This window comes from Rhinolophus ferrumequinum, chromosome 9, assembly GCF_004115265.2.
Source record: "Rhinolophus ferrumequinum isolate MPI-CBG mRhiFer1 chromosome 9, mRhiFer1_v1.p, whole genome shotgun sequence".
NCBI lineage: Eukaryota > Metazoa > Chordata > Mammalia > Chiroptera > Rhinolophidae > Rhinolophus > Rhinolophus ferrumequinum.
The window spans coordinates 21,116,581-21,177,971 of NC_046292.1; the positions used below are offsets into that span (position 1 = coordinate 21,116,581).

Here is a 61,391-nt window from a genome sequence, read left to right on the forward strand (position 1 = left end):
GCCTCCATCTTTCATGGTCATCTTCCCTCTGTGTGTGTGTGTCCCAATTTTCCTTTTCTTATAAGGACACCTGTCACTGGATTAGGGACCACCCTGATCTACCATAACTTGATTTTACCTTGATTACATCTGCAAAGATCCTATTTCCAAATAAGGTCACATTCACAAGTAGCAGGGGTTAGGGCTCAAACATATCATTTTGGGGGACACAATTCAATCCACGACTTGGGCCATGAGATAATACTTGTGTTGCTGGATTATGGTACAGATCATATAAGTAATTTATCTAAAATGCCCAACCCTGAGTCAAACTTATAGACAGACCGTCCTCACACAATCTGTGCTCTTATTCTTACTTTGGTTCTCCCATCCCAGCCACCAGCCACAGCTTTGATTGTCTGCCTGGTGCCCGGCACCTGGCGGTCGGAAATCCTGACTTGTGCCTGTCAAACTCATAAAGGCTGCACTAATAATAAGAGCCAACATCTATTGAGCACTTACTGTATGCCAGGCACTGTGTATGCACGAAACACACATCACGTTGCTCTGGCCTCATGACACTCTTATGAGGTAGCAACTACTGTCACTCCCATTTTACAAAGGCAGAAACGGAGGTTCAGAGAGGTTAAATAACTGCCTGAGGTCACTAGCTAGAAAGAAGCTGGACTTGAACCCAGTGAGTGTGACTCACTTAACTACACAGCTCTCCCGCCTTCCAAAGAGCAGACCCTGTGCCCAGGCCTCACCAGCCACCTGCCAACCAGCCCACCTGCCTGCCCGGTCCTCACTGCAGCCTTCCCTAAGCATCGTCCTGGGGGGAGGGGTCTGCCTGGACCCCTGGCCCTGCCCTCTTGCTGCTGAGCCAGCCTGGCCCTGGCTGCACACATCACCTCAGGCCCAGGGCCAGCCATGCAGCTGGATTTTGAAGGAGAAGCTGAATTGTAAGTGGTGCAGCTGGAGGAGAGGAGTCAGCTGGGAAAACAGCACTAGCAAAGAAGAGGAGTCTGGAAGGAAGGAGATAGTGGAGGCCCAGGGACGGACACTGAGCAAAGAACAGCGGGAGAGGAGGTAGGAGGTAAGTTGGGGCCTGGTTGTGAGGGGCCTTGAAGGCCAAACTAAGGCATCTGGGTGGGATCCAGTGGGTGATGGGGCCCCCAGGAGGGTGTGGGACAGGCTCAGGCCAGCACCATAGGAACCCTCCCTCCAACAGTGCAGGCTGGGTGGGCTGGCGGAGAGGGCCAAGAGGCCACCTCCAGAGAGAAAGCCGCCACCAGAGGAAGGGTATAGGGCGATGTTTCCAGCATGTGGCCCCTCTATGCCTGCATGTTCACAGACCCCATCACACACATGCTGGACGGTCCCCAGCCTGGGGGGCCCTGTCTGTCCTCCTTAGTCAGAAAGGGGGGGCAGTAGAGGTGACTTGAGACAAGGAGGCCATCCCCCGACTCCTGTCCTGAACCAAGCCCCCTGGGAACAGGACAGGTAACAGTAATAGCTAAAATGACATTTATTGAGCAGTTACAATATACCAGGTGCTGTTTAAAGCATTCTGTGTGGATTTTTTTTTTTTTTTACTCTGACAAGCAACCCTGGGAGGCAAGTGCAATTATTATCCCCATTTTATGGATAAGACAACGGAGGTTAAGAGATTTGTTAAGTGTAATGCAGGGACTCGGCTCCTGCTCCCGGCAGGTGAATGCAGGAGACGTGGAGGCTGAAAAGGAGCAACCACCATACGCTGCTCGCTGCGCCATGTGTCATGCAGGGTCTCTGGTCCCGCTCCCCACACAAGAATACGGGATATAGTGAGGCTAAAAAGGAGGACCAACGGAGCCATGGATAGGGGGGTCATACCACTATATTCTCACTGGCAACTGGTCAAGACACAAAAGCAAACATCCGCCAGTACCTCAACGAGGGTCCCCCTGCACCCCAGTCTCGCTGGCAGCCAGGACAGACACAGGAAGTAGGATCAACACGATCTGCAATCCATAATCTGCTTGCTAGCCGCACTTGCTGGCAGCAATCTGCTGCCTGCTTCTCTGCCAACCAACCAACCCCTTGCTAACTGCAATCCACGCCTGCTAGCTCAGCCACGGCAATTATATCAGTGGCCAACGGCTAACTGGTTACAGCTGATGGCCATCTACTACCCAGCCAGCACCTTTCCACATGAGGCTGAGAGCCTGGAAACTGCTCTCTGGGACTCTGTCCCCACACTCCACCTCTAAGGGTCTTGCCTCACAATCTACGCGACAAGCGTCTCCCGCAAGGGGCCCTGTCTCAGGAACGCAGCTCACGAGAAAAAGTTTCAAGTAATGTCCCAGGGGGTGTCCCTCGATATCCACCTACTTTCGGAGCACAGCCAGGGTCTCTCAGGGTACCGCCAGTCTTTCTGGGCACAGCCAAAGTTCCTGGGCACAGCCAGGGTTTCTCACATATTCTCAATGGGGGCCGGTCGAGACACAGGAAGCAAACATCTGCCTGTACCCCAACAAGGTGTCTTCCTGCACTACAGTCTTGCTGGTGGCTGGGTGAGACACAGGAAGTAAACATCCGTCAGTTCCACTACATGGTGGCACGTTCCCAAGCAGTCAAGCGGCCCATCAAATCAGGGATGGAAGGCAATTCCCTATAATCCACAGTCATTCGCCAGGGCTGTGTGTTGGCCTCACAACGTGTGCCCTCTCTGCAGGGCGAGAGCTCCAAGTCCTCCCCAACCTGGGGGTAAGGGACGACCTTGACCTCACCCACATCTTACACCGAGGACTCAGCAAGTGTTTTCCTCCTGGGACTACAAGTCCTGCATCTGGACTGCCTCAGCAAGCACTTCCCAGCCCACACGGCCGCAATAACCTTCACCTTCTCCGGCCTCTGCTGGTTGGAGAACCGTCCACGTCTTCCCACCCCTCCACGGGGGTCCAGCTCTCTGGCAGCTGCACAGCTTTTTCTATGCTCGTCGGAGAGCCATCCACGTCCTCCCACCCCTCCAACAGGGGTCCAACTCCTGAGAACAGTGGCCACTGGGCACCACACACTGTGTGGGGGCCCCATGTCCTCCTGCCCAGAGTCAGACATCATTCTTACCTGGCCGGGATCTCGCTTGCCGCGCCAGGCATCCTAGTGGGTGGTGGCCCTGGTGTAAGATGTCCACAACTCTAGGAGCCTACGGCAGCAGTGGACCACCAAAAGGAAGATGATGCTTGCTTTGGCCAATAGGGTGGCGTGCCATCTGGAGGCTTGAGAGGACCACCAATTCACCGAGGGGTCACGTTTCTCGGAAGCAGATCGCGTTTCCTGCTCCCGGTGCCACTCCTCATGGGCTTCCTGAGACTGAGTGTTCATACGCACTAACTGCTCCACCAACCTTTGGAGAGTTCTGGCCGGCACCATACCCTGCTCGCTGCACCATGTGTCATGCAGGGTCTCTGGTCCTGCTCCCCGCACTAGAACGCAGGATATGGTGAGGCCAAAAAGGAGGACCAACGGAGCCATGGATAGGGGAGTCATACCACTATATTCTCACTGGCTGCTGGTCGAGACACAAAAACGAACATCCGCGCAGTACCCCAACAAGGTGCCCCCTGCACCCCAGTCTTGCTGGCGGCTGGGGGAGACACAGGAAGTAGGATCAACACGATCCGCAATCCACAATCTGCTTGCTAACCGCACTTGCTAGCAGCAATCTGCTTCCCTGCCAACCAACCCCTTGCTAACTGCAATCTGCACCTGCTAGCTCAGCCACGGCAGTTATGTCAGTGGCCAACGGCCAACTAGTCACAGCTGATGGCCATCTACTACCTGAACTAGCACCTTTCCACGTGAGGCCGAGAGCCTGGAAACTGCTCTCTGGGACTCTGTTCCCACACTAAGTAAGTGTTATAGCTGGACTTGGAGCACACATCCAGAGCCAGAACAATCCCTATGAATCCAGGAGTGGCTGAGAGGGCCGGAGCTGGAAGGCTCGGGATGGGCGCAAGGGGCAGCATAGCTGTAACATCTGAGGGCTGATCTCAAAGGCCAAGCAGGAAGGAGGGCATCTCAATGGGGACCAGTGTGGGGTACCGACAACCCAGAGGGCATGGCCCCAGCCCTAGTACCTGCCACTACAAAATCTCCTCCGTCTTCTCTTCCAAACCTAGACACGACCCTCAGGCAAGAGGTCCCCAAGTCACTAAGATTACATTTCTGTTAACCTCAGTGAAATGGAGCTCAAAATACAAATCCAATTCAGTGATTAAAAAAAGTTACATTTTTCATGAACTAATTTTGTGCCTTCATACCTGATATCTTATTATCAAACCCATTGTCCAGATGAGGAAACTGAGTACAGATGTGCAGGGAGGACTTCCAGGGTCCCAGGCCATGAGTCCACAGTGTACTCAATTCAGTTTGAGTAAACCAGGACATATAGCAGGACAAACAGGGCCTTGATACTCTGGCAGTTCCTGGGTTCGAATCCTGTCTCTGCCTCTTGGTTGCAGTACAGTCTTGAGCAAGTTTCCTCTTTGAACCTCAGTTTCCATGTCTGTAAGATGGAGCTAATAATAGCTTCCTTCATAAATTCATTCCAAATACATTTACTGAGCACCTACTATGTGCCACATACTATGCTAAGAACTAGGGATACAGCAATGAATAAAGCTTTTGGAGTATGTTAGGATCCACCTAACAAATAATAGGCCCTTCCCCCACCCCTGTGGGTATGCCCTGCAGCCTCACTTAGGGCCCTGCACCTGCAGGTCTAATAAAATAAATACCTGTCACCTGTCACAGTGGTTCTAAAATGCTGTAACTGGAGACTGTGCTGTTCGAAGTGTGTTGCCTGAAAAGAAAGACAGCTGGGTAAGAATTCCTCTTCCAAGGCCCCATTACCTCGGTGTTTTCCAGAACTATTAGCCTGCAGGGCCAGCCTGCTGTCCTGCTGTCAGAGGTGTGGCCACCAAGGTGGAAATGGAAGGCAGAGGGTGGGGCTGGCTCACAGCCATGGCTTGGGCACAGGAAAACATTCTAGTCTAGGGAGGGGATGCCCTGGGAATCCATTCCAGCCAGCTTGCCCCAGACGAGGGCGTCCAGCCTTCCTTCTGGAGGTCAGCCCTATGTAGGGCCAGCCCGGGGCAGGGCCACGGAAGGCCTCCAGACAGGGGGTGTGTGTGTGTGTGTGTGTGTGTGTGTGTGTGTGTGTGTGTGTGTGTGTGTGTGTTTGTCTGTTTCTGTATATCTGTATCTCTGTGTCTTCAACTGTGTGTCTATGTTTGCATGCATCTGTACTTCTGTGTGAGTCCGTGTATGTATTTGTGTGTGTACAACTCAAGTTTACCAAGCCCCAGAGGGGAGTAGCCCCCAGACACTCCTATATACACAGTCACACTGACACAGACACACAAAATCCCCCTATAAAACCTCCACACAGACACACTACACATCCACAGTCTTATATACACACAGGGTACATATATACATACACACACCCATAACCACAGATACACACACAAATATATCTTTACACAAAGACATATACAGAGACACAAGAGATGGCAGGACCAAAGCTTGGGGGAGGGGTGCTAACAGAGAGGACAAAGATAGGCTTCAAAAGCACCCCAGAAAGAGGCTCTCAAGGAACACAGATAGGTGGGTCCCTCACTGGAGCACAGGGTGAGCTGTGCCCAGACAGAGGGCAATAGCAGGCCCCAGAGGAGGGAGCCACCAGCTCTGCCAGATTGTGGAGAAGTCAAGGAGGGCTTCTGAGAGGAAGTGGCAGAGTGTGCTTTAGAAAGAGGAGCCTGGCATTTCCCAGCTCATCTGCTCTCATAAGATTTGGTTTGATGTGTTCTTTCCCAATAGTAAAAGACACCAGGAGTCCGGAGACAGGAGTAGGGGGTTGGGTGCATTTTGGAGTGTGCTCACTTCTGGGAGAGAGGCGCAGAATGATCTTATCTCAGACATCCACCAGCGTTTCCCCCCAGCAGGTCTTCCTACCCCCCAACCCCTCCCGATCCGTAGTCATTGTCCGACATCTTCCTGTAAGCCCTGCTCCCCCTCCATTATCGATTCCTACTGTTCACACAGAAACCCTGTCCCTAGTCTACAGGTAACAGGGAAATGCTTCCTTCCTTAGGGGAATTTCCTCTCCCTGCCTCCAGGTGGGTGGCACAATCCCAGGACCCCAGACCGGTGGCCCCAAGCTGGACAAGGGACCCAGGCCTAGCCATCATAGCAGCTCTCCCCCTGACCGCAGCGATTGGCCATGGATGGGCAGGTGACCCCAGCCAGGTCTTCTTCCCTGGGATTTACATGTGGCTGCTGGAAGAAAGAGGCTCTCAGTGGAGCTCGTGCTGCCTGTGGCCATGTCCACCTCCGGCCCCAGTGTGGAGAAAGGCTGTCTGTACTGGAAGAGACTGAGCCCAACAGAGAGAGTCAGAGTAGGGAGAATGACAGCCCCGCAGCTTTGTTCAAGCCTCTGATCCAGGTACGTCCTTCCCAGGCATGAGAGCCAACAAAGTCCTCTTCTCACCGGTTCTCGTTAGGTTTCTGCCATCTCCAACTAGAGGACACATGACTAGCACAGTCCCCTTCTTACTCTTTCGCCCATCTATCCTTGCCCCATCTCCCATCCAGGCCCCCTCCCCACAGAAGCACTTCCCAACCCATGTCTCACCCCTCCCCATGCCCCCTGCCTCCCATCCTCAGCCCTGCAGTACAGACCCTCCATGGAGCTGTGTCCTGGGGCTCCCATGGCAGCCGAAGGCCAGATTCCACAGGACTGATTTCCCGGCCTGGGTGAGGAACCTGTATAGTGCGCGCCTGCTCTGGGTTGGGCCTGGGGATCTCTGCCCCACTCTAAGACATCACCCCCTCTCTGGTCTTCTTGCCTAGAGGCTGTTGCTCCTTGATATCAGGGATCCAGGTTCCTTCTGTCTGTCTTATTTTTCCATCATTGCTGGGCTGTTGCCCTCATTCACATGTTCCAAGATGGGACCATGTTCACTTTCCAGCCAATGGAAAGGGGAAAAGGTAGAGGAGAGGGTGTACACTACTCTTTAAGGGAACAATCCTAAAACTGCCTGCAGTACTCCTGCTCATATCCTATTGGCCACATTTGTCACATGGCCTTACCTATATGCAAGGGAGGCTGGGAAATGTAGTCTTCTTTTCCCCAAGCAGCTATGTCTCATTACTGTGGAAGGAAAGGAGAATGGATATTAGGGGACAGCCATAGTGTCTGCCACAGCCTGGCATTCAGGGCCCGTCCCAGCCAGCCTTGTTCTGGGGCTTTGTACCTTTGTGCATTCTGTGCACCTTTGCCACCTCCCCCTTTCTACTTCTGATTCTGGGAAGGCTTCCTGACCATCATTGTGCAGCCTGGATTAAAGGTCTCAGTGGCCACCGGTCACATGGTGCTGTATGTAAGGATCCATCACTCACACTCGATTGGGAGAAATCCAGGGCATAAGCCACAACTAATTCAATTCTGCGTTCCCCTGCCCAAGCCTGAGTATCAAGGAATACTGGATGAAGGAATGAATGAAAAAATGAACTAAATTAAAAATTTTTAATTGATAAATGATTATTGATTGAATGATGGCTGAACCCGGGAGGTACCGTGCACTGAATGCTGGGCTGATTAGGCAGGCAAGACCTCCATGGGGATCTTGCCACCACAGACACCACTCCTTCTGCCAGAAATGCTCTTGCCCGCTCTGTGACTACCCAGCTCCTGCTCAGCCTTTGTGACTCATCTTAAATGTCACTTCCTAAGGGAGGTCTTCCCTGACTCACTCTGCACTCCAACAGGACTGTTGCCCCAAGTCAAAGGAAGCCGCTCCAGTGGCAGGTTCATTCCACAATTCACAGGCCTCTCTCCTGCCCTTTGTAATTAATGTGCCCTGCACTGATTTGTCCATGAGACTGCAAACTCCACAAGGCAGATCTGTCTCTCTCATCATGTGTCCCCGGCACCCGGCAGTTGTTGACACACAGTAGGTGGCCAGTGAAACATAAAATGAGTGAACCTGGTCTCCCAGAGCATACCCAAAGGCGTTGATGTTTTGGGCCAAGGAGGGTCAGGATAATGTTTGTGGCACAAGAGGGTAGGTGACAGCCTCAGCTTTGCATGGCAGGAGGCACCAAGAGTCTATGCCCAGAGGCAGGCCTGACAGAGGGGCTGGTGGGGGAAAAGGGACAAGGAGGAAACTACCCCCAGATTGAGCCCTCCGCTCAGTCTGCTGTGGAGAGAATAACAAAGGGTTTGGGAACCACACATTCATCTTGACTGCTGGGAGGAGAGGAGGCCCATTGGAGGCGGAAGACACTGTGACATAGATGGCAAGTCACTCAACTGCTGCGTGTCTCAGTTTCCCCAGTGCGGAGGGGGGATAACAGCAGCACCTTCCTGCGAAGACGAAAGGGCTAATCCATGTGCAGTGCCAATCCAGGGATCAGTCCCCTGTAAATGTTTTCGGATAACATTAAGAAGCAATGAAAATCCCCGTGCTCCGGGCTCAGACAGGCATGAGGGGATCTCAGTCCCCCCTCACCGAGCCTCAGTTTTCTTATCTGTAAAGTGGGGGTGCCAACACCTCGGGGCCTTGGAGAGATGCAGTGAGACAAGGATATCATGGGCTCGGTACCAGGCCTGGCACCAGGGAATCCTCTTCCCTTTCCCCACGACAGAGCCCAGGAAGGACGGAGGACGAGGAAGAGAATACCTGCCCGCCTTGCCTGCAGTGGGCAGGAGGCCGGCAGAGGGGGGAGGCCGCCTGGTGAATAATCTTGTTAATGGTAATCATCACCCTGATGCTTGTTAATATAATAACACTGGGCTCCCAGCCTGCCTGGCTTGAAGCTGGCGCCTCAGCGCCTCTCATCTCTGCCTGGTGGGGGGGCTCCGTAAACACTCATTACGCTCCAGTCCCCAGGGAGGCTGCCAGGAGCAGCAGCTATTCTGGGTGCACAGCTCAACTCTGGCGGCAGGCTCTGCTTTTAATAAGCATCATTACACACACTCAGGCACGCGCCTGTGCACACACACGCATGCACACGCATGCACACGCATGCACACACACAATTGTGCAGCGCTTTCCAAGTTCCTCGCTGACCACCGCTAACGATTGCTACAACGATGGATGGAGCCGTACAGAACAACGATGATAGTGTGGACACTTATTCAGCACTTCCCACTTGCCAGGCGCTGCTCTAAGTGCTCCACTTGTATTAACTCGTTTACTCTAAATGAGCGTTTGTTGTGGCTGTTTCGCAGCCGAGGAAGCTGAGGTGTCTGCAGGTTACAGGACTTGCCCAGAATCCCTGACCCATCGAGTGGCCGAGTTGGGACTTGAATGTAAGGAGCCTGCACATCCCGCCCCCTCAGAGAGCATCAGTTCATTCAGTCCCCATGGCAATTCTGGGTCCTCGTCCTCTCAGGTGCACTAATGAGGACATGGGCTCAGAGAAGTGGTGGCATTTGCCCAGGAACACACAACTAGGACCTGAGCTCCACGGGCTGTCTGACTTCAGAGCCCACCATACTCTTCCCTGGGATGGAAGCAGGGAGGGCAACACTATTCCTCTCTTAAAGATGGAGAAACTGGGGCCCAAAGAGAGCAAACCGCTTGCCCGAGATCACACAGGGATTGATGCAGAGAGCCACGGCTAGCTCACAGGCTTGGAGTCCTGGGCGCCTCTTCCCTGCCTCCCACCCCCACGCCTACCAATGAGCCTCTTGCTCAGAGATCTTGACTCAGACACAGAGCCAGCTGGCTCAGCCACAGGGACATTCAGCCTCAGAGGGCCTCCGTCCCCCTGGGGTTCCCTCCAGGTCACTGGCATTCTGTGCCACCACTTCCTCGCTGCATGTCCCTGGGCAAGTCATATCACCGCTCTGGACCTAAGCTTCCTCAAAATGGGGGCAACCGCTGACACTAAGGGAGCATTTAAAATGTTTCAGGACTATTCTGTGTTTACCATGTAACATTTCACTTTATCCTCCCTGAACCTGAAAAAGGAAGACATTGAAAGAGTCTGTGACTTTTAAGACTCTGTTATCCTACAGGACTCTATGATTCCCATAGGGTCTACTATAAAACATTTCATGACCTCAAAAAGATTCCATTATTCTGGATTCTCAGGTGCTAGAAGCTTCCATCCTTTGGTCTGTGGATGGATCATAGTGTTAAAGGATTTCATGAATTAGTGATTCATTGAGCCTCAGGGCCAAGAGGCAATTTGTCAGCCTTCAGCCAGCCTGGAAGGCCACCGGCGTCCACCCCCTGTCCATGCCCTGCCCCTTCCCTCAGCTATGACATTAGGACTAAGGCAGAACAACCTATCTCTATGACGTGGCCTTGAGTCCAAGGCCAGCAGGGACTGTGGAGGCTGCCTGAGTGCTTGGTGGGTGACTCGCAAACAAAGGGCTCCATGGACCAGCCTCCGCTGCCTGGCCCTGCCTCATACACAATGGAAGGACCTTTTCAGGCTGCACCCAACCCGCCCCCTCCCTCAGCCAGAGACACCCAGAAATGCAGCTGACTTCAGTCTCAGAGCAGGCCGCCTCCCTGCTCAAAAGGGTCCCAGAAAGGAGGTGGAGAAGCGATAGAACAGAAAGGCAGGCATCGTCACTCTTGCTCAGCCACTTATCATTCTAACCTCTCTCTCTACCTTTGTTCATGCTGTTCCTCTGCCTGGCACGTCCCTCTCCCGCTTCAAGGGCCAGCTCAAGCCCCACCTCCTCCTGGAAGATCTGCATGCTTACTCTAACCCTCACTGATTTCCTCTTTCTCCAAAGCCCTCTTGAATGCCATTGGGTGCTAGGTGTAATAATTTGTGATGCAGAGTCCAGAGTCTCCCGGCCTCTCCCGTCTATCCTCCCTGCTGCCCACCAGAGTGATCTTTCTGGAACACAAATGTGACCTTATTATTCTCTCTCTTTCTATAGATCTTGACTCTCAAGCACGGCAGTCAATACCATTCCCAACTCTGGGCCCACACTTTCTGTCTGGCTTCATTTCCTGCCTCAGATCCATGCACTGAAGCTTAATCAGATGAAGTAGGGATCTGCCTTCCAAATTACGTAGGCACCTGGATAGTCCTTCTGAAGCTGGAGCAGCTGAGACCCTGCCTCGATCCCAAAAGACAGATGCTGAGGGTCCCCTCCCCTATCCATTCTACACATACACACACACACACACACACACACACACACACACACCCCTCAAGCTGCCACCAGGAACCCAATAATAGGGTTTGGACAGCACGAGGAGGGGGCTGGCACTAGGTGCTACTAAAATCCACATGCATGCCTGGGTGTCCTGGGCCATGCATGAATTTCATACAGCAGGCCTTTGTCAAGCACCAGCTGCATGCCCCACCCCTGCTAGATACCATGAGAAATACCAGAGGGAAAGACATTGACTGTCACTGCCCCCAAGGAACTTACAGTCTGTTTGGGGAATCCATCGTCCTGTCACCAACTTCTCATCTACCTCCCTGCAGGCTGTCAGAGCCATGGTTACAAATCACAAATCTGACCATATCGCTCTATAAAAAGCTCCTTGGCACTCCAGCCCTGTCTTGCTTATAAGGTAAACTTCAAGCCATTTCGCATGACATTCGAGACCTGCTCGGGCCCAGGCCCCGGCATCCTCCTGCCCTGTCCAGCCCCCAGGAGCCCAACACTCAAGCCTCATTTGACTTCCATCAGTCCCCAAACATCCTGGGGAGCTTTTCTCACTCTCTGCCCCTCATTTAAGAAGTATTTCCCCTCTTCTTTTCACAGAGAACTCCTACATAGCCTTGAAAACTCAAATCAAATATTTCCTCCTCCTGGAAGCCCCAAAATTAATTGCTTTCTCTTCTGTACTCCCAGAGGCGTTTACGTACACATACCACCTGGCATCGTTGAATTCTGACATGCATCCTTCATTCAGACAGAAAAAAGTTAGCTACATTTGTCTGGGCCCGTTAGAAACGCAGTGGCGGTTCCTACAAGTGCAAGGCTTTCTAAGAACAGGAGCTGAGTAACCACAACGCCAGGAATACTCATAATTCACGACTGCAGATTGACTTGGAAACTTAAAAATAATGTCAACGCTGCGCTTTTTATGTCACTTTTTCACTCTAGAAACCTGTCTGCCTTGCCTTTGGGAAGAGAGAGCATTATTATGTAGACCATATGCCCAATAATTGTTGGAATAGGATTAAATAAAACATAGCTGCTGGTGGATCTTACACAGAGTGAGGCTTTGCCCCGTTTCTTCCATGTCATGGGTATTCTCAGGTACCTGATTCCAGGTCTGTCTTCTCCACCCAAGCCTGTGTGTCCCCTGAGGGCCAGGACTGACTGTGTGTCTTCTAATTCCGTATCCCTGGCACCTAGTACAGACGCTAGCACACAGTAGTCATCTATCAACACTGGGCGAATGACTAACAAACTAGAATGAAACATGGGCTCCAGGTCAGATTGCCTACGTTTAAATTCTCACTCTAGCATATGCTAGCGATGTAATTTTAGAAACATTTTAAAGAGGAATCAGTTTTGTCATTTGTAAAATGCGCATATCAATAGTATCTCCCTAGGGGGTTATTACAACATCTAAAGGGACCGCTGTATCTAAAGGACCAGGCATAGAGCCGGGCCAATAGTAAGTGCCCAATGAAGGTTCGTCATTATCATCATTACCGCTGGGTTGAATTACGTGGTTTATACTTAGGCTCATTGGAAGTCAGACAAAAGAGAGAGCACCATGAAGTACGGTAATCCATGATGACTTTATTAGCTAATATTCACTAAGCATTTTCTATGTACCATGTATTAAACCTCAGGCCCGTTCTATGAAATGGGTACTATGATTCTACCCCATCTTATCCCCATAAGGAAACTGAGGCACGAGAAGCTAAATAACTTGCCTGAGATTACTTAGCCAATAAGTGGAGGAGCCAGGATTCAAACCAGGACAGTTTGGCCCCAGTCTAGTTCTTAACATGGATGCACACAGCTCACCTCAAGAAAGCTGGAGGCTGAGCTAGGCCTTGAAGGACCAGCCACAAGACAGAGACACCTGTGGTGGGAAGAAGGACCGAGAACTTTCCCCTTCACACCCTTCCTGACAACCAACCCAAAGACTCTCTCTAAAGCCTCCGCCCCCCCAGATTCTCTCACTCCCCACCTCCCTCACCCTACCTCTTCCATTAGGCCCTCCTTTCTCTCAATCTTCCACTTCTCCACCTCTGAGTATTCCTCCTGGCCTCTTTCTCGACATATTAAAACGTGCTTAGGACATTGCCAGCCCATGGTAAGTGCCATCCATGTGTTTTTGTGGTTGCTATTACAGCTGTGCACCTGCTGTGTGTCGGACATTGTGCTGGACGTTTCTATCTGCCTGCTCTCTGGACCCCACAAACCTCTGCAGTGGTCCTCACTGCGCCCATGGCATAGAGGAGAAAGCCAAGGCTCAGGAGACTTGCTGCGGCTGGTGGAAAACCATGGCCAGTAAGAGTCTATTTCGGTATTTCCAGCAAGACTTGATAAAGATCTGGACTTGGCCAGAGCCTGGAAAATGAAGGGAAATGACCAAATCCAATGTCCTTCAAAGTCAGAGGAGTCACCCTCTACCAGCCCACCTCCCAGGACTGACGTGAACAGTGAGCAAAGCTGAGGAGCTCCTGGGGACATGCTCCGTGAGCCATGACCCGCTGTCTTCTGGGGAAAGGCCATTTCTGTTACTCAATCTGGCAAAAGACAAACGCCGCTGGCGCCACATCACTCATCACCATTTCATGTGAATTCTTTCGTCAGAGCAATTCATGAGAGTCAGTTTTTGTAAAGAGGGGGCAGGGCCCATGAAGGTACTGGCCATCTGGAAGTGCACGACAAAGCCGGGGGAATTAGACAATGCAGGAATCCACAGCACGAACACAGTAGGGGGCAAGACTAGGCTTGGTATCGGAAAGCCCAGCTCTGCATTTACTGGGCGTGTGACCTCTGGCGAGTCCCCATGCCCCTCTGGGAATCAATTTCCTTTTTCAACAAAACGTTTTAATATGAAGAATTTAAATTTTAACTTAGAGTCGATAGAATAACATAATGAATCCTCTATGTGCCCATTACTCAGCTTCTGCAATTATCAGCTCAAGTCCCATCTCATTTGCTCTGTTCTCCCACCCCCTCCTCCCCAGATCATTTGTAAGCCGATCCCAGACATGCTGTCACTTCATCTGCAAATATTTCAGTTTGTATAAAGGATTCTTTAAAAAAAAAAAAAACACATTGCCACATCTAAGAAACACTGACAATGACAACTTTATAAGAGATGTTCACTCAACATTCAAATTTCTACTTGTCTCATAATTACCTTTTTTTCCTTGTTGGAATTTGTGCGAATCAGGATCCAAATCAATTTCCACATTGGTTAGTTAACATGCCTTTTAAGCTTGTCTACAGATTCTCTCTCCGTCGCTTTTTTTTTCTTCTTTACAATTTATTAATTGAAGAAACTGGGTTGTTTGTCCTACAGAAGTGTCCCACAGTGCGGATTTTGCTCAAAGGTCAATGTCCTCATCTGTAAAATGGGGGTAATCATTCTTTGCAAGCATGAAATAATGTCTATGAATGGGCACTAACAATTGGAAGGCACCCCACAAATGTTATGAGTTAATACATCTTTGAGACTTTCAATACCCTGTTGCTCTGTGTTTCTGATGATAAGCTGAGGTTCAGAGAAGCTTATTAACCTGCCCACACTCACACAGCTGGCTAACTGTAGAGGGAAGAAATGGCAGGGTGAAACTGAAAGAACTTTGACTTCAGTCAAAGACCCAGGGTCAAATCCCACTGCCCCTTTCATAGCTTTATGGCCTCATGTTTCTGCTCTTTGAGCCTGTTCCTTCATTTGCGAAAAACAGACGGGAGGCCAGACCTGCATGAGGCTAAAACGAGATACTAGTGCGACAAGAGCCTCCATCTAGGTGCCTGGCACTCAGTGACTCAGCCCATTGCTTTTGCTGTCTGCTCTCCAGCCCTAATTCTTCCGCTCCCATGTCAGGCCCAGCCTCCTTCCTCCCTGAGTGTGGATAAGGTTCACAGCTCTCACGTGACTGTCCTGGTCCTTCCGTCCATCCCAGCCCACCCTCAGGCCAGCAGAGACGGGGTGGGCGGCTCTTGGAGGCCTAGTACGCTCTGTTCCGTTCGTAGGGCAGCTTGGGCAGGCGGCTGCAACCTCTTCGCTATGGGAAACAATCAGCTAGTCTTCCTCCTTCCCCCTCTGTTTTGCCGCTCATCCCTGGGGCCCAGAGGCCCAGAGGGAAATGCTCCAGCTCTCAACAGTGCCCAGCCCAGCCCTGCAGCCCAAATGCATGGTTTCCAGGCATCAACCTCGGCTGTAACAAGCCTAAGCCGAAGTCACAGTTCACATCAGAGCTGACAGCAATATTTTGATTTCTACACAGGCTCAGTGTCATTGACTATCCAATAGGCAGTATGCTGGGCCCTGCAAATAATAACAACAGTAATGTTAACGACGACAACAATAATAGCCCACACTTATATAGCATCTGCTCCATGCCAGGCATGGTTCTCCTAAGCACTGTGCCTATGCGGCAGGCACTAGTATTATCCCCACTTCACAGGTGAGGAAACTGAACACTGAGAGTTTGAATAACTCACCCAAGGTCACAGAGCCCATCAGTAGTAGAGCTGGGATTTGGATAAAGTTTGCCCGTGGAGACAGACACTACAAAGAGAGGGTTTGAAGTCCAGCTGTTGGCTGCTACGTATGCCAAACTTCATGCTAGTTGCTTCAATATGTTATCTCATTGAATCCTCACAGCAGCTTCTAAATGTCTACCTTATTGGCCGCATTTGCATGTGAGGAAACTGAGGCTCAGAGAGGTAGAATACTGTGCCCAAGTGCACACAGCTGGATCCACTTGACTCCAAGATCATGCTGTTTCTACTCTTCCAAGGTAAGGATAACATGGATGCACATTGCTAGAATTCCGATGAGAAAGGGATGGGGGCCGTGCAGGACGGAGAGAGAACTACAGGCTCCAGGAACTCAGAGGAGAGTGGAATTGTCTTCCTAAAGCTTCCTGGAGGAGGGGCCCTGTGGTGGGGGGCGGGGGAGGGGGACTTGAATGGTGGCAAACCCACCTCTCACATCATAACAGGCTTCTAACTGGGGCCCCGTCCTCTGTTAGAACCTCAAGGTGGCAGGGCTGCCCCTTCACCCCAGTTTGTAGCCATGCAGACAGAGGGTCTCAGGGGACAAGTTGTCTGAGGTCTCACAGTGAGGCCCCAAGCCTCAGGGTTCCGTCCTTGAACTCTGACAGTGAGGGGGGTGCCTCCTGGGGTGGGGGACTTGAAGGTGGTGGCTGAGGAGGAAAGACACCCCCCGGACCAGTTGTAGTCATGAGACTGTTATTGTCTATCACCCCAATAAACAAGTGCTCCGAGGGCAGGGGCTGGTCTGTCTTGGTGACCTCTCCTCATCCATTTCTAAGCACAGGGCCTGGCCTGGGGGAACACTCAAGAAACTTTAGTGCAGGGAGAAGGAAGGGAGGGATGGAGAGAGGGAGGGGTTGGATCTTATACCAATTCCAGGGGCTTTAGACTCCCGTCCACCCCAGAATCACCAGGCCCCCAGGCATCACATTTTGAGAGGAACACATTTCTAGAGGAAATATCCTTTGGACGTGGAGAGGTCTCCCTCGCAGGAGGGAAGTTTATGACCACGACACTCACGCCTAAGAGCTGGCGGATGGCAAGGGGACCGAGCCCGGTTTGCCTCCAGAGACGAATGAGGACTGGAGAAGGGGAACACTGGAGAGGCAGATTGGCTAAAACTAAGGACTTCTCCTCAGGTAGAGTGACCCACTAGTTCCCTCAATGCATCAAGCATCTGTCACAGGAAGCGTGCAAGCAGGGCAGGGACCTCCCTGCTGAGGCCCTCAAGAAGGGACTTTACACCAAGGGGCCCAGGGTCAGCTCCGAAGCCCTCCCAGCTCTGTCCCTGCGATCTCAGGAGTCAGGCTGTGGTTCCAGGCTGTGGAACTCCTGTCCTGGGTTCTATTCTGTTCCAGTGCCATCATCGAAGACACCGTGAGCTGAAGCTGTGCCAGGCACTGTGCTGAGTGTTCTTCCTCATGCAATCCTTGCCACATTCCATCTAAGGGATATTGTTCGTTGTTGTCCCACTTTACAGGTGAGAAAGTTGAGGCTCAGAGAGGCCAAGTTCCTTCTCTACTCAAGAGCTAGGAAATGTCCCCTGGGCCTGAAACCAGGTCTACCGGACCCCCAAACCATCCCACTTCACCTGATTCCAATATGCTGTGGTCCCAAGATTCACTTTTTGTGTCTTAAAACCACAGTTCTTCCCCTGGGGGTGGACCATGGGGCCCCCAACGTCACCACAACCTGGTCCCTACCCCACCGCAGCCCCCACCTCAGCCTCACCACCGTCAGCTCCGTGGTTTCCGAACACTCTCGACCAACAGCAGCTTTCACCATAATGGTTCCCACAAGGGGTTGCTGGTCAATTCTCCTCACGTGGTTCTTGATTTCTTTTCAAGTGGAAGGTGGATGAGGTCCAAGGGGGACCGTGGCCTACCTCTCCCCAGATGACCTTCATGTTTATCTCACACTCTGGCCACAGTACGTCATTTCAGCGTAATTTTATTTCCTCTTATAAATGGGCACAGCACGGGAAATGTTAAAAAACCAAACAAACAAACAAAACAGTTCTTTCCTTCACAAAGCTGGGACAGGTGAGCACCCACATTGGGGCAGGTGCCCTGGTCTTTTTCCAGTCTTTTTCCTCCACTTTTCCTTATGTAAAGTTTTGGCCATGAACTCAGGACAGGTGTGGTTAATAAACAGGTTATGGGGGAGAGAGGGCAGGGAAGGCCTGGGGCAGGGAAGAACCAAGTCCCGCCCACCCCAGGACAAGTTCTTGGAGGGCTCTGTACAGGACGGACGCACAGGAGACTGTCTTCAGGGGGCTCTCTGGAGCCACGCTGCCTACGGAAAATATTTACATGCATTCACCACACTGGGGCTGGGTGCACTGAGCTGCCAGGTGGGCACCTGGGAGACGCTGGGGCCATCAGCCCTCAGACGGCGATTCTGGGCCCAGTCTCAGCATCTGTAAATCTGTACAGTTTGTGGGCTTCTATTTACAGGCAGGAGGCCTGGGAAAGCAAGTCCAGGGTGGTGGCTATCAGAAGAAATTCAGAGAGCCGAGGAGGCAGTGGCCCCTCCTGCTCCGAAGCCGAGACGGGTTTGCTCCCTATGCCCAGGACCCAGGGTGGGGGTCCGGCCTGAGCACCCCAAGCCACTACCCACAGACCTGCCCAAACTAGCCCTGGTTACCACCCATCCACCTCCAGAGATCAAGGGGACCAGCCTTTCAGGAGGTACCCCCTCTGGCTCCTTGGGGAGACAGAGCCTGGCTCCAGAAATCCCAACCCCCACCTTCCTAGGCCCCAGCCTGACTTGTGCGTCCTGGCAGCCGAAGTCCCAGAGAGGTTCTCAAGCCACACAAGTGCCCTCTCCTTTGGCATTGGACGTGCTTCCAGGAAATGCCAGGGCCCACAGGACATCCTCCCCAGGAGTGCTGGGGTGGTTGGTGTCTACTGGGCAGGCCCTACACACATCGCACCAGGCAGGGTGAGGCCCTGCACCCACATTGCACCTAGGAGAGCTCCAGCTCGTCCTTTGAACAGACCTCCCTCTTGGATTGCCTTGCCCGACGTTGGCTGGCGGGAGTGGATTTGAGCTCTTAGACTGAGTTGATCTTCATGAAAATAGAGCCTGAGTATTTATTTGTCTCAGGTTCAGGCCTCCATGAACGAGGCCCTCAGCCTCTTCTCTCAAATGCTAAGGACACAAAGAGGCCATGCCAGGAGGCAAAGCCCTAAGCCGCAAGTTGGAAGCCAGCCCTCAGCTGTGAAGCGTGAGGCCCGCTGGGGCCAGGCTGGACCCATCCACGCAGGACCCTCCAAGCCCACTCCAGCCAGCCTAAGCTCGAGTCATGTGTCCTCTGCTGCACCCCGACCCCACCACCAGTCTCTAACCTGGTCCCAGCATCCCCGGGCTTCCAGGGGGGTTCAGGTCCTCTGCTGCACGCTCCCTGGTTTCTCAGCCTTGGCCTGCCCAGGCCTTCTTACCAGAGCCTCTACCCCAAGACAGCAGCCCACCAGGGAGCAAGGGAGACGGAGGCTGGGCCTTTGGTCTCCTCCACCCCAAGCCCCAGACTTTCTGGTCCTGGGATGGCTGAGGCCAGGCCACCTCCAACAGATCGTGGGCCCAGGATGCCTCCCCACATTCCTGACCCACTCCAAAGTTGGGACCAGCTGGCTCCTCACAAGCCTCCAGGCCCTGCCAAGAGGGGCTTTGGGGTCTGAAAGATGGAGCTCCAGCCTGGAAGGAGGACAGTGGAACAGGTAAGCTGTGCAAGCCAGCAGAACCTCACCTTCACCGCCTCAGGCCACCCCACCCCTCACTGCTGCCAGTGCGTCTTGAAAAGGGAACAGAAATAAAACCCGGGTTCCTGACTTTAACCTGGGTTGTAGGTGAGGGGTGGGGGTGTAAGCACCAGTCAACTACCACTCAGATCGCATCTCTTGGCTCCAAGAACCCCCACCGATCATACCCTCCCCGCAGATTTGTGAACCCACATGTAAAATACCCATGGAAGTGGCTCCACTTGCAAGGGTAAAGAAGGGGGCGGGAGGCTGGGGCCTGGGGCGACACCCCCACCCCACCTGCCCTCAGCCCTTGCCTGGGGCAATGGGGCTGGATGGGCTGCGTTCAGCTGCAGGTCCCTTCAACTGCAGCCAGGAGAACGGCCGGGGTGTTTGGCCAAATAAGCAGGCAGGTGTCCATGGGAAAGGCCCAAGGAGGACCCCGGGATGGGGCTGAGGCGAGCCTGGCGAGGCCGAGGGGAGAGGGTGCAGAGGGCCCGGGCGGCAGGGCCCACCCTCACAGGCACTTTGGAGACGTGTGTCCTGGGAGGCAGAGTCAGCCCCTAGCTCAGAGGAGGATGGGGACACAGGGAGACCAGGAGCCGGACCACATGCCCCCACCCCGTCTGGGTCCTTTGGTCCTGGAGACCCAAACCCCCTCCCCAGCCCAAGGCCAAATTCCCGGAACCAGCTGCCCTCCTCAGCAAGGCTCCCAGCTACTGGGTGACTGCTCCTGAACCAACCCCTTTGCGAGGACAGAGGGGAGAGAAGCAGGCAGGGGTGAGGCCAGGCCAGCGGTGTGCAATGCCCTAAGGGGGCTTGTGACAATGTCCCCCCAGTCACACTTTATTCTGGGAAAGGCAGGTGCCCACCTGTCCTCCTCCAGCGTGAGCGTGGGGCTATGTGGGGCGAGACTGCATCCGCGTGCAATTGTGTCTGATGTGGCAGGGCCGGTGGCAGCGTGGCTGATGTGGGCGCTGTGGTGACAGGCTGAGTGTAACAGGGCAACTCAGGGGACCCAATATGGGCTGACTGCTGCGGCTTGACGTCAGCCTCCCCAGGGAGCCCGAAAGCGAGAGACAACGTGTGTGGTACCAGTGTGTGTGCATGTGGAAGGGGACAGGACAGAAGAAAGCAAGCCACTCCATTACCACTGGGCAACGATGACCTGTGACTTGCAGTGTCGTAAGCATCTTGGGGGTGCGTGAGAAACGCGTAAGAAACATCTTTGGAAGAACATCGTTGACACATGTGGATTGGTGGGGTAGTCAGGATTTCATGTGATTTTGTCATGGCGTGCTTTGTCTTTAAGTGTGACAATATGTGTGACCCTGTGAGAGACGGAGTCTGTGCAGAGTCCACGTGCAAGAGGGAGGGCTGAGCAGCCCAGCCCTCCTCACCAGTGGCTGCCAGGGCACTCTCGGGAAGCCAATTCCTCAGGGACAGACTGGGAAAGAGGTAAAACCTTCATGTGCAGAGGGTGGGGGCAAAGGAAGAGTGACCCCACAACCCCAGAGAGGCCAGGACGTAACAGGCTGGAGACAAGGGACACACTCTCACCCAGGCAAAGAGGGGCCCTGGGACAGGAGCGAGAGGTGGCAGTGTCTTGACGACTTCAAGGGCTAGGCTTGGAAATGTCTGTCCTGGAAACCAGCCAGAGGGCCTCTCTGCCCCCAGAAGGAGACCTCAGCCAGCCTTATGGAGCCAGACTGGGGGTTCAAGCCCATCTCAAGCCTCACCCCTTCTTCCACCAGTCCATCAGGAGCTTCCTTCCTCTTGTCCATCTGACATGAGATCCCGAAGCCCCACGCTGGTGGGGGGGAGACAAGAGATGAGCTCATAAGGGCACAGTCTGGGGAAGGTGGCAGGCAGTACCCCATCCCTTGGGGTTACATCTGTGTGAGGCTGGCAGTCTGGGCAGACCTTGGGAGGGCGGGCAGAGATGAACTGGGGCCAGGCTCCTTCCCAGGCCCAGTTCCAGACCCAGGCCAGGGCTGGTGGGGTGGGCCAGGGACTGGGCAGAGGGGCCGCGCTGAGGCTCGGGGGAGGCACTGTGGCTCCGCTAAGCGTAGAACTCCTCCTGCTTGTCAGGCTTCTGGTACGTGACGCTCGCCTGCTTGGGCTCCTCCAGCGTATAGCTGCCCTCGTCCTTCTTCTTCATGCGGTAGATGAGCAGGGTGACCAGGAAGGCGGCGAAGAGGGCGCCCACCACCCCGCCCACAATCACAGCTGTGGAAAGAGAGGGCAGAGGTCACAGCCCAAAGGCAGGAGGTAGGTGGGGGACGAGAGGGCAGAGCCTGGGGAGAGGACACAGGGCCCTGGGGGGTGGAGACTCAAATCTGAGACTGGAGTTTGGAGTCATTTCTAACAGTCCCAGCACTGGATGCCATCTACGACCCTCACTATGGCCTGGTCGGTTCTAGTTGCCTAACACACACTAACCCATCGAAGCCTCATATACCTCAAGGGTCGTGTTATGGTCCCTATGCAAAGTAAAATGCCATCGGTTGGAAGACCCTCCAGTACATTGTATACCATTAGGAAAGGAAAACTCTGCCAACTAAACTATGACCCACCCCAACTACAGAGGAGTTAACATATGAACAGATGTGCATTGAGAATTGATTAAGTATAAGATGATTATTCCCGTTCTACAGATGAGGAAATGGGAGCCTGAGGAGGTAAGGGACCTGCCCAAGGCCACAACGCTCCTAAGTAGGGAGCAGGGTTTGGACCTCGAGTCCAGAGTCTTCAGGAGACATGGCAGGTCCTCAGTGGCTGGGGTCAAGGGTAGGGGCAGGTCAAGCCAAAGAATAGGGTCAGAGATCAGGATCCAGGAGGGGTCCAGGAGGGGTCAATCAGCACGGCCCAGGGAAGCAGGGGCCAAGGGCAGAGTCTCAGGAGGGGTCAGAGGTGCTGAGGAAAGTGCTGTAAGTAGCAGGAAGTCAGGGTCAGACCCTGGGATGGGGGAAGGTCAGGGCTTGGGTCCTGGAGGCTGAGACCCCCAGCCTTCCCTTCCTAAAAACTAGGCTCCTAGGAAACTCACACCCTGACCACCCTCCTGGGTTCCGCAAGGACACAGTGAGGCCCAACCATCCGCCCCACCCTGGGCTCTTCCTGAGCCCAAGACTCACCTACAAGCACCTCCTTCCGCTCCAGGATGCTCTTCTGTGGCAGCTGAGCTGCCGAGCTGCCCGAGTCGATGGCATTGTCCAGGAGGCCAGGGCCTGGGCGGGCACCCTTGGGCAGTGTCCCAGGTGGAGGTGACGGTTTGGCTGCAGCCCCACCCACAGCCACCACCTCATTGGCTGTATCTGGCTGCGTGGTCTCTTCCTCTGGCAGTTCAAAGTCCCCACTGGGCCCCCCGCTTACTGGCACCTCTGGTTCATCCCGGATCGTGGTCAGGAAGGACTCTGGAGTTGGGGTCTGTGGGAGAGTGGCATGAGTCCAGGAGCCAGGCCTCAGCACCCCCTGCCACAGGGCAGGTGCGCGCATGCGCTCACACAGACACGCACGCACACACACCCTATCCCAGTGGGCTAACACTTACCCAGCACTCACTATGTGCCAGGCACTGTGCTAAGCACAATACGGGCATTTTACCCTCACAACACATCCATGAGGAGGTATTATTATGCCCAATTTACAGAGCAGGAAGTAGGCTCAGAGAGGTTAAGTGACTTGCCCCAGGATACACGGCTAGTAAGCGGTAGAAGGAGAACGAAAATCCAGATCTATTCAGCTCCGGCAGCTGTGTTTCTCACCATACACTTCACTGCCTCTATTCTCACCTGGCTACATCCCGTCCCATCCCATGTACGTCACTTGCCCCTGCAGCTGCCTTGGGGGACTCCTGCCGAGTTTCTGTTAGGAGACTGCTGGGTGCAGCTGTTATATACAGTGGTACCTCGGTTTTCGAACGTAACTCGCTCTGGAAAACGGTTCAAGTTCTGAAACATTCGAAAAGCGAGGCACGGTTTCCCCATAGAAAGTAATGCAAAATGGATTAATCCGTTCCAGACCTTTATAATCAATCCCTAAAACTGCACATTTAGCATGAATTTTAATATCTAATGATACCATAGATCCATAAAGTTTACAGTGTTCGTAAACTGAAATGTTCGTCAATGGAGATGTTCGAAAACCAAGGTACTACTGTACTTGGGCCTGGTCCCTGGTCCACACGCCTGGGGCACAAGTGAGTCTCTTGGCCTGGAGATCAGTCCAAGAGCACAACCGCAGAGTATGATGCCCCTTGGGGCAGGTGTCCGGGGAACCAGCCCAGTGACCCTGAATCTCGATGGCTCCCACCACGTGGGGCAGGACCAGAGCAGGGATGGAGAGGGTGGCCATGGAGAGTGTGGGCCTGGAACCCGGGCCGAGAGGCCATGTGCTGAGGCTGCACCGGTGACCTGGTCTCCATGACCCGTCGTCGTCTCCTTTTCCTGCCTGGTCAAGCAGCTGCGAAACACCAGGCTGCCCAGCTGCTCAGAGTTGCTGAGATAGCACCTGGGTCCTGCTGGAGCTGACCAGGGAGTCAGAGGGGCTGACACTGACCGGAAGGCAGGCCCACAGCCTGCAGGTCATCCTGTGTGAAGCTGGCGGCTGCGTTGGGCTTTAGGACCCCAGCCAGTATCACCAGGGCCGCTCTTTGCCTGGTGTACCCGGCAAGGATCAGTTTACTTCTATCTCCTCAATCCCACCCATCCCCGGACTTCTGACATCTGGATCCTCTTCCCTTCAGTCTCCCACTTTCCACCCATTCTAGTGCCCCACACATATGCCCCAGCCTCTGGAGCCGACTGCCAGGTTCAAATTCTTGACTGTGCCATTGCTGGCTGTGGAGCCTTGGGAAAATGGCCACACCTGCAGTGCCACCTCGGGGGTGGTTGTGAGGAGAGCGGAGACGGCACAGGTAAGGTGCTTAGCACTGAGCCTGCCTCCCAGGCAGCACTCCACAAATGGGAGCTACCAGTATCCCTCTCGGGCGGCCCCCTGAGTCACCCTTAGATTAATACCAATAATAACGACAACGATTGTGATGACAGTAACAATACCCACACTTTTAGTGCGTTTCCTGTTGCCAGGCAGTATCCTAAGCACTTTGGATACATCAGGAAACTTAATCCTCTCGACACTATGATTTGCATTCTTATTTTCTCTTTTTTTTCCCCACAGGTAATGGAACAGGTATAGGAGGCATAGAAAGGGGTGGGAGATGAAGGTAAAGGGGATCAAATATATGGTGATGGAAAGAGAACTGACTCTGGGTGTTGAACACACAATGTGAGATACAGATGATGTATTACAGAATTGTACACCTGAAATCTATGTAACTTTACTAACAATTGTCAGCCCAATAAACTTTTTAATTTAAAAAAAAAGAAAAAGAAAAACAGAAGGCATAGAAAGGACTGGTGACTTCCTGAAGTCACACAGCTGAAAAGTAGCCGTGGAAGAATTCCAAGCCAGGCTGCCTGGCTCCCGAGTCTGTGCTGTCGACCAGAAGACACAGGCCCCTGGCCCCTCCCCCACCAACACATTCATCGCCCGGTTCCTTCCCAACATCCTAAGACCCAGTCGGCGACCTGCTTCTCTCGCCTTCCCCATTCCTGTCTGGCTCATCTCCAAAACTGTCCAGTCCTCGCCCCCTGCCCAGCTCCACTGTCCCGCCCCAGATCCTTGACCCCACCCTCCTCTGCTCTCACTCTCCACTCCTCTCACCTGAGCCACCTCCGTCGGTCCGGGGGCAGTGGTCCCCAGGGGCAGGGTGCTCTTCTCAGGGATGTCAGGCTCCTGGGTGGTAGCTGGCCTGGGAAGGGCCCTGGGCCTGGAGGTAGCTGGACTGAGCAGCCTGGGTGTTGGGGCCTCTGTGTCCAAGACAGCCACCGTGGTGGGAGGTGAGGGCACCGCTGGGGTGGTGGCCTGGGCTGTGGCTGCCGTGGTCAGTGGAAGAGGCAGAAGCCTCCGTATGCCGGTGGTCCTTATGACAGAGGTGGTGGCCGTGGACGGGGGTGCTGCAGGAATGCTGGGAGCAGCAGTGGCCACTGTGGCAGGCACCATGGCCACAGTCGGGGACCCTGTGGTTGTGGCAACAGTGGTGGCCGTGGGAGCGGAGATGGTGGTAGCTCTCTCGCTGGGCTCTTCTGGGACCTCTGTCACCACTGGGAGGCTAGCAGATGGCTCCAGGGTAGGACGCTCTGATGGGAGCTCTTCCCGCGGGGTGCCCACAGGCTGGACGTCCATGGTGGGCAGCACAGCAGCTGTGGTGGACACTGCCAGGGCCACGTCCGGGCTGAACCGCATGGCTGTCTCAATGCCTGACTCCTGCTCGAAGTCTGAGAAGGGGGGTGAGAGGAGAGAGCTAGGGAGCTGGGCGATGGTGAGGATCCCAGCTAAGCAATGGCCATCAAGATGTGGGGTCCCAACCCTCACTCTTTGCACAATATTCCCAGGATAAGATGAAGGAAAGGAGGAAGGCAGAGTCTGGCCAAAGATTGCCAGTTGGCTGGTGGCTGGTGGATGTTCCCCAACTCCTCGCTGCCTACTCAAAAATTCCTCTAGGGGGCCATCTCTTCCAGGAAGTCTTCCCTGACTATTCCAGCTCACCCAGCCTGGACCTTGTAGCAGGTTGAATGCAGGCAGTGGTAAGGACCTACTGGCTGTACATCTCACTGAAGGTTGAAGGAAGCAGGGGAAAGGCATTCTGGGAAGACTCAGATCTGGGTACCCTATCATGAGCACAGGCAGTGGGTACACTAAGGGTCCCTGAGGCATAGACAGAGGACAAAAAGGAGAATGAGACCTTCCTACAAGAGAATGTTTGAGCAATCTGGAAGACTCAAAGCCAGGTCAAGTGAAGGGTCTTGGGAGGAAATGAGACAGAATGAGAGATGCTGCACCCAGCTCCTGGAGGGCCTTACCCAGGCAGAAGAGAAGCAAAAAGGAGCCAGGGAGGTTTGAGAGTAGAGACATGATGCATCAGAGATGGATTCAATAAAAATTAACTTGCAAGGTGTTTAAAGGAGTGGGCTACAGTGGGGGCTGGGGGTGGGAGGCTGCGAGTGGCCGGTTCTGTGGCACGCAGACCTCCTACCACACAATCAGACCTGTCCTGTCCTCTCACTGAGCTCAAATCTCAGCACACACACCCCTTTTTAGAGCTCCTTCTCTGTGCCAGACCCCGATGTCTTATGCTGAAGCCTTCCAGAGACTCTGAAAAGAAGGTATAATTATCACCATTCACAGACAAGAATACAGAGACTCAGAGAGGGAAGGTGGCTAAAAGCGGCACAGCTGTTAAGCAGCAAAACTGGGATCCGAACTCTGCACATCACATCTCCCTTACCTCACACTACTCCATTCCCAGGTTGGGTGGGGAACCAGGCCCCAGCCTTTTCGGGCACTGCCCTAACCCCGCCCGTGGTCACAGCTGATTGGAATGGAGGGGTGGAGCCTTCACCTGGTCTCTGCGGAGGACCTGCCACTAAACTGACAAGTGGCTACTAAGTTCCTCCAAGTGGTCTGAACAGTACTGAAAACTGGGTTACTGACGGGGGCATCTGTACTACCCCAATGGCAGCGGGAGGTCTGCAGGGAGATCTAAGCAGTGCACAAGAGACGAAGACCCAGAACTGCGGGAGTCCTGGGCTCGGAAGCCACAAGGCCCTGGTTTCATCCCCAAGAGGATGACAGGATGACCAGCCCGTCTTGCACTTGAGGTCCATGAGATACCCCTGCCTGACCTCCCCACCCCCACCCCACCACTCAAGGGAGCCTGCGTGGATTCCTGTTCCCTGGATCAAAGCCTGGGGCGGGGCACTGTCCCTGCCATCAAAGTCTCCGGCAGGGCATGGGAGGCAGGCTGACAGTGCCACCAGGATGTACGGGCAGGAAAAGGGAAGGGGAAGTACTTACAGCCTGAGCCCGAGCCCGAGTACATGTACTCCAGCTCATCATCAAGGAAGGAGTCGTCGTCCCCAGAGCCCTCGAGATCCACGGGCATCTCAAAGTTCTCAAGGAGCCAGCGCTGAGCCTGGGGAGGGCAGAGACAGGCACGGGGCTCAGCACCTGAGGCCAGCGGCCTAGACACACCCAGCGGGACCGAGAGACAACAGAAGGACGACATCAGGTGTGGCCTCCACGTGGGCAAAGGGCCAGGACGGGCCAAATGACCACATCCCACCCACCCACGGGCCAGGGTGGCAGCCCCGTCTTGCTGACCACCGCCACGGAGGGCCCTGGCCACTCCCTCATCCCCTGAGCAGAGCCTCTGGGTGGCAGAACCAGGTTTAGAGCCAGAATGCTGCATTTGTCTCCCTGCTCCACCACTCATTCAATGTGTGACACGAGGCAAATTACTGAGCCTCTCGGTGCCTCAGCTTACTCGTTATTGATAAGCGAACAACATCTGCCTTAACAGGTTGTTGTGAATATGCTAACAGGTGCCCACTTTGTATGCAGCAGGTGCTCAGCACGAGTGTCACTCCGCGTGGCCAGCATCGTCAGCCCCCTTCCACAGAGGAGAGAAGTGAGGCTCAGTTGCCCAGGTCATCAGAGAGCATATGATGCGATGAGATTTAGACTCTGCTTGGGATCTGAAGTCTCACACCTTGAAATCTCAAAGGCAGGGCAATTAGTTCCATCAGACAGACATAGCGTTGGGGAGACTTGGGGTTCTGGGAGGCAAGATCCTTGAATAAAGGTGGATAGGGGGAAAGGGAGAGAAGGGACTGCAGGCTCTGGCCCTGCCCTGGGTTCTCTCTCAAACAAGCAGTCAGCCCCCCTGGATCTCAATGGCAGAATCAGCTCAGGGCCCTGATGCCACTCCCACTTCTGCCTCAGGGTCTCCAGGGGGTCTGGAACGCTGAGAGGGGCTTTTCCCAGAGGCCACCACACCAGAAGCAAGATTCTTCTGAGTCAGAGCCTGGGAAGACAGCGAGCTGGGGCTCCTGGGTACGGCCCATCTCTCTTTACTACATACAACCCTGGGCGAGAACCGGCACTGAGGACGTCCAAGACAGAAGTGCAAACCCTACCTCCAGCCGCACCCTCTGACCCTGGTTCCAGACTGAGCCCAGCCACAGTCTCTGTCCCCTGACAGCTTTCCAGAGGAAGGTCAGGTTGACTCCCGGTGGTCAGATCTGAAGATTAGCACTTGGGTCTTATACAATTGAAATAAAGAGAAAAAGATGGAGGGAATAGAATACACAAAGGCTCCAAGGTGGGGAACAGCAGCCTGCTCTCAGAGCTGGCCCTGCCCACCCTCCAGCCTCGTCTAGGGTACCTCTGCACCCCTGCAATCACTGGGTTCCAGCCACTCTGGCCCCGTTCCGTTGCTGGAACATGCCTGGTCACTCCTGCCTCATGCTGTTCCCTCCACCTCTAACACTCTTCCTTCCCATCCTTTCATCTTCCAGTAACTTTGCACCAGCTAACTCCTACTCCCCTATCACTTCTTTTAAGAAGCTGTCCAGCTTTGATCATCCTGTGTTGCTGAATTCACATCTATCACTACTGTGAACTGTGTTGGCTCGAGTGTGTGCCCACCCCCACTAAACCACACCTTGATGGAGAAACTCGTCTGGCACATAGTAGGTATTTATGACATATCTGTTAAGGAATGGAGTTGGAGTTAGAAGATGTGCCTAATTCATAGGGCAGGGGTGGGGTACGGGAAGGACCCGAGGTTGGGGAAGCCCCATCACAGAAGGCTTTCAGGGTCCCTGCCAACTTCATCATTTTTGTATCCTGACTGCACAACTGAATATTGCGAAAACTGAACTCAGTGGTTCAGCAGGTCTGAGGTGGAGTCTGGGATCCATACTATCTGACTGGAGTGGGGGCCGGGGAAGATACGTGAGCAGGAGGGACCGGATCAGCACTGTGTTCTGTGCTCAGCCTCTCACACCCCACCCCTGCCAGGCCCGCCTCCTGGAGTTCATACAGAGCTAGAGAGAGGACCCCAATCCTGCCCCCAGCCTCGACCACCTGCTCCAAAGCCCGACCCAGGCCAGCCAGGGCAGGAAGCCAGGGCAGGCCAGCAGATTTCCCACCCTCCCCACCCCGCCCATGAACACACACACGCACACACACACACACAGTCTCAGAGTAATGAATTAATCAGTATTTACTCGCTAGCAGTGAGTCATAGAGTGGAACAATTAGTGTAATTGCTCCCGTGACTAATTGCTGGGTCTTCCTCCGTTTTAGACATTCCAGGAGTTCAGAGCAGCTAGAGTCCAACTTTCCCCAGCTCCATCTCTGCCCCCACTGCCCAGAAGAACAAACCCCCAGGACCTGGGGGGAGGAAGCCCCACACTGCCAAGCTCCAAACCTGGGCCAGCTAAGCTGGAAGCCCTTGGAGACTCTGCTCAGTTCTTAGGCAAGCTGCCTGAAGCCAGAGGCTGAAGCTCCCACCCCGGGCGACACAGCAGGGAGGGGACTGACAGGGACCAAGGCTCAGGCTCTGCTCCTGAGTGGGGCCATCTTCACTGTCGTCCCATCCTAGGCAGGTGAGGGTGTGGCTGGGAGACCTTCAGCTGGGAAGAGAGGTTCTAAAAAGTCTGTAGTCCCTAGGGACCTTCAAACTGGGGTAAACATGGGGGCCAAAATAAGGAGTCCTTGTGATTCTTTAGTGACAAGTGCTACACAGCAGCCCCTAATAGCCTGCTCCCAGAACTCTAAAGACCCCTTTCCAAAACCACACAGACCCTTAAAATGACACATCCAGAGACAGAGAACATATACAGGCACACCCTGACACACCTCCACCTAAAGGCAGCCAGAGAGGTACTGTGCGTTGAATGCATGACTTCGGGTACAAATAGGCACATGCATGGGGGCAGACACTGAGTAGGGGGTGCATGCTGTGCAAATCTGAGGCTCAGAGACAAGCATGGGGCCTCCTATGAACCCATCAGCCTCCACTCAGGTAGCTCTCACCTAGATACTATTCATCCTCAGCTCAGTAGCCATTGACATGACAACCGTTACCATGACGACCATCTCCTCCATGGTAAGGACCAGGAGCTCCAGCTCCCCACAGAGATGGGGGTGGGGGGTGCGGGAGAGGGAGAGATCACGGAGGAACAGAGATGACAGGAAAGGGGAGGGCAGAGACATGGGATGGAGAGGCAGGGACGGAGGAAAGCCAGGGGTCAGAGGGGCACAGTGGAGGACAGGGAGGGGAGAATGGAGGGAGGACTCCGTGTGCGAGGGAAAGAGAACACAAGAGTGGGAGGCACCAGGAGAGAATTCTCTCACATCTTAATTTAGCCTCATGCTCATCAGACAAAGCTGGGGAAGGGGCCACCTCAGTGATTTTCCAAACCTGCCTCCGAGAGAACATTCTTTACAAAAAATAAGCCGCCCCCAGATGGGTTGGAGGGAGAGGTGACCAATAGCTCAGTCACCCCTGACCTCGCCCTGGGAAGCTTAACACTGGGCACCCCTCTTAATACTGGGGGTGGGGCGTGGGGTGCAGAATGCCATCTTGCCCAGCACCATCCCCCAGGGTGGCTGAGTGTCAGCTCTACCACTCCCTGGGCCAACTGGGGGTCCAGGGCTCAGTGAGGCCTTCCCAGAAATGCTGCAGGGGTGCTGGTAGCTGCAGCTCCCAGGGGGACAGAAAGGAGAGAGGAAAGAGATGGGGGTGGGGAATTGAGCCTGGGAGGCAGCAGGGAAAGCCCAGGGAGTCACAAAATGCCAAAAGAGGACGGTGACAAACAGCCTTTGACCCCCAAACGACCTCCTATTTGCATAATCCATGCATAATTAGCATAATTATCCATGCCATTCCCTTAAAGGAGAACTGAATTTGAATGCCCAGGACCCTGTGGCCTCCCCCTGACCCTCACGGCCCCTCCAGGTAATCCCACATCCTCCAGTACCTGACAAACACACACACACACACACACACACACTCTCTCTCTCTCTCTCTCTCTCTCTCTCTCTCTCTCTCTCTCTGCAGCTAACAGATAATACAGTGACATCCTCATGTACACACACAGCCAGCCAAGCCCTACAGAAACACACAGCTGTACACACAGACTCTGTCGCACGCGCGCACACACACACACACACAGAGCAACATTTACTGATCCTAACCTGTGTGCCCATGCCTACCTTAGCTCACGGACAATACAGCCTGGCACATACCGTCACACGCTCACTCATTTACTACATCCCTGGCTGCCTGCGTGCGTGCATACTACATCCCTAGCTCACAAACACACACACACACACACACACACACACACACATCACTGCACCCTGCTCCTCACCTAACACACCCATGATGCCCCACACAAACTTCAGCGGAATCTCACTACCATGTGGGTGGCACACACCAACCCCTCCCCACGTCCAGCACTTCACCGCACATCCCCAGGGAGGGGTACCCTCGGGCTCTGACACAAAGCTCTCCACCTGTAAACACTGTTTCTCCTGTTCACAGCCCCCACACCCACCAAGGCACTGGTGGGAGAGCACGCCCACTGCAGAAGCCCCTCAGCCTTCTGTTTCCCACTGCCACCAATCCTGGGAGCAGACACCCAACTGGAGGCTCCCTGAAGGCTCCCTGAGCAGCTGCTGAAGGTCTGAGCTCCCGGGGGAATCACTATTGGTCCCCAGGGGTTCTAGAACCCTGCCCACCACTGCTGAGGGCCTGCCCCAGGTCAGGCACTGGAAGCACACTACCTGCACTGCCGCCTTCAATCATCACAGCCTCCCAGAGTTTTATCCCCATTTCACAGATGCAGACACTGAGGCTGGACCCTAGAATTGAGACGAGCACAGGTCCTCAGTCTCTCGAATCCATGCCCAGGGCTGCCCCCCACCCGCTGCTCATCCAGGGCTCCTGCCCCCATGGCCCACAGCCCCACTCACTCTGCACGAGCTCAGCTCAGAATGCCTACAGCCACCCACACACTCAATGTCCACGCACACCATACACACACTGTAGCACACACACACGACATGCTCTCACACACCATTCCACCCACTGAATAGGCACCCACCCCAGCCCCCATCATATGTACCACTCCCTCTCAGATGCCCACCAACAGGCCCCTCCCCACACAGGCACCGTGCACACTTTCCCTCCTGGGTACATACAAGCACACACGCAACACCAGGGTGAGACATGGCACCCTTCCCAATGGACTGACGTGCCCTGCCATATTTTCCCTCACTGCCCCCTCCCCACCATTTCTCTTGAGCTGACCCATCACCTCACCCCAAAGACACACCTCAGGCTCCCATGGGGATAACAGGGGAGTGTTCTCACCACCCACCCCTACCCGAGCCTCTCCATAGAGTTGTACAGCGGCTGGGGTGAGTGAGGGACCCAGGGCAGCTAGACATCAGGTCAATCTCCTCACTTGTACAGCCACCTGCTCTGAGTGCAGGGGACATGTCCAGGAAGAAAACTGGGATACCTCCCTCTGCCCCCAGCCCCCACCACCAGTCCTCTTCCATCATGAGCCTTTCCAGAGAAACAGGCGAGCACAGAGATTGAGCCAGAATGAATCAGCTCCTCCCCTTACTACCTGGGGGATATTCAGGCAAGCCCCCTGAATCCCTGGCACCTTGGTTTTCTCGTCTGTAAAATGGGGATGATGATAACAGGACGTAGCTCATGGAGTTGCTATGAGAATCAAATAAGACCACGTAAGTCACAGGCTGAGCACAGGACCCAACACCTAAGCTGAATCAATAAACGTCACTGTGATTATTATTAGTTATATGTTAATGGTTCTATGATTATTATTTCTGAAGTCTATCTCTTTTAAGCCTCACTATCGTCATGAGGGAAGTAGAATCGGGATGAGTCCACCCACGCTGCAGATGAGGCTATTCATGCCCAGAGAGGTTAAGCAGCGCTGCTAAGACCACCCAGCAGGGCAGAGAGAGAAGAGAGAGGTTGGATGAGTGGGGAGAACGGGCGAGTTACAGCAACAGACACAGACACACAGATCAGGTCAGCCGGCGGGGCCGGGCACGCAGCAGCCCTGTGCAGTGCTGATCATGCTGCAAACGCTTAGGATAAAATCAAGTATAATTAACTCTGCCCGAGCTTCCTCCCCCGAATTAGCCAAACGCAGGCACGACTGTCCTGGCGACTAGAGACAACGTGAGCAGGGGTTAGTAGCCCCGCTGTAGAGTCATTGAGTCTTGGGTTCAAGTTCAGCTCTGCTTACTTGTTGGGTGACTCGGAGCAAGGTACTTAACCTCTCTGAGCTTCTACGTGGTTAAATGGGGACAATAATAATCCATACTCCATAGAGTTGTTGCAGGTACTCGGTCCAGCCAGACAGGCGGCACTCAATAATCTCTTGTTGACATTACCATGGCACAGGCTTGTCACCTCAGGGCTCACCTTAAGGCCTGAGTGATCACTGAGTTCAACTCTCCCTTCTTACAGATGTGGAAGCTGAAGCCCAGAAAGGGGCAAGTCTCGCATTATCCCACCCCCTGACAAGAGGGGTCAGTGTGGGGAATTCCCACGCCAAGCAGTACTCAGAGAGGTAAAGTGATTTGTCCAGTGACACACAGCGACTTAATGACCAGCTCCTGGAAGCAGGGGGGTCTCAGCAGAGCCCTCTGGATCCCTCCAGGCTTCGTCCCCACCAGTCCCCGTCCCCAGAAAGGCCCTCAGTCCTGTGAGAACGCCATGCCCCTCACGCTCACCAGTTTCAACCCGGAGACCCAGAGCACCACGGAAGGAATGTGGGCCTGGGCCAGCCTCTGGGCAGCAGGACAGCGAAGGGGGGCTACACAATGGAGAGCCTGGGCCGGGAAGGGGGACGTCTTGGTCTCCATCACCCCACCCGTCCCCAGCTGCCCTGGCTGGGAACCCAGCACCCGCCACATTCACTTGCTGCTGGAGGGGTGAGGGGCACGAAGGCTACATCTGCTGGGGAGGAGGCCACAGAGCCCAGGTCCCCGAGAACAGAAGGGCCTGGGGGAGGAGCAGAGTTCGGCGGGTGGGCAGAGAAGGCCCGGGCTGAACTTGACAGACCTCCCCACCAAACAAAAAGATCAGCAAAGCCCAGACACACCCTGTCGCTGACACACACTCCCACCATCCTCATTCCAAACACCCATCCCCAGGTCTTCTACAGGGCAGCTCTGAGGACAGGATGTACCCATCTGGGCCCATCCCATCTCAGCCAACTGCTTGGCAAAGGCCATCCTGACGGCAGAGCCCTCCCTACCCCACGTCTGAATTCCACCATCAGCTCCAGCCCGCCTCCTCCACCACCTTCTCCACTACCCTCCCCTGTGCTGCCACCATCCTCCATCCTTCTCCCCACCCTTCTTGGAAGCACTGCTCCCATCCACGCCCACCCGGGCCTAACAGGAGAGCAGGCAGCGTCCCAGCCCAGGAGGCCACAGCCTCTGAGACCCAGACAAGTTCCCTGCTCCCATCTCTGCATTTCCGTTGCCCCATTTGTAAAATGAACAATGGAGCTTGACACTCCAAGGGGCCTTCTGAGTCTGACACTCTGGGCATCGAAGAATTTAGCCCTCAGGTCAAAGAGATCCAGGGCAATGCTATTTATAAGAGAGAAAACATGGAAACAACCTCCATTCCCAACAACAAGGGATTCGTACATAAGTTAGGGTACAACTATAACATGCAATATTATGCAGCTATCAATAATTGGGTTTTCACAAGTCCACACTGTTGAATCAGGTCATTAAAAGGCATAAATGCATAAGAGAAGGCTTTTACCTCATTTCAAAGGATACTTAAGGACATGGGAAAATGCACACCCACTGGTTGTCAGGAGGCAACACACCAGGGCTATTGACAGGTTCTGTCTCTCGATATCTGGGGGGCCTTGGGCAGGTACTTAACTATCTAGGCCTGGTAAACAAAGAAAATAAATACCCAACTTGCGGGATTCACTGGAGGAGACCCCACGTGTCCACATGCTAACGAATCGCTCGATAAATGTTGGCTATTAATACTGTCACCGAGTTTAAAAACTAGGTTGGTTACAAATACATATTTATATAGAACTCGATCCTGCTTTCATGAAGTCACTACCAAGGTGAATTTCTAAATGCTGAATTCTACTACACGTTCCCTGGGCAACGGCATTACAGGCAGTTTCTCCTTTTTCTCTCAGGACCTGTCTATATCTTCCAAATTTTCCACGAGTGCCCACGCCTGCCATCCTCTGGCCTGTGAAACCCTCCGGCCCCTTCATTCTGCCAAGATCCCAATGGGACTCTTCCTGAGAAAACTTAGGACCAAACAGAGGGACCAGCAGAAAGGAAACAACACAAGAGCCTCCGCGGGAGCTGGCAGGGCCTGGGGGCCCAGGGCCTGTGTCGCTGAGCCTCACCCGCAGACAGGCTGGCTTGGCAGGGCCCAGTTCCGTCCCCTGGCATCACCCCGGCGGGCGGCCACGTTGGCCCACAATTCGCAGACGCCTATTCCTCCCGGCCGGCCGTCTTCTCACCAGCCCAGTTCCTGGCCCCACCATCCCCGCCAATTCCCCGTCAGAGTGCTGGCTGGCCACCCTAGAGCTGCCCACACTGTCACCTCCGCCTAGGCGAAGGGTGACAGTGCAACCCTGGGAAAACCAGCCCCCTCCTCTACCCAGGGCTGAGGACCCCCCCCCCCCATTGCTCCATCAATCCCAGCCACCTGCCCTCTAGCGTCACTCTCTTGGCCACCCTGACTCACACTGCTCATTTATTCCTGCCCCTGAGCTCACGCCTGAGCACAGGACCACCCACTGAGGCCCCAGTTCCAGACTCCCAGCTGCCCACCCCCCACGCTCCTCCCACATGAAACCGGTTACGGTTCTGGGAACCGGGCACTTCAGGCCTTGCACACGCTATTCCTTCTTCTTGGAATATCCTTCCCTGTCTCTGCCTGGCCAGCACCAACTCAACTGGTTAGTCGGTATAAGCAGTATTTACTAAGCACTTACCGTGTGCCAGGTGCTATTCTAGGCACTCCAGGTCCCATAATCAACAAGACAGGCATGCGCTCAAACAGCACCTCTGCGAGGCCTCCAAACACCAACCACCTGCCTGGCCTGAATTAGGAGTCCCTTCCTGGGGACTCCACTGTCACTGTGCTGTTATTTACTAGGGGCGGAGGAGCTACCAACCATGCTCTCATCGTTTAAATGGGCGCCTTCTACCAGGTCTCACTGAACCTATTGGGCTACCCTGGGAAGCACGGACTACTGTCCCCATCTACAGATGAGGAGACTGAGGCTTTTAAGCCACTAGTGGAGGCACAGCAGGATTTGACACCAGATCCTGTGCTCAGTGAATTCCTGAACCCCTGAGAATGCATGAAGGGTGCCAGGCTGTGACATGACACTTATTTCATAGGGTACTTTTCTGGAGGAGGGCCTGGGGTCATTCTGTCCCTCACCATGAACAACAGTGACAGCTAGCACAGAGGGAGCACTCACTGTGTGCCAGGCTCTTCACATGCACATTGCTTCATATTTCTTCATAAACATCTTACTCACGAGGGATTGTTATCTCCACCTCACAGATGGGCACACCACAGTTCAGAGAGGTGAAGCAACTGGCCCAAACTCACACAGCAATGGCCTCAAATTTGAACCCAGGATTAGTTGAACCCTAAGGACCATGTTGTGTGTACTCTCAGCCCTCACCAGTATCCCCCACCAAGAAGCTCCTCAAGAGTGGGGCAAGTGTCAGATTCCCCATACCACCACCATCCCAAAGGACCTGCACAGAGACAGACAGACAGACAGATAGACAGACTGAACGTCTGGGAATGAGCAGAAATGGAGGAAAACTCATGCTGCTCCCATGACAGGGAGCCTGGCTCAGGTGAGCAGCCCCACCTACTACCCCATGACTCACCAGCAGGTGACTCGGATTGAGCCTCCAGGGTCTGCAACCATCCCTGTCACCAAATGGGCAAGAGCACACCCACCCCTGAGGCCCACAAGACTCCAAGGAACAATTAGTATGGGGTTAGCTATTCCAGTCCTGGCTTCCAGAGAGCCCCCGCGAGTCCCTTCACCTCTCACCTCACTGGGACTCCGTCTACCCGCCTATGAAATGGGGATAATGATTCCCAGCACATGGAGATACCAGCTGTGACATGCAGAGCAGTTACTGTAGTCAGTAGGTGCTAGGATATGACACGCTGTCCCTACTCAAAACTCACCTTCTTGCCTAGCCACCAAATCCACCCAAATGACCTCCCATACACCCTGTCACTCTGTCAACACCAGCGCTGTTGATTTACTTGTCTGTCTGTCTCTCCCTCCAACAGCTCCTGGGGGCAGTGACTGTGTCCCCAGGGCCCAGAATATTTCTGGGACACAGCTGGCCCCATCCATATTTGTTCAATGAATAGTGTGAATAGGGTCACCCCCCTATGGGAGGACCGCATCACCCACTTCCCACCCCTCGTCACTATGTGATTCTGAGTAGGGCCCTGTCCTCCAGCCTCAGTCTCCCCATGTGTAAAACCAGGGGGTTGGACAAAGGTTCCCTTTGGCCTCTCCAAAATACAACCAGGAGGACTCCAAGTTAGCTGGGAAGAGGGAAGAAAAACTGAGACTGATCCCAACGTATTTTTTCATAAAATTACTATGCAAACCATATGCAAAGATATGCAGATTAGCAGGCGCCCAGTAGAGCCTACAATTCTGGCCACTTTACAACCAGGACTGGGCTGGGAGGAAAGTCGTACTGACTGAGCACCTACTAAGTGCCAGGCCCCTTCCTGATGAAAGGAGCCGGGTGAAATGGGCGTCCTTACTCCACAGACTCAGAGCCCAGGCAGCTTGCGGAGGTCACAGAGAAACTCAGGTGGAGAGTCAGGATGCAGCTGAGGAGGGCCAGGCAGGAGAGAGCGGCCTGGTGGAGGGAAGGGGCTGAGGGAGGAGATGGGCACCTCAGCGCCACGTGTCCGGTACCCACGTCCCCAGGAACCGAGAGAAGGCCTGCCCAAAGGGCAGGGAGACCCAGGGGGGCACCTGACGCCAGGCGAAGGTGCTCCAGGGACCTTGCCAGCCCTGGGGTTCTACCGGGCTGACCCCCAGCCCTCCTCCAGGAAACCGAACAGCCTCTGCTGGAGTCAGCCCCACGCCGGCCCAGCCCTTTCAGCTGTGCTGGGATTCCACATGTCGCTGCCATGCTCCCCAACGCTTCCCAGGCATGTGCCAGCATCACCCTGAGGACACAAAATAAGCACACACACCCCTACAACGTCCCCGTCTGTCTGTGTGTGTGTGCGCGCGCGCAGCCTCCTGAGCAGTAGGCCTGTGGTCCCCTCATCCTCCTATATGCAGGGTTTTATAGCCAGCAGCAACTCACACAGGGTGCAGATGTGACTCCCCACCCCCAGCCTGGAGCTATCCCACTGGCTTTTGAGCTACTCCACTTCAAGGACGGAATGAGCCTGACTCAGTGTAAGCCCTGGGGTTACCAGGGCCACCACCACCATTGCCCAGATGGGAAACTGAGGCACAAAACAAGGAATCCAACAAATAAACAAAAAACTGGGGAAGAGACTGGCAGAGCTCCTAGAGGCCAGCGAAGGGCCACCTTTGCCGACGGGGCTGCCTCCAGCCCACAAGGACACTCAGTCAGACGCAGACAGGAGGACAGGGAGGGTCAGACTGATGCCCAAGCTCACACCCCCATCTCCTGAGTTCATCCAGATACAGATGTGCAGCAATACCTGAGGGAAGAATGGATGCAAGAATGAATGGGGTCAGAAAGTTAGAAAATACCAAGTGCTGGTGAGCGTGTGGAGAAATCAGAACCCTCACATACCACGGGTAGGAATGGAAAGCGGAAAACGGTGGGTGCAGCCACTTTGGAAAACAGTCTGGCAGTTCCTCAAAAGCTTACACAGTCCCCATATGACCCAACAATTCTACTCCTAGAGTATATATCCAATGGAGCTGAAAACATAAGATGTGCCCACACATTAACATATATACGTATATGTATATGTACATGTGCATGTATGTGGTACCCAAAAAATGTATACACAGTTTAAGAAAGGAAAACTATTCAAATTGTAATGCTCAATAGATACTGATAACAAAAGATGAATACAAGTCACGTCTGACTTCTGCAATTACAAGAGATGCTCAAAGTGGTTCCCATCAGCGTCCAGACACTTCTGATTGCGGCCAACGACTGCTTGAGCAACGCTGACCAAAGTGTCCACTTGGATACATTTTTTTGCCCTCCCCGCCTCATAGATGCATATATTATTATTCATAACAGCTCCAAAGTAAAAACAACCCAAATGTTCATCAACTGATAGATGGCGAAATAAAAGGTGGTACGTCCGTGCAATGGAATCTTATTCAACAAAAAAAGAAAGGAAGTAAGGGTACATGCTGCCACATGGATGAACCCTGAACACATTATGCTAAGTGAAAGAAGCCAGTCACAAAGGACCACAATATATGATTCCATTTGTATGAAATTTCCAACATAGGCAAATCCATAGAGACAGAAACTAAATTCGTGATTGCCTAGGGCTGGAGGATTGAGGAGAAATGGGGAGAAATTGCTAGTAAGTATAGGGTTTCTTTTGGGCGTGATAAAAATGTATAAAATTGGTGATGGTTGCACAACTCTGTAGTAAATATACTAAAAACCACTGAATTATATGCTTTAGATGGGTGAATTGTATGGCATGTGAGTTAAATCTCAATAAAGTTGTTGTTTGGAAAAAAAGAATGATGAATATGAGACTGAGGCTCAGAGAGGTAAGCAATTTGCACCAGGTCACACAGCAGAGCCTGGACTCAAATACTCAGCTGGGAGAGGAGGTGAGCCTTATCCCTGCTTACCTCCTCCCCCTAGGAGGCTCCCCCAACCAAGCGCCAGGTGAAGCCTCCCCAGCTCTCACCTCCAGGAGAGCAAACATTGACTCTGCAGACCACGAGTGGGAGCGGCCCCAGCACAGCCACTGCCTCCTCTGTGCCTCTCAAAGGCCCCTTTGTCAGATGGGGCCACTGGACGGGGGCAGGCTTGGCCCAGAATGACCCAAGAGAAGGGAGGCAACTCCAAACTCAGGCTGGCTGCCACCTCCATCCCTACACCCAATGTCCCAGCTCCAGTTCTCAGTGGCTCTGGGATGCCCCCAGCCAGGCCCTCTGTCCACGTGGCTGTCTCCTGGCTGCCCTTAGGAAGAGGCATGAGGATATGTCCCTGCCACGGAAGGGAGCAGGAGGGTGGCAGGGCCCCAGCAGTGAGGCACATCTGAATTTGAAGACACGTCTGTCTGTCCCCTGCCCCCGTGACTGTCTAAGGCATTCTTCAGGACAAACAGGTCTCTGGGGCCCACCCTTCACCCCCTGTCCCGCCACCACTTGGCTCCCAGGCACTGGCCTCCGCCCAGCCCAGCTGGCAGCTGCCGAGACCCGGCTGGTTTCCGCTCTCTATTCTCTGCGCAGAGGCCCATCTGTCCTGAGGGCTGGGCCAGGGCTCTGTCTGACAGGTGCTCTGTATCCCACAAGCCCCTACCAGGATGAATGCAGGTACAAAGCTTGTGCCCCTTAGTCCCCTGCCTCTGTGCCACCACCTCCGTGATCTTTCTGATCCCTGCTCAGCCCCTCCCCCCCGCCCCCCGCTAGTCACCAGAAGGGGAAGAAGTGACCTCACAGAGCCTTACTGAGCAGACTTCAGGGTGGGGACCACAAAGGATCCTGAGGAGGGAAGCCAAGAACTCCACACGCTCTCGTCCTCATTCCAGCTATAGAATGGAGGGAGCCACAGCAAATCCCAGAGCCCTGTGTCCTCTGCCCCGACACCACCCGCCAGCCTCCTGCAGGTCCAGCGCTTCCTGGCATCCGGTCAGCCTATCCTCAGCCCACGGCCACAGGCTCTGCTGAAAGGCAGAGCCCTCTCCACTAAGCTCAAATGGAGTCCAAACACCCACGAGGGATTCAGGGACCCTGAGTGCCCTGGCCCCCAAGTGCCCTGCAGGCCAGGGATGAGGCACACCCTCCTCTTCTCACATGTCACTTGAACATGGCTTCCCTGACCAAATCTTCCTTCAGGTCTCAGCCTACGCATCGCCTGACCCCCTGCAGGCAGGGTCAGAGCCCCCATCACACCAGCTCGGCCCCCCTGCCTGCAGGGAGCTCCACCAGGGGAGGACCCCAGGGAGGTCTGGATGAATGAGCCCCCAAATGGTCCAGTCTAGGACCCGGAGAAATAGCGCTTGTGCAGAGAAGGACCCGGACTGGAAAAGCAGGGCTCAAAGGGGGACACGCGCAAGGGGCTGTTACTGGCACCTAGTCTTCTTACCCAAACCCCAGGACAAGGACAGGGGACTGTCACCTCTGTGGGGACAGAAGACTCTCATTAGCACCGCCCCCATTGTTATCAGTACTGGTCACCAGCTCTGAGCACGGCAACATGCTAGATGCTGGGCCAAATAAAGCCTAATCCTCTCCACGACCCCGCAGTACAATGGTTACCACACAGCTTTACAGAGGGGGACGTGGGTGCACTGAGCTGCCGAAGGCGGTCCAGACAGCTGACAAGCGGGGCTCCCAGGCAGAGCCCAAGTGGAGCTGATGGCCGAGCCACGCTCTTTCCACCACTTATCACAGCCACCCTTATAGACGCACCTACAGTCCCTGTGCATTTCCAAATGCCCAGGCACCAGCGCTTCCCATGCCAGGCTCAGGCCTCACTTCCTCCCGGAAGCTGCCCCATCTCACCCCTGTCCCATGACCACACCCTCCCCGCACAGGACCTCAAATTCGGCATCTCCTGGTTGGGCCTTATTTTCCCACTGGGTCCAGAAATGCTCCGGTCAAAAACAGGCTTCCCAGACATCAGAGTCCCCAGATGTCTCACGCAGAAGATTCTGACTCAGGGCTCACATCAGGCAGGTGGTTAAATGAAGGGTCTGCCTCCTCTGGCTTCTCTGACCCTGGCGGTCACTTTCCTTAGGGACACACACCCACAACCTTTCCCTCCCGCCCAGCATGTCTGCACCCAGGGTTTGGTCAATCACATATAACCGAATCTCTGACTGAACCCGTTTTGAGTTTGCAGTGTGTGCCTGGAGGTCAGACAGAAGGTAACACTCCGAGTCCCTCCACGCTCCCTGCCCTTAATCACTACTAAGGAGGCAGGAGACCAGCTGCCCCTCTGGCCTGCTCCCTGGATTCTAGGATTAAGAGCTGGGATTAAGGACAGGCACATTCCTGGTAGCTTAGAGCCGTGTGTGGGTGTGTACATGCAGGCACGCAGGTGTGCATGTGCAAGCACATCCAGGGGTGTTTCTGGGCATGCGTGCAGGTACATCCGTGTGTGTACACCTGTGGGTTGTCAGGTGGGCTTCAGTGCCTGTGAGCGTCTGGGTGTGTTCATGTGAGTACACACAGGCTCCACCTTTGTGAGGGCACGTGTGCACTGGAGCACGTGTCCTTGGCTCTGTGTGCCTGTGTGTGTTCAGGTATGTGCATGGTCTGTGTCTCCACACGTGTGCACAGGACAAGGGTGTGTGCTCCTGTCTGCGCATTCCTTCACGTACACAAATGGGTCTGCAGCTGTGCACATTTCTAAGTGTGCTTCGACTCCCCTGAGGGAGAGGGAGCGTATCCCAACTTCCTCCACTATTCTCCCATGAGCTGCTTATATCTGCGGCCACCCCCGACAGCTGAGAAAGGGGAGAAACAGCAATTTTGGGGGACTCCGGAATCCCCGCGACCTGGCCTCATACCTGAGCCACTAAAACAGCTGAAGACAAAGGAGTAGGGCACAAAGGTCTGTCCCTCCAGACACCCAAAGTGCCCAGTGGCAGCACGGACACAGCAACACACCTTCACACACGCGCATGTGCATACAAACCCAAACCTGAACAGACGCACGGCCTCAGTGTCACGTGGAAAAAGGATCACCCTGGGCTCAACCATAGCCTCACACACTATCCCCCCAACACAGAGCCCGAACCCCTTTTTCTGGACCTGAGATTATCTCCAAAAGCCTCCCAGCCCTCCTGCTTCACATGAGAACAGGATTCAACCAAGCCAGGGCTCAGTTCCGAGGCCCCACGGAGGCCACAGCCCTGGGGGAGCGGTTCTGCCTCTGAGCGTTGGGGACCCTGAATAGCCAAGCTCTGTCCTCGGGCTCAGTGTCCTCATCTGAACAGCTAGGCGAGGGGCTGATTTCCTGTGACTTGGTGCCCTTGGAACTACACTTCTGGAGGGTGGAGGAAGGGAATGGGGGGTTCTGGACCCAGGAAGGCGAGGAGTAAAGAAGAGTGCCTCTAGCCTGGACCCCAACCACCCCCTCAGCCCTCGAGGTCCCTGTCTCCCAGGGGATTCCTCAGGTCCTGGCCCCCTGACTGGCAGCCAGGGAGATGAGAGGTTCCAAGCAGCCAGGAAGTGAGTGAGGCAGAGGGCTTTGGAGATCAGAGCAGGAAGGGGGGGAAGAGAGGAGGGTGAGACACAGAGGGGGAAGGCGAGAAGCAGGGAGCAGACAGAAGAGGAGGAGGAGGTGGGCAGGAGTGTTGCAATGGGGAGAGAGGTGGAGGGCAGAGGGGGAAGATCTCTTATAATCCAGCCTGAGCCTCCGGAATCCCACAGTATGTCTACCTTCCAGAAAGGTGGAGTCCAAAAGGACTCAATCCACCCCTCGGGTAAGTGAGGCAGGAAGGCTGCATCCGTCATGCCCACTGCGCCCTGCTGCCAGCCTCCACTCTCCTCCTCCACAAGCTTGGGGATCACAGGAGCAGGGGGATGGGGACACAGGACAAGGTGTGACAACGGAGAAGAACTAGAAGTCAAACAGATTGAGGATGTGCTAAAATACACAAAAAGGAAACAATGCAGCAATGTCAGATTAGGAAATGAAACAAAGTAACATGTACGAGGGCTGAACTGGGAGATGATGTAATTGGGGGAGTAGCTGTTGCCACAATGCAGCCAAGTGAGGACTCTGAGGAGACAGGGACGTAACCCTGTGGGGAGCCAGATGCTATGGAGCAATGGAACAGAATCCAGCTTAGCAAAGAATCCAAACATGTACAAGAAAGGCCCTGCCTTGGAATCCAGAAGAGGGAGGCAGGAGAGAAGGGGAGGAAGAAGGGCTCACTGTACATGGGAGCAGGGAGGAGAGGTTGGTAAAGGATCCCCAGAGGAAGGGACGTCTCTGCTGGGTTTTGGAGGACGAGTAGGAGTTCAATGGAGAAGGGAACAGTCCATGGAGAGTGAACAGCAAGTACATGGGTGGAAACAAAGGCAAAAGAGACATTTTACTGTGTACCCAGGGCACAGCCAGGAGTCTTGGATGAAAGCAGTGGGGCGAGGAACGGGGGTATACAAGGAAAGCGATGAGGCTGGAGAAGTCCATTGGATGACTGATGGGAATCAATTTTGCATAGAGTCGGGTATGAGAGCAGCTGGGGTTGGGTTAGGGAAGGCTTCCTGGGAAAGGTGGGTAGGAGCTGGACCCGCAGTCTGGGCAAAACAGAGACAGGTAAAGAGAAGAAACATGGTACAAGGGATGGTGCCCTGCCCAGGAATCAGGAGACATAGTTCTTAGTCCCACCTCAGCCACCAACTTGCTGTGCTACTTTGGGCGAGTCATTGTACCTCTCTGAGCCTCATTTTCCCATACGTAAAACAAGAAGGCTGAACTACCAGATCTCAGAAGAGCCTCACTATGACTAGAGATCACTCCTTTGGCTTCAGTTTCCCCTTCAGGACAATGAACAAGTTGGACAAGAGTGTTTCCAAGGGCTCTTCCAGCTGAAATCCTCTTCAGTCCTCTCATCTTTCTCCAGCCTGGGCTGTCCTCAGCCCGTGGCCCAATCTGGACAGAAAACATGCAGCAAAGAATAGACCCAGGTGGAAGACAAAAGCCCCCAAGCCTGGGTCAGGGTCTCCCCCACAGCAGCCACACAGGCTCAGGTACCTAGCAAGACCTGACGGGCCTTAAATTAATCCTCTCAGGTCACCACACTTTACAGTTTGCAACACACGAGGTAGCATGGAGCAAATGCTTGTGCACCAGACTGGACTCTGAGGCCAGACTGCTTGGGTTCAAATCCCTAGTGTGCATGCCACTTACTAGCTCTGTGACCTTGGACAAGTTACTTAATCTCTCTGTGCATCAATGTCCTGTTTTCTTTTTCTTTTTTTAAATAAAATCAAGATAATAATGGTGTCTCTTTCTGAAGGTTGTGGTAAGGATTGAGTTTTTACATATAAGACATTTGGCAGAAGTGGCTTGCACATGGTAGGCACTCAACAGGCATAATTCAATATTAATATTATCACATCCAGGCTCTGACTGGTATCCCGTGCCAGCCCCAGAGGGCAGCAGGGCTACACCCATTTTACAGACCAACATCCTCTACCTGTAGGACGGAACCCAAAGCCTTGGTTTGGACTCAAAGCCCACCTGTGAGCCACCAGGGTCTTCTATGCCAAGGCCCTGTGGGGTTCAACCATTCAGCCCCAGACACCCCACGGCACAGGGCCAGGTGCCCAGGGAATGTTAAATGCAAGAAACAACACACTCTCATTCAAAACAACAGCCCACACCAGCAGTGGCTCCTCCACCCCAATGGGAGATGTGCTCCCACTGCCACCTATGGCCTCCCCCCCCCCCCCGGTTGGTTATTGCTACTTTCAACCACAATTTAGTTCCCTAATACACCATCACCTTTCCTACCTCTAAGACTTTGTCCACCCTGGTCCCTCTGTCTATCAATGTGCTGCCACCCTTCAAGGCCTGGTACAAAGGACACCTCCTCCATGGAGCCCTCCCTTACTCTCCAGAGCCAAAACCAACCTCTCGTTCTCCTGACTCACGCCCTCAGACCCTCGCCTAACTGGGAGCTTCCTAAGGTGGGGGACCAGGTTGAGCCCCTCCAAGGTTCCTAGTGCTCAGCATAGGCCAGACACAGAGGGGGCATCAGTAAACAGTGGCTGAAGTGACTGGCAGGTCAGCAGCAGAGGATGGTCAAGGAACCAGGTACTGGACTCCCTGCCCAGAGTTCCTCTGTCCAGGAAACCAGACTCACAAGCCCAGCCCCCCGTCGGCCTGGGTTTGACTAATCATGTCCCAGAGGCTGGGAAGAGAAGTGGTGCCCAGCGTTATGAGCAAGGAGAGAGATACCCCCACCCTGGCCCAAGAGGAACCACAGACAGGCCACGTGAGGAAAACCGGCTTCCCTGTCCTGCTTTCCCAACTGGGCCATTCCAGGTCAGGTCCTGCCCTTTCTGGCTTCAGCTCTTTTGAGAGTTCCTCAAATGTGAAGACTGGAAGGGCCCCTAGGTCATGCTGTCCAATCTTTCCACTTTACGAAAGTGGAAGTGAAAGCTCAGAGCGGGGAAAAGCTTCCTACGGTCACTGGACAAGCAGAAACAGATTCAACTCTGAGACATAACAATCTTAGGGAAAGTATAATGATGAAAATAAGTAAAATAAAAAGCAGCATATCCAGCAGCAGCTTCCTTTTAACTAGGATTTCTGGGTCGAATTCCTACCCATTCTCGTGAATTTTTTTCACTTTCCCGTTCCTGAATCCCGAGAAAAGAGTTGGTCGGGAAATCGGGAAAATCGGCTCCTTGAACGCAGTAATACCCACAACAGGAAATAAACGTACTACTCACAATGTAGCTCTTAGACATTTTTCCTATTTATCACTAGGGTTTCTGGGCGGGAATTCCCGCCTCGTTCTCAGGAATTATTTTCGCTTTCCCGTTGCCGAATCCCAAGAAAAGTTGATCAGGAAATCGGGAATATCCGCTCCTTGAACCCAGGTGGTTGGTAGTATCGGCCGTCACTTTGTGAAAACGATGCATCGTGGAGAACAGAAAACCGTTTATATCTCGGGATTCGGGAACGGGAAAGTGAAAAAATTCCTGAGGACGGGCGGGAATTCCCACCCGGAAACCCTACGTTCAACCTGCTGCCAGTCAGTTAACTAGCTGCACCCCTCCCAACACTACCCTTCACCCCAGCCTGGCAAGTGAGGCATTACTGGCCCACGGGCCAGGAGAGACTATGGCTGTGTCAAGGAGTCACTAGTCCAAGTTCACTTGGCCCCTGCGGCACACACAGCTAGATTCAAACCTATCTCGAAGCGGGAAGCAGGGCTTCCCTCCCTGCTGCTCTTCAATGCCCCCTCCTGAAACCTCACACAGGCACAACACAGGGGCCGCAAATACACACCCCACCCACGCAAGGCTCACTGACCACGCATGACACACACGCACGATCACCTGCACCCCCTCAGCCCCCAGCACAGGGCCCGGCATACAGCAGGTGCTCAATACATGTTTGCAGAATGGATGAATTAATCAATCAACAGACAGGCCCTGGCGCATGCGCACACCCAGCCACATGGCCCCTCAGGCCCCCGATGCCCCCCGAGACTCCAGCTGCTTGCTAACTGCCTCACTTTGGGCATGCTGCTTCACCTCGCAGGCCTGTGTGTCCCCTGTCTGTAAAAAGGGGTGGCTCAGGGAGTCATGGTGAGAACCGACATAAAGCCTGTGAAGCACTGGGAACTGTGCCCGGTATGTAGCACTAAGTGTTGGCCATTATCATCGTCGTCGTCACCATCTGTGCCTGTTTCACCAACACAGAGAGCGTCTTGAGGGAAGGAACCAGGTAGAATTCAGCTGCAGACACTGACCCCCGACCCTCAACAGCAGCCTGGCCCTGCGGAGGGGACAGTAAATGAGGTGGCTGAGTAAAGGGCAGAGACGGACATGGGTACCCTCACTCCAGCCTTGGGCCCTGGAGAAGGCGGCGGTACATGGGTTCTGCCAGGCACCCCAAAGCAGCAAGGCTGTCCTTCTCCTGCTCCCAGAATAACAGCGCCCCAGCTCTCCTGGAGCCTTGCCTGCTCAGCCCTCACACGGCCCCCCCAAACTCCAGCCCAGGGAGGCGGACTGGCCTAATGAGCTGCCCTGGTGCCCACAGTCAAATTGGCAATCAGTTTGCTGCAATTAGGTTTCCCAGACCCTGCTGGTGAGTGATTCTAAATTACCCTTATTAAAGTCTGGGCTGGTGAGCAGGGCTGAAAGGGCGGGGCGGCGGGGGGCAGAGCCAGATGGGTGGGGGGGTCTGGCTGCCAGTGCAGGGGGTACAGAGTTCTAGGAGCCCTTGGGCTGAGGCTGGCCCCAGGTGAAACAAGCTCATGGCCTCTCCTGGAAGCAGATGAAGGCCCAAGTCAGCATTATCGCACCCCCCGCCCCATGCCCATCTCGGAAAACTCTGGCCCAGAATGGGTGTGATGACACGCGCAGCAATGTGACCGAAGTCCAGAGCAGGTAAAGTGGCAACGGAACACCCACTCCATCAGGACCTGGCAGTGGGAGCTCTGGCAGATGGCGTAACATCTCGGAGGCTTCTTCTAAGTGAGGGGAACATCATCAGCTTCCGAGAGTCGTCGAAAGGCTCAGTGAGCCCATCTCAGGCTGGAGGACCAGGCCAAGCCTTGGGCAAAGCCCAGGCCATCTCTGGGCTTCAGGATTCCCCTACTGTGTTTCCGCGAAAATCAGACCTAGCCGGACCAGCTCCAATGAGTCTTTTGGAGCAAAAATTAATATAAGACCCGGTCTTATTTGACTATGATGCACGAAACACGCTGAGGTGCCCCCAGCTGGGAGTAAAATGGAAAGAAGCCGGTGTCACCATGTCCTGGCTAATGCTGCAAACACAACGTCTCTCTGGAGTTCCAGGACTGGAAGAGCCTGAAGAGTCATCATCGAGTCCAATCCTCTGGTGTCAGACTGGGCTGCCAACAGCTCCAGAGAACCAAATTCCCCATGAACTCTGCACCGTGAGGCCCTGGAAAGTACTTCTTCTAACCTGACCCAAATAGGGCCTGCTCCACTTGGGAGTCATGACCCGAGTTCTGCCTTGTAGGGTGGCCCCCACCCCCAGGGTTCTGCTTTAGGTCATCTGTGATCATTCAGACTTGGTTCCCACGCTCCCCAAGGGAAAACCTTACCCCCACCCCAGAAAAGCAACTCCTTGGTGAGACAGGAAAGGGGCAGGAAAAGACCAAACCCGAGGCAGGCAAACGGAAGAAACCAGCCCTTGCAGGAGCAGCCCACGAGGTATCAGGCACTTGATTATTTCATGTTGTCACTCATTCCCAAACAACTCTGAGGCAAAGGTATTATATTCTTAGGTGATTTTAACGAAGTTCAGACTGAGGCTCAGAGAGGTTATGTGAACTTGCCAAGATCACATAACAAGAAATTGGCAGAACCAGGATTTCAACCCTGGTCTAGTTGGCTCTTGGGCCCCTGCTCCTCCTCCTACCTCTAGCTGCACCCTCAGGTTTGGAGACCCCAAAACAGACAGCACCAAGGCCCAGGTGGGAACCCAGGCATAGGAAGAAGGCAGACCTCAGCCACCGGGGCATGGATGCTGTAGAATCCTCTCCACCTGGTGTAAAAGGCCAGCTGTGCCCTCCACCCTCAGCAGCCAGGTAGGAAAGGGGCCAGATTATCCGTCAGGGGCTCCCCCCACCCCCATCCGCCAGCTCCGCCCTCAGCCACTGCTGCTCAGACTCCCCCTATAATCATGGCTTCCTGTTTGGCGCTGAGAATAGGCTTGGTCAGTGGGGGAGGGGAGCAGCGGCCCCTCTGGCCAGGGCTTGCTCTGGAGGGAGGGGGCCGGAAGTGAAGACTACCCAGCCTCCTGCAATCTTGGGAGGCTGGGAGCCAGGGCAAGGGATGGGGGTGTCAGTCAACAAATATTTACCCAGCACTGGCCTGATGTCCCCAGGATGTGGTGGACCGTTAGAAGGCACATGAAGCCAAGCCAGGTGGTCAAGGACCAGCCCGGACCCTGCTCCGTACTGGGATGAGGGTTGGGGTGGGTGAGAGCAAGGGGCTGGGCCTTGGGACAGTTCCTGGCTCCGGCCACCCCACCCCACCCCACCAGACACAAAATCACAGGGCTCCAAGAAGCTGGGCTGGAGCCCAGAGCCACAGCGCCTGCATCCCACCCAGACGTGGTGGCCGCATGTTGGCACTCAGACCGCAGGCTCACCCCATGCGGCCCCCTGGCGCCTGCCAGCCCACGGGTACATGCCTGGGACCCAGCAGGACTCTGCCAGCCTCACTGTCCCTCTCTGTCCCCACAACCCACCTCCAGAGGAGAGAACACAAAGCCCCAGCTGGGGCTCCAAAGCTCACAGTCCTGGCTTCCTTCCTTCCTTCTTTCATTCATTCACTCACTCATTCATTCATTCAAACCGTTCAATTCTGGGCCAGACACAAAGTTGGCCTAGGGGGTTCAGCAAAGAACAAGGTAACCACAGAGGCTGCCCCGGGAAGCTCATGGCCTATCAAGAAAGCATTCTGACACTTCTGGCTGCTGTGTGACTTCCACCAAGTCACTCCCCCTCTTTGAGCCTCAGTCACTCAAGTCAGAGAGAACCTCATGTGCAGTGGGCAAGGCCTCAAGGATGGGGCAGCATAGATGTAAATCTGGGCACACAACAACTTTCTAAGGGTCAAAGGGGATTAAAGGCAGGTCTGCCCACCTACACAGAGAGTGAACCCCAAGACTGGGGGCATCCAGTGCATATCCAGGTGGAATGGTGACTTTTTAGACTCCTCTCATCTTGAGGTTCTAAACATTTCCACCCGCCTGTGCCATGATCGCATGACCCAGACATGAGCCCCGCCCCGACCACACAAAATTTTGTTGACAGCCCTGCACAGTTTACAAAGAAAACTCTCCCTGAATCCATCCCCAGTGACCTTCACAATAGCCCATTTTACAGATGACGGAGCCCTGTGAGGTGGTGGAGGAGAAAGGGCTCCAGGGCCAGGCCCTGGGCAAGGCCCTTCCCCCACCCGCAAGATGTGGTAGCATCACTCCCCTTCAAGGCTAGGGTGAGAATTAAATGAGAAAAGATATGTGACACACTTGGCCCAGAGCCTGGCAAAGAGCAGGCACTTATGAAACAGTAGTAACATGGGCATAATTTGGGGGTAGAAAGGCCCCAGAGAGGAGGAGTAACTTGCCCAAGATCACCAGCTAGAGGGGATGAAATTAGGAAGGAATACAGCTCAATTCTATTAGCCTGCCAGGCCCTGGCTCAATCCAGCTCTGCCACTTCCCAGCTGTGTGACCCTGAACGAGTCATTTAACCTCTCTGTGCCTCAGTTTCCTCCTTTGTAAAATGAGGGTTCTAATAATTCCTACCTCCAAAGATTATCATGAGGATTAAATGCTGGTTCTAGTATCAGGCACTCAGAGGTGTGGAGCCTGCCTCCCAAATCACACTGTCAGCCCCTGCCAGGCTGGGGGCATGGAGACTCTGCCACCTCCCATCCCCAGCTGCCCCCGTTGGCTCCAGCCTTCAGGAATCCTATTGCAGCTCCTTCAAGAATGACCCATCCATCTTCCCCCAGCAGCTCTGGGGGAAGGTCCCAGCTCCAATGGAAGGGGTGCCTGCGGCAGGACCTGGCTTCTGGGGAAAAGCTCTGTCTCGCCCTTCTCCCTCAGGATGACCCCTCTCACTCACCCACTGCTGCCCTGCCCCAGTGCTGCCCTGGGACCCCCAGGCCCCCATGCCCCAATCCATGAGATGGGAGGAGCCATTTGTTTTCAGAAGGCCAAACTGTTCTTTGCTCCAGTAGAACTCAACCCCACACCAAGCCCCAATACGGGGGAATAAGAGACACTGGATTCCCAGCTGGAGGCACTGTGCTGCTCCCTGGGGAGCAGCAGGTAGCAGGTTCTAACGCTAACTCTGCCATGAAGATGTTGTAACCCCCCAAGAACAGTACTATAAGTCAAGGATTTGTCCCCAGGTGACAGGTAAGAAAGCCAAGGGTCAGGGCAGGCTACAGCTTGCTCAGGGTCACGTGGTGACCACTGTTATAGCTTAGCTCAAAAACTCCTCCCCCAGACACCCTCCCTGACCCCTCCAGGCTCTCTCCTGAGAGCTCCCTGCAGAGCAGGCTGTGCTAACTCTCCCCAAGGAGCTCATTTTCTTATCTCACCATCCCTGTGAGGCTGGCACTGTCACTGTCCCCATTGGACAGATGAGGACGTTGAAACAGAGAAATCCCTTACCCAAAGTCACACAGCAGGTGTCTGTCCCCAAACCCCTGACACCTGGGGGGCTAGCAGGTCGGAGACCCCTGTGGTGTCCCTGTGTCAGGACCTGGCCTGGAACAGCCCAAGGGTCCCCAACTTTTAATTTTTATAGTAAGGACAATCTTGCCCTTGGCAACCCAACATTCACAGTCAACTGGAGTAGCTGGAGGCTGGGAGTAAGGGGCTCCCAGATGCTTGACATGGGGGGAGTGAGGAGGGAGCAGGAACCCCCAGGCCTGGCGGTGGGGCTTCAAAAGAATTCCCAAGAATGAGTTCCCATCCCCATGGTCCCTCACCCTTCCACTTCTTGCCTCTACCACATTCACAACCAGAGAATGGCAACTGTGTAAGAGAACAAGAAATCAACATTAATTGAGTACTTATTAAGTGCTAGGCACTGTGCTAAGAGCTTCACACCTTCACCCCTTTCATTCTCACATTCTCCCCATTTTACAGAGGTGGAAAAGAAAGCACAGAGAGGGTAAGTAACCTTCACAAGGTCACACAAACAAAAGTAGTGAACTCCTACCACTGGGAGTATTCAAATAAGACGAAGCGTAATCCCTTCCAGCCCCGAGCTTGTTGTAAAAGAACATGTTTAAAAGCTCAAATTTCCCGGATCCCCACATTTCAAGCCTTTCTGAGTGGTGACTTAAGTACAGCAGCTGAGGTGGCCCTGAAGGCAGAATGTCCCTCAGAGTCAGTTACCTGTCTGTCAGGGGAGAGGACTCCCCTAAGCAGATGCCAAGAGATTCACGCACACACCCCAACTCACCAGGTGCAGCATGCATGAGACCTACTATCCACAGTGAGGTCGCCCTGGAAGCTCCCCCAGACACACACACTCCCTTTCAAGGTGGTGGGCAAACCTAGGGGTCCTCTAGTCCCTCCCCTGCCCGAGCCAGCCACTGCCCATCCCACTGATGTCCTTAAAGGACCCCACCATGGAGGCTGCTGCTAGAGCCACCCATTTGGGGCTCTCCTGATCTGAGTCTCTCCTCCTGCAGGCATCTCCTCTTCCTCTGGTGTGGTATCCCCGGCAACTGGGCACTACCCTTTGCTTCCCAGGCCTGATAAAGTGAGGCCCTTCCTCCTCAGCCTGACTCCTGGGAAGTGTGCCGCTTGGAGAGGGACTTCCCCCCTCAACTGGAGCCTCATATCTCCTGTCCTCCAAGTCCAGTCTGCCAGCCATCTCACCAGCCATCTTAGCCTCCTGGTCCAGAGCCCATGGATTTGCCTTATCTACCACCCAGCACTGGGTCTGAACTACACTGCTGCACCCTCAGATCCAGGGTCACCCTGCCTCACTGAGCCCGACAGTACACTGGAGCATGTCACTGCCTGTGCTCTCATTTAATGCCTTCCACCACCTCTTGGGGCATTAATTATTAGCCTTGGTTTATGGATAAGGAACTGTTGTTCAGCAAGGGATGTGACTTGCCCAGGGTCACACAGCTCCGGATTCCTGCTAAACCTCCAAGTCTATCATCTATATACCAAGCATTTACTGAGCTCCTGCTGAGGATGAGGACACACATTTTCTCATTTAATCTCTGAGGAAGGTCTTATTAGCCCCATTTCGCAGAGGGGGAAAATGGAGGCTCTGAGAGGTGAGATGACTTGTCGAAGGTCACAGCACAAACCAGTGGCAGTAGCACGATTTGAACCCAAGGCTGTATGATTTCCAAATCTTTGATTTCCAAAAGTATAGCTCAGAAAGTGACCCAGCTGCTAGGATGGACTGGGTCTCTGTTGCTTCCAGGGACCTCTTCTCACTCCATCTAGGGGAGAACTGGGGCTGAGGCATCTAGCCACCAGGCAGGTACTCGCGTGGCAGTCAACACTCCCTTACCCCCAGCTCACAGCTCCCCGATGGAGAAGGCTGGTGAGTGGCCCATCTGTCTGAGAAGCAACCTCTGAGAGCCTGCCTGTCCTCCTCCTATTTTACAGACTGGTCAACTGAGACCCAAGAAGATTTGCAGGCGTAGGGTGGGCACTCAGGGGTTGCCCAGGAAGCCTGGGTCCATTTCAGCTCGGGGAATAGAGGACAGGCATAGCTCCTGGAAAGAACCAAGGAGACTGGACCTAGAAACGCCCAGCTCACCCACAGTCCGGGCTCTGGACATGTGCCCATGGGGGAACTCACTTGAGACTTGAATTCCTCCAACGGGGGAGATGGCCCTTCCTCCTTCTACCCTCCTCCAGCTCCCCGATGGAGCTGGGACAGAGCTCAACCCCCCAGCTGCTTCGCTCACTCAAAGGGACACTCAGGAGTGACCTCATGCATACACACACCCCTCTACCTGCTCACACTTGGCCCCAAGGGGTACATGTCCCATGCACAGGGTCACCCATGCACCTGCACGCACATGCACGCATACACACATCCCCCTGGGTCCCGGCACACGCCCCTCCCACACACTCTCCCCTGCAGGCACACACACAGCCGTGGCCAACCGTCACCCAGCCCTGTCACTGGTACACACCATGTACAATGGGTCACCCTCACACGACCACACACACAGGTAGGACCTGGTGGCACCCACCCTTCCCTTTCACCCATACACACCCCACAGGTCCCAGCACCCTTCAACGAAGTGGACACACACACACAGTCACCCTCACTCACCCCCTCAGGTCACCTTCAGACAAGTCACCCTCCACCCCTCCCCCTCTCTGGGCCACCAGTGCCCTCATCAAATCGACCCTCGGAGGAACCAAATGCACACCCTCCCCCAGCAGGGAGAACAGACTCGATGCCCTAAAAGTGGCCGCGGTCTGGGCACACCCACGAGCAAAAGCCACGTTCAATCCAGACCCAAGACACACCCAGCCCTGGCCCCGAGCCCGGCGACCCCCAGCCCGCGGTCAGACCCTCCCCGCGCCCCTCCTCGGCGGGGAGGCGGATTCCCAGAGCCACTGAAGAGGGGGAGCAGTGCTGGTTCTCGCCGGGCCTCCCTCTGGGAGGGGGTCCCAAAAGGAAGCGGAACCAGCTCCTCGAAGGCGCCCGGCGGCGGGGGTGGCCTTCCCCCACCGATGCCATCCGGGGGGGCGCCCACGGGGAGGGGCGGGCAACGCAGTGGGGGAGGGGACCGGCGGTTGGCGCGGGGTCCCGGGCCGGCGCGCGTCACTCACCCCCGCGACGCGCCCGGCCAGCAGCAGCAGCAGCAGCCGCGGCAGCAGCAGCCCGCGGGCCCCGGGCCCGGCCGCAGCCCCGGCCCCAGCGCCTGCCCCGCGGGCGGCCCCGGCGCGGTGCGGTGGCCCCGGCTTCATGGCGGCGGCGGCGGCGGCGGCGGCGGGCGCCTTTGTTCCCGAGGCGCGGCGCGCGGGGCGGCTGCTCAGCGGCGGCGCGGCCCGGCGGCTGGCCCGACGCGCGGCTCGCTCGGGGCTCCCGGCTCGGCCGCCCGGCTCCGCCTCGCGGCTCCGCGCCCACAGCCGCGGCGCCCGCAGGAAGCGTGCGCGGCCGCCGCCGGGCCGCCCCCAGCGCGGGCGGGGCCGAGGAGGGGCGGGGCGGGGCGGGGCGGAGCGCGCCCCCCGCCCGGCCGGCCGGCCCCGCCTTTCGCACCCGCTGCCCGCTCTGTGCCCCCCGCCTCTCGCCCCGCTCCGTCCCCAGTGTCCCCGCTCCTCGCCGGGAGCCTGCGCGCTGTGGGCCCCTGCGTGCCCCGCGCCCTTGCGCGGCTCGTCCCCGCTGCAGTGGGGGCAGCGGGGCTCGGTCGGCTGCTGTGCCACCTGGGACGAGGACCCTGGCACGCTGAACCTCGGACTGGAGAATGGGGATCCCACAGAACGCGCCTCCTCGGGCTGTCCTGAGGGAAGGGAGGGATCCCGCGTGAAAATGGGGTGGGGGGGGTCGGTCCTGGCTCCTTTGAGGGTCTGAGTAAATGGGACGCATTTGTGTGATCATAGTAGCCTTCCCCTAGAGGCTCGGTTCACATGGCTCTTCCAGGACCCATCACCCACTCCCAAACCTGGTCACCAAGACCACTGAGCACTGACGTCTCCACTGAGCACCGACAGGCTGCGTGACCTCAGACCAGGAGGCCCTCTCTGGGTCTCAGTCTCCCCTCTGCATCTGCTGGGTGTGGGCCCTGTCACTGGATCTGCAGAGGACAATCTGCTTCCCCACCCGGCAAGCGGCCCCACCTCTGTGAGACTCAGATTCCTCAGGTAAAATGGAGATCCCACCCTCCCCAGTGCAGGTGGTATAAGAAGTATGTCCGAGTGGCTGTTTTTTTCTGTACCCTGCTCGGTCATTATGCATTTGTCTCTATGGCCTTACTCCCATCTGATGTACTTATCCCCTGCACTTTGCTTACTCATCTGAGTCTTCACCTGGAGCGCAGGAGCTCCAGGAGAGCAGGGTTGGGGTCGTCTTGTTCACTTCTGTGCCCTCAATACTGCTCACACAGAGACTGGCACAAGTGGGGGCTCAACATCAATTTGTTGAATCAATGAATGTGTTTCCTATTCACCTGAGCTTACCCCACCCAGGTGTTTTGGGTGGAAAGGGGGTGAATATTTATTAAGCCCTGACCACATGCCAGGCGTGGCTCCAAGTGCTTTACGTAGGTTATCTCATTTCATTCTCAGCAGCTCCACGAAATAGCTGCTGTCATCATCTCTACTGCCTCGAGGGGAAACTGAGTCCCTGAGAGGGGAGGTTATTTGCGAACGATGGCAGGCTGGAAATCTCTGCTCTCTGCCCGTGTCCCGGCACCCAGTGCAGAGCCTGCCATCAGGAAATAGGGACTGAATTGAGCTGAATCTGGAACAATTCCCCAGAGGAAAAGGGAACTGAAACCAGGACAGCTGGAACTGAGAGGGGAGAGGGCCAGGGGTCTGCTCCCAGAAGAGCAGACTCTGAGGCACCAGCCATGATTTTGGGGGCGTCAGGGGACCCAGGGTTGTCCTTCAGGGCCCTTGGGAGGAGGTCCAGAGGACAAACATCAGCTCCACATAAGGTGAAGCTTAATTAGGAGGTGTTCCTTGAGTGGGAGCGAGAGCCACATCCCTAACGGGTACGTAAGGCCAGGCCAATTACCCTTGGCAGAGATCCTGGAGAGGAAGGGAGGGAAACTTCCCAACTCTGAGATTCAAAATTCCCTAGGAATTCTGAGGTCCCAGCTTCTGGAAATCCCATTCCCAAATTCCTTTAGGAATTTTAACCCATGGGCACATTAGGGAAATGGGTTAGAGAGGGGCTGACAGGGCCCAACATGTAAGGAGCTGGTTCTAGTCAGGACAGCACAACTTGGAGCTGAAGACCTCTGACTCGGGGTTGAGCAAATATCTGGGTTCAAACCCCGGTTCTGCCAGTTATGAGCAGTACAACAGTGAATGAGTAACTTTACCTCTTTGAGCCTCAGTTTCCCAACTGTTATATGGAAATAAGGCTCACGCGGGATTCATTCATTCATCCTCCAAATATCAATTGAGTGTCTTGTGCACCAGGCCCAGTGCCAGGTGCCAGGTGCCAGGTAGTGAAAAGCAAATGAGCTCTTCCCTGCCATTGTCCTAGGGGTTCAGTAAAGGTAGCTGGGATGACGCTTCTAAAGTAAGAACCTGGATGTAGAGATAGTCACCTCCCAGAGGGGCTGCCACAGGCTCAGGGAACAGACTGGTTCTGAGGATCTCCCAAAGGGTCGAGTTAAGGCCAGGTGTCAGCTCAGTGTCAGGAAGGACTTTAGAACAGTTGGAGCTGGCCACACAGATGGCAGTGGCTACTCTGAAAAGTACTGAGCACTTTGTCTTGGGAGGTATGCAAGGCTCAGAAAATAGCTATCAGGGAGACCATCAGGACAGTCTCCATGTACAAGGTGGGCAGTGAGCACAGCCCATCTTCAGGAGTTCCTGACAATTCTGAGGCTTCTGGGAGCAGCAGCCCGTGTTCCCTGACATCCTGAGGAGGAAGGGCTGGGGGGTAGAAACTTGGGGCTGGGCAGGCCAGGAGCGCCACCTGCTGCTCCTCAAAGATACTGGTCACAGCCAGAACTCAGCCTGGTCTGAGCCCCCGAGGGGTATCATCCTGCCCCTCAGCCCCCTGCCCCGGCTCTCCTGGGGTTCACAGATGTACACATCCACCTGCGCTCCAGCACACTGCATACATACAATCACTCTCCCGCATGGCTATCTGTGCGACCGAGTCACATGCCAGCATCTCAGGGTCTCCCTCCACCTGCCGTCACCACCTGTGCAGGCATCTGCTGCCGCCCCCCTCTCAGCACAACTCCCACAGCCCACTTGGCCCCTCTGGGAAGCCGTCCTGACTCCCTCAGGCACAGCTGGTCCCACTATTGCCCAGCACCCTGGACAAGCCCCATCCTTGCACTCCCCACCCTGCGTTCAGTCTCTACCGTCTGTCTCCCCAGAAGTGGGGCACCTCAGTGTCCACAGTGGACAATAATCGCAGAGCTGGCTCTAGAGCAGGCGCTGCCTTATGCAGCGTACACTGACATGATTCCCACTTTACAAGCGACAAACCAAGGCACAGGGATGTTAGGAGACGTGCTCAAGGTCACACAGCTGGTGAGTGAGAGCTGCGATCCTGACCCAGGCTCTTACCAGTTACCCTCTAATGCCAGGTCCAGAGGTGTGTCAGGAAGTGTTTGATGAATGACTTAGAGTCCGTGAGGGGTTCACACTGTCACATGGACACAGCCAACGCACAGACATACTCAGATGAGCCTGGAACCCAGACAACCCTCTACAGACGTGCCTGGAAGCCATGTCTCCCCACCACCACCACCACCCTGTCCCCCCATGCACCCCATCAGACCTTTCTCTGCACTTGGCTGGGCCTCCTGGCTCTAACCAGGCAGCAAAGGGGAGGTGAAGACCTCAGCCAGCATCTCCGAGCTTCACACCTGAGCCCCTTAGTCAGAGTTACATCTCCTGGCCTGGCACATAGTAGGTTCTCAGTAATTATTGCCTGACTCTGCCTGTCCCCAGAGGTTTAGCTAAACAGACTGGCTCTTTGGAACTCAGTATTGCCATGCAATGAGACCCAGGGTCTACTGCGGTTTTCCTCTCCACCAGGGACTGTTCTGAGCACTTGCCAGAAATGCTCTCATTCCCTCCTCACCACAGTCCTGTGATTTGGGACCAAAAAGCATACTTGCCTCCAAGGGTTGTTGCCATGAGAACCAAATGAGTTAACACTTGGGCACCTTTCAAGTGGAGCCTGGCCCACGGTGAATACAATGTGTGCATTCACTCTTTACTTCATCCCATTTTGCAGTTGGGTAAACTGAGGCTCTGAGAAGCTGAGTGACTTGCCCCAGGTTACATAGCCAGGGGCATGCTGACAGAGCGCAGGGCTGTGACATCCCTTGTGGGCACAGGGGGACTTTGTGATCTGTCTCAAGGCTATCACAGGCCTTGGAAAACAAGTCCCTGTCACCCCTGAGCTGTCCACACCCTCACCGTGATACCTCCCACTCACCTTCTCCATCACAACTTCCAATCTTTCCCAAGATTCAGGATGACAGTCAGGGCCAGGTGTGCTTGTGAGAAAGTCTAAGTGATGGCCGTCCTGATGTCAGTGACCCCAAAACTCAGGAACCGAACAGCATTCTGGTAAGAGGACTCTTGATCTAGAGCTTACAGAGGGAACTTGGGGACACTCAGGGGTGAGCTGATGGGCTGCTCTGAGCATCCCCGGGGCCTGTGGGGGACCAGAGCAAGCAGTAGGAGGGCTTGGCTTCCATCCATGGGGGTGTCCCTCTGTGGGGAGCCCCCTGTCCATCCAAGGGACCTGACTGTGTTAGGGTCTCACAGGGTCATACTTCAAGTTTGTCTTGAGGCCGCTGTGTGTCAGGCAAGTCCTTTCAAGGTGAGTGGTGAGTGACACCAACCCCTACCTCCCCGGTACACAGCTGCCAAGCATGGGGCCAGGATTTGAACCCAGGCCTGTCCTCGGTCTGTGCCCGGGGGTGTGCAAACTGTGTGCAAAGTGTTCCCTGGAGGCCCCTCAGGGCAGGTATAGGTTAGAGAGAGGAGAGGGGAGAAAGTAAGTCAGATTTTGAGTTAAGTGACCTGTGGGCACAGCAGGGCGGGGCTGGCCTTGAAATAGGGAGAGTAGAGTTCACAGAGACCCAAGCAGGATGCAGAAACCTTTGTCTAGTCAGGTCTGGCCCAGGTGCCAGGCAGGCCAGGTGTTGGGGGGTGAGGTCAGGGAGGAGGGGACAGGAGGGCTCTGGCACCTCAAGCTGGGTATGGATGAAAGTAGGAGGGGTTGCAATTCTGTGGGGTCTGAAGTTATACAATTTGAGAGGATCATGAATATAGAACTAGGGATGAGGCCTTGGACGGCGGCTATGCAGGTGAGGGACCACGAGGCTTACGTTTTATGAATTTTACACTAAATTTGCCTCTGAATGGAAGCCCACAGCCCAGCTGTAGTACTATTCCAAATACCATTGATTAAGACCAGCAAAGTTCTGGGGTTGGAGGTGGGGAGTAGAAGGGAGGGGGTGAGGGTACGAACTGGGCAGGGAGGGGTTAACACCTCTCTGAAGGTTTGGGCGTCCTGGAGCAAATCTAGAACGGCTTAGGGTGGTGGTGACATCTCCACTGAGCAACGGCAGGCCAGCCTTGCAGAATTGGTGCTCTGAAGGGATCACACTGAGGCTGAGTCCCATCTGGAAGGCGGGGCTCTGAGGTCCTGAGCTCCAGCTCGAGGATCCCGATGTCAGATATTTGGATGAGGGGCTAGTTCATCATAACCTAGAATGGACAGAGCATGCGAGGCCTTGTATTGTTGTCCACACTCCACCCACTCCATCTGCCCATTTCACATGTGAGAAAACTGAGGCCGCAAAAGGGGAAGAGACTGGCCCAAG

General features: G+C 54.7%; 1 protein-coding gene across 2 annotated transcripts; it reads right to left on the reverse strand.

Annotated features, from left to right (window-relative positions):
• Positions 1-17,649: 17,649 nt before the first annotated feature.
• Positions 17,650-55,854, reverse strand: SDC3 (syndecan 3). Of its 2 annotated transcripts, none has more exons than XM_033114235.1 (5): positions 55,687-55,854; positions 27,373-27,490; positions 25,180-25,793; positions 22,590-22,881; positions 17,650-21,684 (listed from the first exon to the last, which is right to left on the reverse strand). In XM_033114235.1, exons 1-5 carry the CDS (start codon positions 55,822-55,824, stop codon positions 21,518-21,520), a joined length of 1,329 nt encoding a protein of 442 aa, XP_032970126.1. In that variant the 5' UTR covers positions 55,825-55,854; the 3' UTR covers positions 17,650-21,517. The 2 variants fall into 2 exon arrangements, with proteins under 2 accessions (XP_032970126.1, XP_032970127.1); XM_033114236.1 differs by lacking the exon at positions 55,687-55,854 and adding an exon at positions 53,327-53,382.
• Between the last annotated feature and the right edge of the window lie 5,537 nt (positions 55,855-61,391).

Coding starts and splice junctions, on each gene's coding strand:
- SDC3 (XM_033114235.1), bottom strand. CDS start 55,824: ATGAAGCCGGGGCCACCGCACCGCGCCGGGGCCGCCCGCGGGGCAGGC. Junction 27,491..55,686: donor TGGCCGGGCGCGTCGCGGGG/GTGAGTGACGCG, acceptor TGCCCTCCCCAG/GCTCAGCGCTGGCTCCTTGA. Junction 22,882..25,179: donor GACCGACGGAGGTGGCTCAG/GTGAGAGGAGTG, acceptor ACTCTCCCACAG/ACCCCAACTCCAGAGTCCTT.